This window comes from Bombus affinis, unplaced genomic scaffold (genome assembly GCF_024516045.1).
Source record: "Bombus affinis isolate iyBomAffi1 unplaced genomic scaffold, iyBomAffi1.2 ctg00000284.1, whole genome shotgun sequence".
In the NCBI taxonomy this organism is placed as follows: Eukaryota; Metazoa; Arthropoda; class Insecta; order Hymenoptera; family Apidae; genus Bombus; species Bombus affinis.
The window spans coordinates 9,079-81,167 of NW_026108971.1; the positions used below are offsets into that span (position 1 = coordinate 9,079).

The 72,089-nt window shown below is 36.1% G+C and overlaps 5 long non-coding RNA genes and 1 pseudogene across 6 annotated transcripts; 2 read left to right on the plus strand and 4 right to left on the minus strand.

Annotated features, from left to right (window-relative positions):
* Window positions 1–2,030: 2,030 nt before the first annotated feature.
* Window positions 2,031–2,378, minus strand: LOC126927868 (uncharacterized). Its single transcript, XR_007715988.1, has 2 exons — window positions 2,301–2,378; window positions 2,031–2,093 (listed from the first exon to the last, which is right to left on the minus strand). It is a non-coding gene; the product is annotated as an uncharacterized LOC126927868 (long non-coding RNA).
* Window positions 2,379–4,325: 1,947 nt separating this feature from the next.
* Window positions 4,326–6,112, minus strand: LOC126927867 (uncharacterized). The gene is made up of 2 exons (XR_007715987.1): window positions 6,006–6,112; window positions 4,326–5,891 (listed from the first exon to the last, which is right to left on the minus strand). It is a non-coding gene; the product is annotated as an uncharacterized LOC126927867 (long non-coding RNA).
* Window positions 6,113–8,620: 2,508 nt separating this feature from the next.
* LOC126927861 (uncharacterized) lies at window positions 8,621–9,364 on the plus strand. Of its 2 annotated transcripts, XR_007715981.1 has the most exons (3): window positions 8,621–8,706; window positions 8,807–8,903; window positions 9,020–9,364. It is a non-coding gene; the product is annotated as an uncharacterized LOC126927861 (long non-coding RNA). The 2 variants fall into 2 exon arrangements; XR_007715980.1 differs by lacking the exon at window positions 8,621–8,706 and having other exon boundaries at window positions 8,753–8,903.
* A 15,653-nt stretch (window positions 9,365–25,017) lies between these two features.
* Window positions 25,018–40,408, minus strand: LOC126927864 (uncharacterized). Its single transcript, XR_007715984.1, has 2 exons — window positions 40,342–40,408; window positions 25,018–26,400 (listed from the first exon to the last, which is right to left on the minus strand). It is a non-coding gene; the product is annotated as an uncharacterized LOC126927864 (long non-coding RNA).
* On the plus strand, window positions 29,993–45,867 carry LOC126927865 (uncharacterized). The gene is made up of 2 exons (XR_007715985.1): window positions 29,993–30,220; window positions 45,652–45,867. It is a non-coding gene; the product is annotated as an uncharacterized LOC126927865 (long non-coding RNA).
* On the minus strand, window positions 33,142–37,492 carry LOC126927860 (omega-amidase NIT2-like; annotated as a pseudogene).
* Window positions 45,868–72,089: the final 26,222 nt, after the last annotated feature.

A 72,089-nucleotide genomic window follows, 5' to 3' on the forward strand; every position in this document is an offset into this window, starting at 1 on the left:
GGAAGATGGAGATCTGTTAGAGAAAATGGATCATGAAATTGATCTTGAGTATAATTTTCAGACAAAATTTTTTATTGCATCATAAAGTACTCATCACGAGAAACGAAAGTTTCAGAAAACCCCTGGATCGTAAATAATTCGTTCTTTTGAAAAAAGCTGTTTAAAATTTCTTATACTAATCCCTATACTAATTGTGTATACTAATTGTATTTAGTATATTATGTTATAAATAATGGTTAATATAAGTATCAAAATAAATAGACAACAATTAATTAGATAACATCGTAATAACATAATATAATATAATGGGCGTAATCATATACAGTAAAACTTAGAAAATATGCTCTGGATGAATTCGGTGAAAATTATCCTTTGTTCCGTGGTATATATAGGCAAAAACGAATGGTAGACCGCAGCATAATAGTTTCCAACCATCCACAATTGTTCTAATTCCTCACTCGACGTCTTTCATGTTCATTCATGTAGGAAAAAGTATGTTATCGTTTAATAATAAGCTTTTAAGCGTTTAATAACATCTCGTCGAGTAGAAATTCCACACGAAGCAGTGAGAAAAATAATATTTGAAGAAGATCTATGTTCTCAGCTTCGTCGTGTGCAAGAACTTTGTAGGATAGATTGTATCATGCGATGAAAATTTTATACTTGTAAGTTAAGAAAATTGGAACGAAAATTCACGTTGTCTCAAAGATATCTTGTTTTTGGATAGAAATAGTTACTTTACTAACAACATTCTCAATATTAAGGATATGAACATCTTTGATTTAATCAAAGCCGCTGGAATACGCTAGATATTTCATATCTGACTTAAACATGTACTGCGACGAGCGAAAAAAGTAAACACATAAATGTAAAAGACTAATTTTTCAAGTGATCGGTAAAGATTAGGTAACAGTAACTACAAGTTATTATTAACGAAATGTAATAATTAATTTTCATTAACATTAATAATGTACAAAACATTTTACAAAAATGGACATCTCAAACCATGTTTACAGTTTTGCACATTAATTATACTCGTCGAATCAAGGTTTCAACATAGGTATTTCGTCCACTAGTACTACTTCACGTTTATTATATCCAATAGAATTAACTACTATTTAGGTAAATTATTTTGTGGAATGGTCAAATAATGCTCTTTTCTCATTATACCTTCGACATTCGCTTTCTACATAAAATCAACGGGCTGTGTTTACACTTTTGCTTGTCACGGCGTATCAAGGAAGATTGAAATGTAAAGTAATTCGCACAAAAAAGTAGATATTAGTATTGATGTTATTGTATTCCATATTTGACCTTAAAATATGAATAAAATCAGTCTAAGTATTAATGAAATTTCAAACATTTTTTCTAAAACAACGGAACTTTCCTTTCTAATGAGCACTATATGATGCAATAGAAAAACAATTTGACACTGAAAATTGTGGTCAAGATCAATTTTGCGCTACACTTATTTAACCAATTTTCATCAAATCGAAGGTGTAGAATGGCTTGAAAAAAATACCGCGATAAATACTTTTTTGACACTTTGTACAAAGGTGTATATCAATGTGTATATCGATACACATACTCTGTATGTGCATATCCGTGGTATATATATCCGTTTTTCGAAGCAAAATGTCATCTACCTGTTCAAAAGAGCAAAGCAAAAACATTACATAGAGGGTTTGTTACTGTTAACACTCTCTATTTCCGTGCGTAAAGTATCCAACCAGATATCCAGGAACAGCTTTCAGGGAACGAGATTGAATATTTGATCGAATATATTTAATATGGCAATGTTACGTATAACAATATACGTATGGAATTTTAAAAGTCACGAGGGTTGCAGCGGACTCAATTTTAATGTACATTAAACATTTTGCTCATTGATGACCTTACCTTAATTTTTTTCTCCTTCCTCACTTTCTTCTCCTATGCGAGTGACACAGCAAGATTGATAGTAACAAGCGATTTCATTAAAACACAATCTCCTTTTCCATTTGATGAACACGATACGAGACGAGGGAATGATTTAGGAACACGACTTTCGAGCGGTTTCAACAACTATTAAGTTTCATTTATAGCAACGAACACTGCCAAAGACGTAATCAATAAGATTCGCGTAGGTGCCGTAGATGACGTAGATGAAAAAACGTAGATCAAACGTAAATGACGAAATTATACATTAATTTATTTTAACGCGTTAAAATTACGCTAATGACAGTTGTTCCATTCAATTTGTTCACATATTTGAGCCCTATATGGAACAAAGTGAACGGAACATCTGCAAACGTGTTAACCGGACAACGACGAATTTTCACATCTACTCCACGAAGCTTCACATATATCAATGACCACTACCGTAGTCATGGTCAAACATAGATGACGAAGTTATGTATTGATTCACTTTAACACGTTCAGATTACGCTAGTGACACTTGCGCAGTACTATTTGTTCATATATTTAAGCCCTATATGCAACAAAGTGAACGTAGCATCAGCAAGCGTGTTAATTGGACAACCACGAATTTTCACATATATTGCACGAAGATTCGTATATAACAATGATCACTGCCATAATCATGGTCAAACGTAGATGACGAGATTATGCATTAATTCACTTTAAAAATTACGCTAGTGACACTTGCGCAGTACTATTTGTTCATATATTTAAGCCCTATATGCAACAAAGTGAACGTAGCATCAGCAAGCGTATTAATTGGACAACCACGAATTTTCACATATATTGCACGAAGATTCGTATATAACAATGATCACTGCCATAATCATGGTCAAACGTAGATGACGAGATTATGCATTAATTCACTTTAAAAATTACGCTAGTGACACTTGCGCAGTACTATTTGTTCATATATTTAAGCCCTATATGCAACAAAGTGAACGTAGCATCTGCAAGCGTGTTAATTGGACAACGACGAATTTCGTTTCGCAAACACGGACACGTGATACATTTTGAAGTTACGTGGACGCGAGAGTAATTCGTTCCCTTAAATTGCTCAATTTCCATTTCTTTCGCCATGTATATTCGAGTATTGCATTTGAATTGCAGAGCAGTGGGAAGTAACGGCGCACGTCGTTGATATATCGACAGGAACATGAATTCTTTTTTCATAGGATGAATACTTTTTTCATCGAATTATTAAACCGAATCAAGTTTTCAAATCCAATCATTTAATTTCATCGTTTTACATCGAACGTTTCAATCTTTTTTCTTTTAAATACCTTACCTATATTTCATCTCGTTGAATATTCCATATTTTTAATGCTACTACCACTTATTGGTAATTTCAAATATGTAATTATCGTTCTGAAGTTAGAAATTCGAAATAACATTCGTCAGTATATGATTCTACGTTTTATATAGAGTAATAAAAATGATACAATGAGTTTCGGTAAATAACCAATAAAAATTTTTGTTCCTTTTTCTTTTTCTTTTTTTTTTTTTTTTTTTGGTTTTATGTATCCAAGGTCGAGAATAAACTATGTGCACGTTTCTTGTATTCGTTTCTTGTATTTTTATGAGGAATTCAGTCTTTTTACGCCACAAGAGTCTCAACGTTTTCGTTTTCACGCCTACGTTACGCTCGTTAAACACGTTCCAACAAGACCATGAATAAGGATAACAGCTTTAATGTTTTCACATGTTTGACACAATGTTTCACACAAAAACGTAGACTAAGAAGCATATGGCAGACCCATAGAACACCGGAGGACAAACGCAAACTAAACAACGCAACTAGAAAACTATCCTAAACTATAAAAAACTACAATAATGACCGTTTTCACAAATATCTCGCCAGCTTGTCCCCCACAGCCGACTCCAACTACTCACTATGGAAGGCCTCCAGGAAACTCACGCGCCTCCCACAAATAATACCTCCAATCCGCCGTCCGCAGGGTGGATGGGCGCGTAGCCCTATAGAAAAAGCCAACCTATTTGCCAAACACTTGACTGAAGTATTCCAACTCCATTCCTCCATAGCTGCAGCGGACGTTACCGAATATCTGCACACTCCCTTCCAAATGTCCCCTCCTATTGAACCCTTCACTTCTTCAGAGATCATAGAAGCAATCAGTCGCCTAAACCCCAAGAAAGCAGCAGGTCACGACCTAATAGGAAATAAAGCAATCAAGGAACTTCCGATAAAAGGGATTGCACTCATCGCATCAATCTTTAACGCTATCCTCCGCCTTCAACACTTTCCCTAGGCTTGGAAAATCCCACTGATCACCCTCATCCCTAAACCCGGTAAACCAATATATGAAACCAGCTCCTATCGCCCAATCAGTCTTTTACCTACCCTGTCTAAACTATTCGAGAGGATGCTCACGAATCGTCTCCTTCCACTCCTAGAAGAATTGAAAACACTCCCAGACCACCAATTCGGCTTCCGAAAACAACACTCAACAGTAGAGCAAATCCACCGCATAACCCACATGATCAGCCAAACCCTTGAAAAGAAAAAATACTGCTCAGCGGTATTCCTAGACATCCAACAGGCATTCGACAAAGTATGGCATAAAGGGCCACTCTACAAGCTCAAAAAGATCCTACCTCATCCATACTACTCCATCTTAAAATCCTACCTAACCAACAGACAATTCATAGTTAAATGTCTAGGCGCCACTTCCGCAACATTCCCAATAGAATCCGGCATACCCCAAGGTAGTGTCCTCGGACCCCTACTGTTTTCCATCTACACTGCCGACTTACCTATAGCAAACGAGGTAACAATAGCAACATTTGCCGACGACATAGCACTATTAGCTACCCACGCAGACCCGGCAATTGCCTCATCCACTCTCCAGCGAAGTATCGACACCATGGAAAAGTGGTTCCAAAAATGGGGTTTCAAAATAAACGAAAAAAAATCCTCTCATGTAACCTTCACGCTCCGAAAACAAACCTGCCCCCAGGTCACCATTAACAACACAATAATCCCAAGCAAGGACTCCGTAAGATACATGGGCATGACCCTGGACAGGAGGCTAACTTGGAAAAAACATATCTCAGAAAAAACAAAGCAACTAAAGGAAAAATTAAGAAAATTCTATTGGTTCACGGGCCGACGCTCCAAACTAAACATACAGAACAAAATAATCCTCTACAAGGCCGTAATAAAACCTGTCTGGACCTATGGAATCCAACTATGGGGAACAGCAAGTAATTCCAACATTGAAATACTCCAACGCTTCCAATCGAAAACGCTAAGATCCCTATCAAATGCACCCTGGTATGTTACCAACGAAACAATCCACCGTGACATCAAGATACCTACAGTCAAAGATGAAATACACAAGTCCAGAAGCAGATATAACACAAGAGTCAACAACCACCACAACCCACTAGTCACCCAACTACTGGACACGACGGACCGATCTACATTTATCATATTTTATATAAAATTAGAAGGGACCTTTAAAAAATTGCATGCAACAACACACTTACAGGTACTCTTGAATTAGTTTTTCTACATGTCCGATTATGTCTTTATATGTATATGTCAATTCAAATTTATTTTCTTAAATGTCCCTTAATGAAAAACTAACACTTCATATTAACTTTGAACTTTTGAGTTCTTAGAATATTCTGATTTAGTCACTGGCTGTACCATAAATTCATTTACAGATATTATATTTCCACCAAGAGCTAGTTTTATTATGAGCCTTCCTGCATCATCATCGAATCCTTCTATTTGACCATAATTATTACTTTGTTCTCCAGCTATAATTTTCACAAATGTTCCTTTCTCGATTTTAACTTCTTCCTCTTCTTTTTTGAAATCTGTATTTTTCTTCTGCAATGCTACTTTGTCTGCTCCAAGACCCATACCTTTTGGTCGTAATTCTGGTATGACAGCTGCTACTAATCTGTAATAGTTAGAATAAACGATTGTGAAATAAAAAATGATGTTCTCTGTTTACTTTCCAATAAGTGATGTATTAAATACATATAATTAATTTAATCCAGAGTAAAATTCATACTTTTCATTTCAACCAATTCCCTTTCCTGGTTGCCATCCCATTCCCCTTAACATTGCTACACCAAAAGCATCAATAGGAATTTTTTCATAATCTTCTAACGTAGACTGAAAAATACAAAACGATATTTATAATATGCAAATGTAATACATCTGTGCATTGCACATCAATATGTTGATAACGTACCTGTTCTTTGCCTCTTAATGATTCATCTTCTACTAAAGGTAAAGTTAAATCATTTGTTTTAGTTTCATATTTATTCTTTGACTTAAGTTCCCCAATGATTTCTTTAGTCGCTTGCTCTTCTAAAGTAACAACTTTATTTTCACTATCTTCAACTGGCTCTTTCTTTATTGATATTATTGGCGATGTTTTTCCATTAGATAGCTTTGATTTTGCCTCGTTAACACTAGCGTCTCCTACCTTTTCCTTATCTGCCTTCGGAAGGAAAATGTCTGCATCTATTTTATTAAGAATTCTATCATGCCAGGTTTTTGAACCTAGTAATGGAATAATTAGAGGTTCATCTTTTTTTTCTTCCTCATTGAAATAAAAAAATTGTTTTCAAATATATATATTCCGCTATTGGTGATTTTTATAGGTTAGGTTGAGGTTATATGTTTCTTGATTATAAATTTTACTTTTTGAACTCACCCTATTACTTTAATACCTTTCTCATCAAGGCATTCAATGTAATCAACTTTCTTTTTTTCTTGTGGAATAGCATTTTTTAACACAGGTTTCTTAATAGATTTCGCAAAACCGAAGGAAATCTTCTTTCCTTCTTCTGCCATTTATTTGTTATTTTAACACTGACTTATAGATCAATACACATGTATATACTAGACATAAAGATTGATGTCACTTGAATCTACGTACATGAATCTGATATCTTATTATACTTTATTAATCTACTCAAAATTACTTGCACATTACTAAAATTTCATTCCGACAATGTATCAAGCGTCTGAATAAGTGACATTAAAGTAAACATATATCAAAGAGGAAATAAGAAGAACTGACGCCTATGGTTTTCTATGTTACAGAGCTAGTGCTGCATCATACGGCCAAATGCCGAAGGTGGCTTATGCTAGTATATACCTGCCTATACGTTTCAATGAGAAAATCGATATTATGTGTTCATGTGAAAATTCACATTTCCCTAGGAGCTGTATTTTGATAGATTTAAGCTTCTAATGGAGCATTTTAAACGTATAGAGTATACTATGAAGTAGATAGTAGTGCGGATCATTTTATATTCATAGAAAGTTTGAATGTATAGAAATGTACAAAATGCTCATGATATGCAAAAATATGCAAAATATTCAAAGTAAACCAATCATCAAAAAGTTTAGAAGGTGAAACAAATTTCTTTAATAACACCTAGATTAATTTTTATTTGTTAACAATCCCATATATAACCATAGCTTTCGCCCGGCGCATATACGCGCCCATACATGCGTCAATAAGATAAGAGGAAATAAAAGACTGATTATCGATAAAATACACTAACACATATGTAATACGTGGATATATTACCACTCAGATTACACATATTATATATTATAAGGGAATATGTATACCACGTATATATGTAGAACGAACATTTCAAACTTGTTTATAGCCCGTGCGAACACATAAATGCACGCACACGAACAATTTTTCGAACGATAATTATATTAATAATTTATAACCATTTATATTTTTATATTTTTATATTTTTATATTTTTATATTTTTATATTTTTATATGATAAGCATTTATATTTTTTAAAATATGTTCTTATGGCATACATATTTATTCCACGCTTCATATCTATCCACATCCGTAACTGTAGGTGACATTGTTTTTTAACAATTTTGCTATTATTTCATAATTCTTTAATTCATATTTCAAAGTCGTAACAGATGTTTCTTTTTTTTTTTTTTTTTTTTCAAGTTTTTCCCATATTGGACTTATTTCGAGCAGCCATGCTTGCTTACAAAGCAATTTTATATCCACGCAAGAATATTTTTCAGTAGATTTTATTATGTGGTTTACAACATCCATATTCTCTAATAACTGGTTGCTAAGGTATAATTTGAACATACCAAGTCGAGTAACTTCATTTGGTAATGATACGTATATTTTCTTTTCAAGGCATCTGCGTAAAGCTGCATCAATGTCCCTAATAATATATTTACAATAAATATTATTGTTCTGTTATATTAATAATAACAAAGGAATATTCCGCACAACACAATAATTAAGATTAAGATAATGAATAATTATGATATTAAGATATTTTCTACTTAGAAAACATTGAAATAGCGTGATATACATAGCAAGGGCAATTAGTTGCAGCCAAAAGAACTACATTAGAATTTTCGTTAGATACTAATCCATCCAATCTAGAAAGAAGTTCTGATCTGAATCTCTTTGCAGGTTCAGACAATGTACAGTTTACTCCTTTATTTGTGCCTATCCAGTCAATCTCGTCGATAAAAATAATTGTAGGCGAAAAATTATAGGCAAGTTCAAATAAAACCTGTTCAGTTTAACAAATGTATTAATGTAACTATTCTATTTATATATGATTATTATTATATATGATATATTCCAGAATCTCTTCTTCATAGACAAAGGAAATCAACTTACACGGATATACTTCTCGGAATCACCTCTCCATTTGCTCACCAATGAGCTGGCCGTTATGTTAAAAAAGGTGCATTGACATTCCAGGGAGAAAATGGGCCTTTAAAAAAGATAAGGTACTTGAGGAGATACACAATGGCCTCCTTAATAGCAGATTTACATTCCTCTAGGCCTACGATGTTGTCCCAATATACATTTAATTTTGTCAGTATGATTTCCTACGACAATACAAAGATGAAATGGCGCATAATCTCCGTATTAATTTCCGTAAGTGTTATGTAATTCGTTATTTAAAGCTTTACTGAAATCAGTATTTACAATACGTATATTAATCGAAAATAACTTACGCATGAAATGTCTTCAATAATCTTCCATAATTCCAGATTGTCTATATAAAGCTTCTGAGCCTATTTTGATATCTTTGATTGCGTGGATTGTTCCATTAAGATGTTAAATAGCTCTCCTCTTCTGATGAAGATTCATCGCTTTCATTGGCGAAAATTGATGTCACTGTCATTGCGAGATTAATATCATCCGTAGCATCACCCCTCATCTTCTGTTGTGCATTCCTCCCTTTCACAGACCCAGATACAGACTCAATTCTCGTTTGTTTGCTAACAGATTTGACACGTTTTACTACTTCTTCAAAGATTGAATGATATTGTAATCGATACGTTGAATACGTTGAGAACGTTGAATAGTGTTAAATAATTTAAATTCTTACACTTTGTTCGCATTTGTCATTTCCCTCGTCTTTATTTCCTTTTCAGTTATTTTCTTGCACAATATAGGATATTTTTGGAATTTCATCTTGTAATAATTTTCATATTCTGTAAGAATAATTTCCAAATCGACGTTGTCGCAGACTCGATATTTCCGAGGTAGACGAGATTCCCGGATTAATACATCGCTAATGTCTACATATCTAAAAAATATAATTTTTAATTCATTGAACAAATTTTATGCTATGAGTACACACTATACGATAATCATCAATTAACTGTTTTATTTCTAGGTAAGACAGACAAAAAGAATGTACTGTCTATTTATTATTATATAAATCCTCGGCGATAATTTTTTGCCTTCTGCCTTTTAATTTCTAATTTTTAAAGTTTGAATTTAAATATATTTTCATTTATAACTAGTTAATCTACGTTATCGATTGAGTTACTCTATAACTACTGAGTTACCGATGTCGATTTTCAAATTTTGGTTCCTTCCCCTCTTTCCGCACTAATTTCTATTTCGATTGGTCGCCGATATTATTCGAAAAAATTGCAACTAAGAAGATATCTAAATATATACACATAATATAAATATATAAACATAATTTTGTTATCTACTATCTTGATACGTGCAAAGATAAATCTTAATGATATATAATACAGCGTAAATGGTTATAAATAATTAATTATTGACAATAATTATAAGAATTATCGAAAGAAAAAATCATAGATACTATGTGCGAGTGTAAAATATCACAAAAAATGAACAACAATTGTGAAAAACGCAATATGGCAAATCAATGACAAAACACACTCATGACTGTCATGGAAGTTCCAAAGTCTTTTCGCAAATTATGAGATATCTTATTTGTGGTACCTTGCAGCGATAAATCACCGTTCATTGTAATAGTTTTAAATGTGATAATGATATCCTTGTATTGACTATCGTTTTTCGATAGTTACGAGAATTTTCGTTTATTACTTTGAGACAATCCGTCACTTCCTTTCTCTTATAAAGTTTCCCTTCAACTCCGTTGAAAACTGAGCATCAAACAGGAGACGAACGATTTGTTGTCATGGCAATGTTAGTTCACACGTAAGCAGGGTGCGAATATAATGATGGAATAGTCGAATCCTGTCTACTGTATAGTAAGATGGATGCGACATGGAAATAGAAAGAGAAGGCTGTATATAAGCATTTTCTGTCCTTGTTTAATCAGGCATGCACACTAGTGGACACTGACGGCGCTCGTTTACCGTTGTTACACATTTCCGGTACAAGTACGCGGGCATTAGAGAAGGACGGAACGGTCTCTCTCTTTACCCCTATATCGCGTTTTTAGTTCGCTCACGCGCTCTGTACTTATATCTATTACATTTCCACCATAAGCAGCGGCCGTGCAGTGACTTACAAAAGTTTCGAACTCGCGGACGTTTAATCACGTTCCCTACTCCGAAGGGGTAAGTACAAAGTTGCTCGTCTCAGTACTCTTGTTAGAAGTTTTATCATCTTTTTCATTTCGTGGCTACAAGTTTCCCAGGAAATTCTTATCGTTTTACAAGGGCTGTGGGACACAGTGACGTCAGCTATCGATCATATACGCGAATTTGTTGTAAATTAATTAGGAGAATATCTGGAGTTGTTTATCGTTGCCAGCTGTAAAATATTAGAATTTTTCATTCATAATTGTCATATTTTCGACTCTTCCGTTGCCAAGACCATCTTGAAAGATTTTTGGTATGTTCCATCACCCTTGTTAAAAGTGTGCCCATTGGTTAGCTATATTGATTTTAAAAACCAATACGTATATCAAGTTTATTATTTAACAGAAACAAAGAAATTCGTTTTATTAACGAATTTTCGATGTTTCTTCTCAATTTCCTTTAGCATCGAACGAAGAACATTATTTGATCAAACGTTTCATCGTTCAGATTATATTTCGTTTAAAAAGATTGAAATTGATATTGAGATAAAATCAAAAAGTATCCGTTGTTCTCGAACATTCTAGTATTCCTTCGCCGCCCGGGAGAAAGACAGGTATGAAGAAAGAGGATATTTTTTTTTATTAACTTTTTAATATTGATATTTCGACAAATATTGACGTGTGCAGTGAGAAAATCGAGTGAAATTTTCAATAATATCGTTTTAATAATTTGTGAAACGAATTAGTTTGGTTTTTTCCATTTTTATTAGTTTCCGTCAGTGCTGATTGACGCGCCACTCCAGTTTCCATTTCCGTTTCTCGAAATTTCCTACGTCCTTGGTCTTTGGGACTCTTTGCCCAGGTAACTGCATTGCTTCTGGGTACGTCTCACCGTTCGGGTCTCTCGAGCTTTCGGTGTCAGTTGTTACCGTTGAAGGAAGAGAAGCTAGTGACGGATATTATCGGATAAATCGTTTATTCTGGAAAAGTTCGAGTAAGTTCGTTCTGTTTGAATAAATCAAGACATAGATCAATTTTTATCGTATCATCGTGATTCGCCATGTCGTACGTTTGGTTTCGGGATACCATATGTTTTTAATTTGGTACTTTTAATTTGACATTTTACGCCTATAATCGTGACAGGAAGATACTTTCAGTGAATTATAAATATTTTAAATTATAAATTATAAATATTTGTTATAAATTACAATCATACTACGGGGAAAAGTGAAACATATGTTTTCTTGTGGAACGATTCATGTGATAGTAAATTATTCGAAGCATAATAATGCAATTATTTCTGTGTTATTGCTTTATCGAAGCATAATAAAGCATTAAACATCTATACGGTAACATTTACGGACGAATATTGGGGTAATATTATCGCGTCGCTTTAATCTGGCATTTAATGCTTTGATTGCGGTCTTTGAAATGGCATCACAGATGCTGGTATAATATCACACGAAAAAGGAAGGACCACCAAGTGCACCAGTGCGTTGCAGCCATCGGGGGTGGCTTTGACGCCGGTGCCGAGGAGAGGCGCAGAACGTGTTCGATCGACCCGCGAACGCAGCCCGTGCTCGTACTGCGACAGAGTTCGTTTCAGTTAGTCTCAGTCGCTGTTTGCCCGTCGACAGCGTATAGTCGCGCCGGCCAACGATTATTTTTTTCTTTTTTTGTTTCTCGATAATTCTCTCGCAACGTTCTATACGTACACGTTCTATACGTACACCATCAGTTTATCGCGTGATCATTGTTCCCGCTTCCCCTACCTTTTGTCACGTCCTTCAAAGAAGATTTCCCTTCAGTTTTTTGTTGTTTGGGGAAAATTCATCGCTCGGACACATGGATTTATCGACACGACGGTTTATCGAGGCATCAGCGTGATGTACTTTTCAAGTTTCATATTTTCTCTATGATACTTTCTAAGGAGAATTTAGAATTCGAAAGATATCAATTTCCAGGAAATATAGGTCTTTATGAGACCATCGATAGGTTTGAATTTAATTAACTCTCTTATAATTGGTATTTCAATTTTTTAATTCCTTAAATTTAGCTTTCTTTAGACGATATAACGCGGGCATTTTATGATATATCCAATATATTCGTATATATTTTACTTTATACATTCGATAAATTTCCTTGGTTGGCCGGCCTGCAACCCACATACGGCACTTAATAAAAATTTGTTTCGTTAGAGGTCGGTGTTTGTTCATCTTCGTCATAAAAATGTCATGACGTCATATCATATCACAAGGGTTCTTCTGAAAGCTAGATATTCGATAACAAGATTAATGGTCTTCGGTAGCTTGCAATGTCAAGCTTTGAACTGGCGGGATCGCCTTGCTGTCAAATCGCCATTCAGCAGCGACCATATTCTTTAACTACGTTCAAGACGTATATCACGCTACAGGAACCATCAAAGGAGGATAATTGCAAGTTAGTTGCCCCTTAGAAACGAGACAGTTGGTTGTTACTTGTTATCCGTAGTTGGTAGTTGTTCTCCTTAGTCGCCACATATTATAAAGACGACATTCATAGTCACCAGTTGCCTTCGCTAATAGTTTCTTGTTGTCTGTAGTTAGTTCTCGTCATCGCTATGTATTCCATCAACCACGTAAAATTTAACATATAGGATTTTATTCTTTTTTATTCTTTCTGTAGGAAGATTCTTTAAGTAATATGAATTTAAGTAACTATTTTATGATACAATAAAGTGGAAAAACGATTATTTTACGTAACGTAATGTTTTAAAGAACATTGAATTTAAAGGATTCAGATAGATATCTTAAACGTAATTAAACCCTCCATATCGTAACAAATTAAAAGAAATTGCGCAAGAAAGTACAAATACATTTAATGCATAAAACATATATTTAAAATCCAAATGTAGGCGTTGACGCGTGCGTGCTACATGTTCGAAACGTTCGTTACATCCGCGATAAAATTTGTAACGACGAAGAAGCTTAACATATGGTGTGCTTCAAGACGATAGTAAAAAGTGTTGGCGGATTTTTCGAAATTTCTTCCATTCTTAATAAAAATATATTGTATAAATATAGTAAGATTTTTCAAATTTAAATAGTTATAATGATTTGAAACTTTACAATCGTACGGTTCTGTTTTATCCTTTGAATATACCTGTCATTTTCATATCTCCTTTTAACTAAACTAAATATTTGGAAATCCTATAATTTGTACACTTCTATTTGTGAATAAGATCGATGAAATTAACGCGTAACTATGCTTTCAATAATGGCTTCGATGTATTGCTCACCATTATGGCGGATTAACGTCTCTAAGTGATCGACCTTAATCACTAAATGGCAGCCGCGATTCAGTGGTAGAGCCTTACACATGACGGACATTGCAAGCGCTTGTAAGACGTCTATCGTGAAACGTTTCCAATAGCATCGATTACGACGACGGTGAAATCCGAATAGAAATATATATCGCGTATCGCTTCAGTCTGACATGTCTTAAAATAGAATCACAATTTTTCGTTCTTAAATAAAAAAAAAAAAAAAAATAAGAAAAAAGAAAAAAAAGTCTATAAAAATTATATGCAAATAAAATAGATAAATGGATAAATGGTTGTACAAATTTATAAAACAGATATTACAAATATACGTAAATAAATTATATATTTATAAGTTGTTTGTTTAAATAAATAAAAGGGATATTTACGACTTACAATGAACGTAGTCCTGTTTTTAGTTTTAAACAAAGCAAAAACGGATAACAACTTTTTAAAATGTAAAACTCAACGCAACAGTGGTTTGTTTTAATTAATCAATAACGTTCAAAGTTAATTAATTTAGAGTGGTTTGTACATTTTGTATGCTCGCCGTATTTTAACGTTTGATGTGTAACGTTTGATGTAGTACTTGATGCCCGAAAAATCGAAAAATAATTAAATTTGATCGTTTCGTCGAATTTACAAGTGTGTATATTCGTGTGAAATCCTATGTGCTTGTGTATGCTGATGTGAAAGGCGGTAATATATTTTTCTTTTTTCGATTATTGTTGTCAACTTTTGTGTGGAATAAATCAATTCCGTGAATAGAAGTGCAATCAATACAGCTTACTATGAAATGATAGCACAACAACAGTACATATCGCCATTGACGTCAGCTTCACAAAATTTCTCGAGTATCGAGGTCGTCCATTTGGGTTAAGAATTTATTTCCAAAATGCCACAAGCACGAATATCTTATGGAAATCCACTGTATTTCCACTGTAATTTTTAATAATCAGATTCCATATTGTATGCTACGATTCGAGGAAAATCCGCAGCTAATTATTATCTTTGCTGCCTTTAAATACCATAAATAGTCGTCCGTAAATTTTAAAAGATTTTCTGTGCCATACTTATATTGTGTATTTTAGTCTTAAGGTGCGGGTCGTGTTCAATTAATCGAAAGTGATGAAACTGTAATGGGTCACGATAGTCAAATATTAAAAATGGTCTCGTTGGCTACATTTAAAATCTTTACGAGATATATATGCATAGTACGTTGCTACTAGCAACGGGTAGCGATGAGCAATAGAGAACAGTACCTTCCTTATCTCGTCGTGATTATGTACATACCAGTAATGCACAGTACTCGTACTGAATATCTTACAACATCTACATAGATTTTCAGATTTGTTTCGAATATTACCAGCATAACCATGATAGTAGAATTCTGTTACAGTATTAATTCTATAGTGCCGTTATGCATAATACAGCCCTAAAATGTTTCTACAAATATACGAATATTTTCGTCAGCTACTATATTCCAACCATGGCTTATTATGAAAGGAAATATATAACGAAATTACTTGTTTTTTTAGACTAAATTAGTTTAATTTGAATAATTTTAGTAATTGTGTAGGATCGAACAACAACTTATCATTAGCTTCACTCGAGACTTGATTGCACGTAGCAACGTAATTGCGTTGGAACTGAGGGTAGAAAACAATGTCAACCGTTAGACGCGTCTGTCTGGCGAATGTGTAACGCGTGAATAATAGATGGCGGCAATCACGTGAACCCTACTTATAGCTGTTTCGGCTTATATCGTAGCATTCAACCTAGGGTAAAACGATAGGGATCATTAGAAGTTGAAAGGCCGGCTGATCAGCCTCATTTTGTTCCATTTTTTAATCAAGCGATGAATCGACAAATTGTACAGATTTCGATGGTTATCACAGTTCTCTGGGAATTTTCAAGCGCGGTTCGTCGAATTTAGTCGGATTGGCTACAGACTCTTTTACGAGCAGCTTGAAACTCGATCTAGTTTCGAGAAAATGAAAAATTCGTTTTATCTCTTTGCTTCCCTGTTCCTTCCTTCCTCTTTTTTTTGCTTTTTACATTGCGTTAAGACCGGCTAAATAATATTGATTGCCATGGACGTTGGCTGGTTCAAAATCACTGACATCGACGATAACAAAAGTAAGTTTGATGATCATTTATCTGAGCCGGTGTTATTCGACTTGAGCTCTGCACATTTGTTAATATTATTCTAGTAGGGATGAGATACTACAAATTTTAAATAACTTCGATTAAAATTATATTATAAAAATTATATTACATTAACGTTTAGAAGTCAATAAAGTGGAAAGAATTACGCGAGATAATGTAAATATAAATTACATTACAAGGAAACAATACGGCTAGGTAATTTGAAACATTCTGGCTAAAATTGCATTCTTTCAAAGTTAGGACGTACAGTATTTACAAAGCAGATTAAGTATCAAATGGGGTACTTAAGAAAATTCATGTTATCATTCTTTAGTAAACATTTTCAGGTTATAGCCTTCTGCAAAAGCTGCTTTTCGTTACGTTAACGTATTCATTATTAATATTAATCATATTGTTCTTATCTCCTAGGGGCATAACAATCCATTTTTATATTGTGTTAAAGCTAAATTTCTATTATATTTTCGCAAAATTTTCTTTCGTTTTATAGAGAAATGATAGATACACAGCATTTTTTGTTTTATGTTATTTTATATTAAATTGGAGAAAGGTGGATCGCACATAATTGAATAAAATAATATAATGCAAAAAATATCGTACATCTATCATTTCTTTATAAACCGAAAGAAACTTTTGGAACAACCTAATATTTCTCTCCAACGACACTTCTACGATGTTAAAATATTTGATAAAAATATTTGATAAAAATATTAAGAAATTCTAATATTGATTTAAACGTATCGATTTATTTACTTTTCGCTGCCAGAAATTGTTAATTATGATTTCCACTTGAAAGCGTATTTCATATTATGAGGATAAATGATCAAATTCATCTCTAATATACACGTTAGAGAGTCATTTATAGCTGCAATCCTGTTTACCGCTCATATTCCTGGAACTCGATAATTCACTAGGCGATTGCTTTAACCGTGCAGAATACATCCATAAATAATTAATCGCCATTAATATTCCATCGACTTTTGAAAATCCCTGATGTGATCTATTTCACGTGATGAGAATACGTGTAAAGTGAGGTTATTGCTTGATTATCTTTAGTCGAATAAATCGAGTGATTCAAATTATAATGCGGAAGAAAGTCAAAACTATGTATATTATTTTTTTCAATTTTTATGTATCATTTGACGGAAGGAAATTTCGTAAGTAAGGTTCACCTTCTTTAATGTCAATGATTTTGACATATGTTATTAAGCTCCAAATTCTAAGCAATCTTCTATATATATATATATATATATATATGTAGTATCTTAATGGGTCTTAGAGGAAAGGACAAGTAATGATGTTTTGATTTAATAAATAATGTTCGAAGCAACGAAATGATTACGATGCTGTCGTACGTCTTATTCTCATAGACGGCTTCCGACTTCCCGATTCACACTCTTCCGCTTCTACACTCGCTCGCTCTCGCTTCTCAAGTCACACTCTGCACACCTTTTGCATCCGTCTTCTCCGGCTTCTCAACTAACACTGCCTTTAGCGTCTCTTTGTCTTTTCCCGTCCTATCGGACACGTGTCCCGAAACGCCCGTGGCCAGAGTCACGCAGGCCCTTTCCACGAAACTATCCACTTAAAAAGAACCGACGACACATTGATGTACCCGACGATGCCGCGGCTCTCGCGGCATTGTTTATGGTTCGGCAGATATCTTAGGCCTTTTGTCCACGATACTACATATATAACATACGTATAATAGCCAAAGTTCAACTGCCAAGTATACGCAAAGCTTTTATTTTCAATTTATGCGACACCACTATGTTTCATGAATTTATTTGCTAACGGTATTGAAACAAATAACAAGCAGAGGACGAACTATCCGTGAACTGTTTTGCCAACGAGTACGCTTCCAATATTTTCTGTTTGAGAAAACACACTTGTTGCTGTTGCAACTCCAAATATTTTTACAGCCGACGTTTTTGCCATGAATCATCGGCTAACATATAAAATAGAGAAAAGCCATAGTTGATTGTAATGGAAATTTAGAAAACCTGAAACTCGATATAGAAGGGAAAAATAAAGGAAAGGAAGGGAGAGATAATTGGAAGCTTGGGGCCAGGTTTAATTCACTGAAACCGGGCTGCTTGTGTCATCACGAAACAGAATTGCCAGTACGTCATTTCTGTGCTCCCGTCCTCGTAAAAACGGTTTCACTCGTTAAGAAAAAACGAATAGGCGGTGAAGAGAGAAAAAAGCAGACAGAGAGCGCTTTTAAAAAGCTGACGAAGCGTGCGTTGCCACAACGAGACACACGGTGCTATTTGTCGTTTTAAATTGCGCCGCAACTTGTTTTTCAGATCTTTGCTAGAGACACGTGAAAACACGTTGGAAGTATATTTCTTGTTTTTGTGGAATTTAGCTGGAAAATAAAAAATAACGTAAAACATGTACTTACGACTTACAGAGTAATTGAATGTATACACTATAATAACCAGCGATTTAAGGCTTTAAAAGATCGAAAAAAAAGAAAAGAAAAGAAGAAAGATAATATGTTGTGGCAGTCTAACTCGATCTAAGGAAATAGAGAGGGAGGGGGTTGGGGGGGGGGGGCAAAGCTTGTTAATCTGGAAAGAATACAAGCATCAATTTCAAGCACTTATAGAGAATCAAGCGGGCTTGTTAAGGTCGTAAGTTGGACAATTATCCCGTGTTAGGTTCAATCAGCTTAGTCCTACACAAAATTGATCGAATCATGTGAAAACAAATGTATTCTGATTTTTGTCGCAGATATTTCTGGTCTACGCACTCCAGTGCCCACAAAGCAGTTATTGAAACAGCTGATTTTCGCCTATTCTAGAGCGACAACATCCCCTGATCTTTTACAACCATGAAGGACCTGTACTCGAAAATACTTGCAATTCTCATCTGCTTGCAGGTTATTTTCGTCACTTTCTTCCCGTCAGGGGCTGGTAAGTTGATACTGATTAATTATACCATCGAAATTCTATATAATGGCTACAAAAAATATTTGCATCATTACCCTCATTTCCTAACGAAGCGCGTTTTTTTACCAAGTTTTATATTTCATTTCATAGTATCAAATCTCTGTAGTTACACGAAAGTATTAAATGATAGGAAACTTGATATACACGAATTTAATTAATTAATAAGTTAGTCGATATACAGCCATTATTATTTCATGTGAAATATTACAACGTCAAAAACTTAACGTTCTTGTACGTACAGTATTAATCACAAATTGTAAGAATGTTTACTGATAAGCAAAATAGATAATATGGAAAACGCAGACCTATGGAAAGAGAATTCCTGACATTAGACAGGAATACGCGATTGCACGAAATATTTTATGGTATGTCTGACATGGAGAATATATGCGGCGAAGTACGAAAAATTCATCCTGAGATATGTATACGACCTACGCGGTACGGGACGTGTTATAAATGGTTTTCGCCACTCAGCCGTATTTGAATTTGTGAACACGATCGAACAAATGACGCGACAATTATTAATTGCCGTCTCTGCCTTAGTAACGATTCGCGTTGGAACGAGGTCGAATCGTTCCGATTCCACGCGCGATTAACAAATAATTACAGTGGACATCAATTACTTGGATGACCTTCGTCATTTCAGCTTAAAACGATTAATTTGATCAAACCAACCAATTATTTCAATTAATACAATCTGCACTTTAAATTCGCACGTCTTGTGTATACACACCGGGCCAGAGAAAAGTTTTCATTCGTTCGAGTAGAACCTTCGTAGTCCTTGAGGACGCGTGTCGCTTCTCGTGCACCTAAAGTTTCGCTCAAATTAACCGATTTATTTGAATTCGAGCGAGTGAAAACCTCTTTGTCACCGTGAGTTTGTTACTTAATTGATACTCTTAGATGCCCTTTGCTTTCAATCTCTTACATCCATTCTTAATTAGTCAAGTCGTTTGACTTTTGACAAGTATTTTGAAACCATTTTACTAACACGAACCTACTTTTTTACTTGAGATTATCCGCTATTTTTATTCAAATGTATATGTACGTATATACACTTTTGAATTTTAAACGAACCTTCTATTATACCTATATCCTTTAAGTGCCGTTTTAAGTTTCAAGAGACTTTAACTCGGATAGCTCGACTTGGAGTTCTAACGTATACTGTAAAGCACACTTGCGAAGTAAAACAGCAAACACGATATAAAAACTTTTTGCCCATGTAAGAAATCGAATAACCTATTTCAACGGTGCTTTAATCTCATCGATGAAGCATCGATGCAACGAAGGAGCATCGTGATAGCCGCAATGCGGATCCGTTGAACAAAAATTTCCTGGTACGGTCGTTTTCGTAATGTTATTAACCGTTTTAGTGTCGGATGTTTCAAGACTCCGTATCGGTTTGTGCTGTGCAGCGCGATAGCGCTTCGTTTATTTATTTGCGAGTAGTACCGATCGACGCGATCGCGCTGCCCTTTTTCATCCTGTTTTTTTCATCGAAATATACCGTTCGACGTGCTCGCGCTTCATTTCATCGGTTATACTGGAAGCGTTACAACAAACACTCAAAAGTTTGCGAAATATTTATGCTCTGCGTTTCGTTTGTGTGATAACATTCTATAATGCAGGATTTGGTTTTCCGATTCAAGAGGTAATTTTTTATATTGGTTTTTTTTTTTATTTGGTTTATGATTATTTGAAAAACGAGTAATTACGAGAGGAAACTCTGATATGACTCGCGACGAGCACGCTTGAGCGCGTTGCGAATTAATGATCGTGACCATACATCGTGGCACAATTTACCACGGTACGCGAATAGAGTGATCACGCTGCGTGGCGTTAAAACGGTTAGCGTAACTGCGCGTACGATTGTCGAGTGACAAAGATATTGACGCTGGTAATCGTTTTCAGTGCATTTAGGAGGAAACTGTACTGATTTCGAAGGACGATCTGTCTTACATGGACAGATGTATGTGCCGGGACCTTGGATTTGCATACACTGCATATGTTACAATTCGAAGTCAACATCTTGCGGGCGTCTCCGCTGTTCAATTCCTGCGGTAAGTATATGCTCATTCTAAGAGCAACCAGCTTAACACAACCATGAGAAACTAAAGTACACCGTTAACGCTTGCATGCTGGTCGTTAAAACACATGCTGCGCGAATAGGGTACACAGCGATTCATTTAACTCGCCTTGAATTAGTTTTAGAAAGACAAACATGGACAGGGATAATTTTTGTCACGAGTCGTTTAATTTATTCGTTCATTAGAACGAATTAATTTACACCTGCTGAGATCGCGATTGATGCGACAAATTCGAAATCTTGTTCCATATAAATATTTTTAAACAAGCACGTCGTAAGCTTTGTATATTTTTTAATCGCAACGAAACTGTTCAGAGAAATGCTGAAATTATTAATTATAAAAGGAGATTTCTACGCATCGTTGTAAAAGTGTCAGGGAAAATATTCGTGAAACAGTTACGTTGTTACAAGTTCTACAAGAAGAAATATCGAAAATCACGTTCCACTTATTCAGTTGCACGTGTAAAAGGTATCTTGCGTTCGCGCAAAAAATCTCTGAAGGATACATGCTTTATAATAATTGGAGTGTCGAAGTTGTTACACGGATCGGCGTACACGTACCTTTTAATGAAACTAGGTTACTCATTCGTTATTCGTTCCTAATTTTCAGCTTCACGATTTTTACGCAATAAAATTTTATACACCTGTTCGGTTTATAAATGATTCAATTCAAATTTAACAGAATTAAAGTTGAAATAATCATTTGTACTTCATTAAAAGGTTCTTTCAGCATCTCGTTTCAATATTTTTATTGGTAATATTTTGTTGATCGTTATATTTAAATGGAGTTTTTCAAAGGAGAGACATTTTAAGGTAGGAAATGGACATACATTTATAATAAGAATTCAGAAGAAAGAATATTTCATACAGAAAGAAATATTCCGTATGTATAAATAACTACGCTATGAATTTTATATGTATCGGATATTCCTTCTGGTTAATGTATCTGATGTTTTTTCACGCGAGATAGCGTATATTTGCATCTATATGTCTCTTCGTTTCTCAGTAGTAAAACTTAGCATTCATGCGGCTGATAAGTAGTTACGCACTGACAACGAGAAACATAAAATGAGTAAGAAGCATGAGACATTCTATAGGAAAAATAAACTTGTTTTTATCTTTCATTGCATATTCGTCAGAATATTGTTAATAAATATTTAAGTTAAGATTTCAGTTGAAATAAATACATAGGATTAGACATTTATTTATATATATATCTATGAACGCATTTGACATAAAATTTTGATAACGACTAAAATTATATATTCTGATATTAAATTAATTTAATGAGAATAAAAAACTAATTTTTTTAAACAAGATTTTGTATAAAGTTATATTTATTAGGAAAAGTTCGTTCATCCCTTTATAATATGATAGGATTAGACTCATAGCTGTGTAAATCATTTCATGGAATAGTATATGTGTGCGTGTGTGTTCTAAGTTTTTACTATAAAAATGCTAAATGTACTAGGAGACGTTTTTAAAAATTCATACATTTTTCTTCATCAAACATATCAATCGTTATATTGAAAAGTTAATTATCTATTATTTGTTTCGAGCTGCACATTGATTGAGACATTCCTGTTGGTTATAATTGCGAATTTAACGCAACGAAGTTGTTTGAATCCCTTGCGAGCATGTAAATATATCGTCGAATTAATAGGTCAATTACTTGAGGTTGGAATTGAAAGAAAGAGAAAGGTGGAGGAGAAGTCTTGCGTTTGAATGCGGGACACTTTTAAAGCCCACAGTTCGCTGAAATTGCCAGAGAATTCAATTAAATGGCAAATTAAACCATTGAACTGAATCTGTTTCCAATCGCGAGCTTAGAAGTTCTATCCTTTGAATTTTTATATCAGTCAACTTTCTTTTTGTACGTACGGTAACGAATACAATTCATGAATTAATGAAGTATGTAATTGGATGAAAGTTCTTCTTCCTGGATTTAGTTTAGACTAAGAAAAATTATATAATAACGAAATTATCAACTTAAAATTGATAGAGTGTATAGTTTTTTTTCTTTTTTTTTTTTTTGCGTGAGGAGGGGAAAATGCTGTTACGCATACCCAGTGATCCGCATCACTGGGTTATGTGGGACTCGGGCGGATGTTGTTGCCATACCCACTAAAAACCCCTCCTCCTTTTTCCTTTGCTTTGAGGACAGACAACCCCGGTAAAACCTGTCGGCAGTCATCAGGGTTGTCCTTTCATGCCCCGTTGTATCTTCTTCGTCGGGCAGCTATTCTGTATATTCAGTATTGCTCTCGTCATCTTCTCAGCTAGTTCAGAATACTGGGCTGATCTCCTTCTGTGGTTCTTTGTTGTCTTGTATCTCTGCCTTCACTGCTCCGCGTAGTTGTTGTTGCTCTCGTTCTCCTCCTTGTCTCCTTCAAGGCCTTCGCTGTCACCCTCCTGTGAGACATGACGGTCTTGCGAAATTGCCTGAATTTATCCCAGCTCTCGTTCTTGGCGGTCACCGTGGCGATCAGATTGTCCACGTCTATCTTCTCGCCAAGAGCGTTCTCCAGCTCAATCCTTCTGTCCGTTCACCTCGGGCACGTGAAGAGGGCGTGCTCTGCATCGTCGTTAGGGTCTCCACAGTCGAGACAGTTGCTGTCGCTGCTCTTGCCAATCCTCTTTCTATAGACACCGAAACTCCTGTAGAGGTGGCCGTGTGTGCGTTATATATTTATTGGACGTGCGTGATAGCTGTGGTAGTTGGGCCTGGTCCGCTGTAATTGTCACTGGGGGCTGTAGATGTCGCTGCCGTCGTCCGACACTAGTTAGTGTCGAGTGCCGCCACACTCCCATGCCCGGTTAACAGCTGCATGCTGTGATGATCGATGTCCATCTTCTTTTTGGTAAATAGCAGCGCACTCGGTATTAATTTCCTTGCGCCTCCAGTTCCCCCTTCAGCTCGTTGCCGTCATCCGCGCCGATCTTGGTCTTATGGATCTTGTTCCACTCGTAAGTCTCTCCGAGCATCTTTATCTTTATGTAGATCGGGAGATTTCCGGTCAACACGCAAAGTGCCGCGTGGGAGACGGTACGATATGCCGTCGTTGTTATGCACAGGGCCGTTCGTTGTGCCCGTTTCAGCTTCTTCCTGTTCTTATCGGTATTCGCTAAGCTAATTCTTCTTTCTGAACCCATACTGCCTCCGATGGAACGGGTCCGTTCCGATGCATCTCTCGATGATCTTCTTAAAGCATTTTTCCCAGATCTTGCTCATGGCTGGGAGTATGCTTATCGGCCGGTACGCGTTAGGGAGACTGGGATCCTTTCCCGGCTTCCTTAGCAGTATTACTCTGGCCGTCTTCCAGCAGTCTGGTTCCAGCTTGCTTCCAGCTCCTGCTTCCAGCAGTCCAGGAGTCTTCCATCGACTCCTGCAGCCTTCTTGGTGTTCATTCTTCCGGCGGCATCGACGACATCGCCTTCGCCGATGACGACGCTGAAGCTGATGTCTCCTTCTTCTTCGGTCTCTGCCTCTTCGCGGCCCTCGTAATGGGAGGGTCCGTGTCCCATGGTGAATAGCCTCTGTAGGACTGCTTCCACCATGTCGATCGGCATGTCGTTGGTTGGTTTCTTGCTTTTGCATCTCTTCATGACTGTGCGATAGGGTTTGCCTTCTTGCTTTCCTGTATGGATGGAAACGCGTTCGAAAAGTAGAACGGAGTAATTAGCGATGCACGATCCCAGGCTGGTGAATATTTTTCCATCGGGAAAAGTCAGGTCGAGCGATACAAGATTTATATGCTCGTTCTGCCAGTTATTTCAACGTCTGTTACGCGATAGAAAATGAACATAAATGAATAATAAATGTATTACAGCCATAAAGATTGCTTGATGTACGCCACCGTTTTTCCCCTATTTCTCCGATACAATTTTCCTTTTTTTTTTCTTTGCCAAACACTTTACTAATCGGTACGTATTCGAATTATCCTCAATTATTCTCGGTTGTTTCCGTTTCCTTTGGATTTACATAAGTACTCGTTTGATGTACGTGCAGAGTGAGATAATAACTATTAACAGCTATAAAATAAGAAGCGAAAATACGTTGAAACTCGACTTCTAGATTCGCGAGACTTTGCAGAGCTTCGAAACTCTCGTGTTTCAAACCTAATAAAAAGTTGTAGAGGGAGAATTACATTGCGAGATCTGTTAAGGAAAATCGTATCGTTGTAATAGGATTATTTCAGCGAGGGAAATTCCGTGTTGCGTGTAACGCGTTGCAAAGCCATGAGCTTTCTTTCGGGTTAATATACATAATCGCCTTATCGAACTTTCCATCTAAACCGTTGCGCTCACACGTGAATTTTGCATTTCAATCTTCTTACTTGCAGTCCAGTCCAGTTTAGTGTGACTAAGCTAAATGTTTCAGCCCTTCCAGGTAGAATATGTTTTATAGAGAGACGTACAACTCTATGAAGGGGAGATCAATAAATTGGGTTATCTTTAAATCACTGACAATTATTTCATCGACACGATTTCACCGACAGCGAATCCACCGGCAATGTCTATCAAAGTTTATGTACCGATACACCGAGTGAAATCACCCACAATCATTTCACCAATATTCTCCTTTGTCGATAATTATCATGTTTGCCACTACATGTTATCGTTGATTATATGTCTTTATTTACACATTCGTTTACGCGCATAACGAGATAAACGAAGAAACGAAAATGATATGTTGTCATGATGTATTGTTAAATTACTAATTAACACGAGTTATATATCTACCTACATGAAAGCTTCTAAATATCAATTATAATTCATGAAAGCACACAAGCTATTTTGCTATACACAAATGGAATTATAAGGAAATGTTACGTGCTAATGATTTAACGAAATTTATTCTTCTGTACATTTGACATTTCTGTATTATTACTTGTGTACTTTCTGCTCTTGTTTACGTCATCGGAAGTAAAATTACGTTAAGCGAATCAGCTAATCTATTTGAGCGATTCAATGGCTCGGTCTTCTCTTATGCGACTACCAAGTAGAAGATAAGTTCTTGGTTATATAACATTTTATAACATCCAAATTAACTTTTTTTTTCTTTTTCGTTTTCTTTTTCTTTCTCTTTTTCTTTTTTTTTCCTTTTTCTTTTTCTTTTTTTTCCTTTCTCTTTTTCTTTTTTTTTCCTGTTTCTTTTTCTTTTTTTCTTTACGTGGGGGAAATCCGCTCGGACACGAAACCACTTCTTAAGTGGCGTGGTAGTGAACATCGAAATTAACTGGGGCACTAATTAGCTGAATTACATTGGTAATTTTCTATAATTTATTACTCGAATATGGTAATTTTTTCTTAAAAAGTTTGCTTTTTCTACAATTATTTTACTACAAAACCCATCAAAAACATGATGTATGTATATATACCCTCAAATATTATCGGTTTATTCTCAAGCTATAGTTCAATTTCGGAAATTGCCAATTAAAATCATAGAAAAAAAAAAAAAAAAAACACAGAAAGTTCGTTAAAATATGCGATTTTCCAATCAAGATATAGAATTTATTCGAGTAATATAGATTACAGTAGCGATGGTGACGGCAACGATGAATGGACTGATTCTTCGTGCGAAAATAAATTGGAAGCGCAGAACGATGCATTGTTTCAGGGAATATCGATTTTCAAGCATGGTTTTAAAGTACGTGTGCGCGTGACTAGGTTTGTTAATTAATGCCGCTCCCAGGTTTTCAATATATAAATGTGACACCTACATATCTTTAAGCTTAAAACAATTGGACTAACAATTTCATTAAATTTAAATGAATATTTATCTTTTTAAACGCAACAATATTTTTAATGACAACTTCACGTGTAAATCAAGTGCATACATATTCGATCGTTCTTGAAAACCTGATTCTCTGCGAAGAGAAAAAATCCTTGAATAAAGATTTGATCTACGTTTTATATGCTACGTTTTACATCCACCTCTTTTCAGATATACCTCTCTATTTAAAATCATAGATCGTCACACTCTATAGGTATTTCCTTGAAAAGGTTAAAGTCGTTCTGTATAAAAGCTAATTCAAAGGGGAAGGAAATTCTGCGAAAAATTCTTTCAGATTTCCCTATGTTTGAGCTCGAATCAAAGCAATCCTGTATAATAGGATAGGATGATAGGATGATTCTGTATTATTCCTTGTGTACTTTCTGTTCCTGTTATTTACAATAGGATGATTATGCGTTTAACTTCTCATAGAATCTCTCTGATTCCGTATGATATCGTCAGTGTTTTTGAAATATGTTATTGATGTCGTAACGTCAACCGTTTCCAGTGCAAATTCAATTTCGAATCGCAATTTCCATGTTTGCGTGGCAAAAGCGTAAAATCGATAACGCACGCAAACATGTCTTCTTTGCTAATGGCGTACTATAAATATAAATATTTGAATAAATATTGCGAATTTCATATTGCTAAAAGATTTATACTATTTGTTCGTAAATAATCGTCGGATCTATATTTAAGTGGAAACTGCTGCATTAGATCTCTTTTCTTACTTAAAATTATTTGGATTGGTAACTTGGATGTAACATGTAATTTATTCTTCTTTTATAAATAGTGTACAGAAGATACCAATTCAGAGAAATGGAAGGAAAGTCTAAAAGCAAAGAAAATCTACAGGAAGATAAAACGTTCGAGCCTTGCCAGGCTATATAAGATGCTAAGTAATCTTCCTAGTCCTGCAGTTCTTTCTATTTCGATCAATAATTATTGGTATATGTTAGGAATGCAATTAGAATTTTTGTCCTCAAGCAAAGTATAATTTCAATTTTGTATGTAAACCAAAATATTAAATATCAAATAACCATCAAATAAAATTATATTGTATGGACTACTGTTTCTTTAAATATTTGAATATTTGGTAAATATTGTTTATTTAAATATTTTAAATTGCATGGAAAAAAAATGATGCAAATAAATCATAGGGCATTTTAACTAAAGAGACCAATATCTATTTAACTGTGATTAAATCGTCACCGTTTAACGCTCTATCTCTTTTATTAACTGTGCCTTGTTAAACTACAGAAGATTACAGAGGATGCGTTTTTTTGATAAACAAACGTTCTGACAAATACGGCAGCAAAATCAGATATATAGATTCTTACAACAGCAGTTATATTCTATGAATTCCGTTTTTCAGAAGCTTTATTTGTGAAACGACAATTCGCCAGAGTACGGATTCACTGTAGTTATAGCTGTAGGATCTCTATCTAGTTGACAGATCTGCTTTACGTAAAGAATTCCTGTCTCTTGTTCTACCTTATCGCGATTCTTTCCTCACCTTATACGCTTTGTCGAGGAAAGTAATATCGCTACATATCTCGGCTCCGGTTACAATAATTAGTTTCCGCCTAAACTGTTAGAACCACGTAGCACGCACTCTACTCTCGTTTTTTAAACATTCAGGCCATCTGATCGCATGCGACGAGTTTTATGTTAATCCCGACCAATTACAATATCTTTCTCTCGTTTACAAGGGACGACGAGACTGGCAGTTGCGTGCTTTCCAAAGCAAAAGCCGCGATATCTGCATGATAACCTAACGTCAACCGATTTTGTTGTACTATTCTTAAGTGGACTTCGTTTGTACCACTTTCGTAACAAAAATAGAATATCTAGAACACAGCATTCCGTTATGCGATATTGTCAATTTCTAACATCTGAAACATCAGAGATAATTTTTTCCCTACAGTTGTAAATTTGTGTGAAAAATTACGAACGTAAAGGTGTTTGGCGCATGTACAGTTCCCCCCTCCCCCTCCCCCCTCCAACCTTCATTTGCGTAGACATGCTAGAAAGATCCACTTTTCGACGGTGAAACCGTTAGTATTAGTATTAGTGTTATAATATATTTGACTAATGGTTCTCAAATACTAGTTTTGCTAAAGCAATGGTGGAATTGGAGCAATTCCTTCTTCTTTCATTCTTTGAATAACCTGAATTTTCAAATAGTCTAGTGACGATTGATCCGTACAATTAATCGATTTCTTTTTATTACAGAAGTGCAAGAAGTTCCGCTTTGAACGCAGATGTTGCAACATCGAATGCCTAAACCCCACGGAAGATCCGATCGAATTTAATGTCACTACCGTCGATGACTCACCCAGAAATGGTTCACTTCAGAACCATAGTCCCATATCTGGAAGCGTCAATCACTATGTGTCACATAGTCATATGTGGACGCTGAGCTTATTGATGGTAATTGTAATATTTTAATTTTTTTTATTCTATATTTTGAAATACTTTGAAATTACTTACTTGCGAATTACTTTGAAAAGTAATTCGCAACGTAATATAAAATAATACTACTGATTTGTGTCTCTTTCAGAATTTTTTCTTAATCTCTTGTTTTTTTCCAGTGCAATCCCTTTTATCGGAAGTTACTTGATTGCTTTATTTCCTATTAGGTGGTGACCTGCTGCTTTCTTGGGGTTTAGGCGACTGATTGCTTCTATGATCTCTGCACAAGTGAAGGGTTCAATAGGAGGGGACATTTATGTTACTATCACGGGGGAATGATCAGAGGAGAGATCAGCCGAGGAATCCAGCTATGAATCTATTGCCCAGGGTGTCCAGGAAGTTGTCAAAGTTGTTAATTGTTATCTGTGTTAGCGTAGTGAATAAACACATTGATGTTCGGTGTTTCAATTATCAGAATTATAATCGATGTTAAATGTATAGAGTGTGAAAAAATTATTTGTTATAGCTGTGGAAGATGGAGATCTGTTAGAGAAAATGGATCATGAAATTGATCTTGAGTATAATTTTCAGACAAAATTTTTTATTGCATCATAAAGTACTCATCACGAGAAACGAAAGTTTCAGAAAACCCATTTTTTTTTTCTTTTTTTTTTTTTTGGTTCTATGTATCCAAGGTCGAGAATAAACTATGTGCACGTTTCTTGTATTCGTTTCTTGTATTTTTATGAGGAATTCAGTCTTTTTACGCCACAAGAGTCTCAACGTTTTCGTTTTCACGCCTACGTTACGCTCGTTAAACACGTTCCAACAAGACCATGAATAAGGGTAACAGCTTTAATGTTTTCACATGTGTTAATTTATTATTTTAGACCTTAAATATTTTATTTATAAAATCTTTATTTAAACAAGTTACCATTGTCGCTACAATAAATCAATGAATGAAATCAGTTTAAATTTAAAATATCATTTCATAATTTCTCGTCACTTGTATCTAAAAACAACAAAAAAACGGTGTACCCACATCGTGCGTAGACGGGAAATTAAAACAGTGGAGCTTAATTGAAACACTGATCATATTCCGCGATTGTAAAACAATAATAGAAAATCGTGTTTCTTTCGAAGGGTATGAAATTGTCAGGAGATTATGCCATAAATGAAATTGGAAACTGGCTGGTCAAAGGTATTAAACTCAATTAAACTGAACTGTGTTATATTGTACAAAGGCTAGAGAACTGCTACCAAATATCTGCTAGTTTAAAGGTGTCCCTTATAAATTATAATTATATTTCAAATTCAATCTCCTAATAATAAGTAAATTAATATTTTACCTAAAATCTGTGATATAGATAACAAAAATAAATTCTTTACATTATTCGTTAGTTTGCAATATAATTAGAATATTCTTTATTTTTATTTTCTGGTGTCTTTGTTATTCTTAAAAGATAAACTGCTTATTTACAAATTTAACACTGCATATGCTATTAATAAATCATTTTATATTTAATTTTGCAACCTTCAGTCATTGTTAAAACTTGTTGACAATACTGTCGGTTAATAGAAATTTCTAAAATCCCCTTGTTTCTATTCGATTAAAGGGTATATTGCAGAAACTATGTTAGCTACAGTGTTAGCTACAAATCACCTGTGTCACTCCGTTAAACTTATACACAATAGTATTGTTTCTTGTTTTCATTTAAAATAAAATATGTTATTGTAGGAATGAAGCAGAATGTTCAAATAATTGAAACAACTTTTTGTCCTATAACTAGTGCCTTTCATTTTAAAAATTAAAAAATTTTTAATCAACGATATTTGGAAGTTTCGATCTAAAATGACCAGGAATTGAAACAGAAAATATTTTGATGCCAATAAATACATATTCTTCACACATAAAACAAATATGAAAACAAAAATCGATGTATATGAATGAATTTTGAAATGGGGAGGAATTATATGATTATACCCATTCTCTGTTGCGTTTAATTGTTTCAATTGATGTCTCATGAGAATTTTCATCGAATTTTTTAGAGATCCTGGCTGTAAGGTCTTTTTAAAATTATAAGAACAGATTCAAACTATAACATTTGAAAACTTGTGCTTACAAAACTTACTTGTTTCTCATAATTATTTAAATGAATCTATTCGGCATTTTGAGTGACCGTCCCTTTATGGCTCGGACGGCACCTCTCCTTCCTTTGGGAAATTCCGAATTATCTGTCCTCCCCGAGCTGCAAACCTGATGACTTAGACAGTAGGGAAAAACATCAGGGAAAACCTCTGGCTAGAAAAGTACGATAGACGAACAAAATTTAACGGCTGATGGGGAGTATCAACAACATACAAGGACAATCATCAACAAAGTGTCGTACCGTGCGGGTGAAATACTGGAGTTTCAATAAGATCTTATAACCATCGAGTTCAGAACATCAAACTTTGTTTGCATAAAGCAAGTGTAAACAAAGTGTCAAATTACACTAACACTCGATCTATTAAATCCGTTCCACCTTGAGCGTTAATTCATTCGAGGTTCGTGGTATCGATCGATCGGTCGGACGTGCCCGCTGGCTCTTTAGTTGATGATTTGTAACAGAATCCTTGCATTAACACAGATTCTCAGAACACACAACTTCACCCAGCAGATATCGATTACAGTCAGTTGTCACTAACAATGCTTTTATCAACAATTTCTTTACCTGTTGATCCTCTGGAAGTTTTAACTATATTATATTCTCTAGGAACAGTAAGATTTTAATGATATAACTTTACTAATGAGATCTTAATGTCATAAACGGTATCGAAACTTCTTAATTAATGTCGTTATCGAAGAAGAGACTCGTAATCTTCTCAAACGAAGAGCACTTGATGTTTACAAGTAGAACTCGATATCTTAGTTTCTTAAAATGTGTTTCTGTGTTTACTTTCTAAATGTAAACTTTATTCAAAACGAGCCGTTCATTCGTTACAGGCCGTTAATAAAATTGCACTTTGCACAAAGGAATTGCCGTTAATAATTTAAGATTCTCTGCTCGTCGTACAGGGTATATATCGTAATTATTCACGACGATCGTAACGTTTAAGTCCAATTCGAGCTTAAAATCCCACGTGAGCTATACTACCACAATAGCCTGAATTTCTATTTGTTCGTTTACTGCCTGTTCGTACTCGGAGCATCCGTTGTAAATTACAGCAAAATCTTCTAATGTGTTCCAGAATATGTCTTCATGGAATTTTAATAATTTATTAAATCTATAGATAACAAATGTAAAACTTACTAATTTATAATTAATATAAAATAAGAGAGCACGAAACTTCCTATTTTATGGACATATTAAATATTTGTAAAAAATTCTGTATCATTAGTATCACTTTAATTACTTTAAAGGATATAATCCCATAAAGCCGTGACCCCTGAAAGAATCGATGTTCACGCGTGACAAATTGGCGTCGTATGAAAGTTCCGGTATGAACGTTACTAGAGCTGATACCAGCTAGGGGCACAGGTATATGTTCTGGGTTCATTATATATTTATAAAGGGCTGCCGACTCAACGAGTGGTCCGGGTAAATTTAAATTGTAAATAGACAGAGATTTCAAGTAAAAGCCTGGATAAGAGCGGATATGGTATGAGAGTCTGTGGTGGAAAGAGGAACAGGCTGCTTTTATTTGTAAAGTTTGAATTTCCTCGATATCGAAGGTGTTTAAGCCGCAAGTGTGTTTCATGTTAATCGTTCGTGTTAATTCATTCGAGACCGAGATTTTATTGTAATACGATTCCTGGGTGTCAGTACGATCTGAATGTTTTGTTAGAATGATACTGTGCTTTTCTCTCTCTGGAATATTCTTTTCATATTTTAATTTTAAGTCGATGACAATCTTAAATTTTATGCCTCATGTTTTTAAAATATAAAATTATATACTATGTTATACTATAATATATTATGTACAGTTATATATATTATGCCTACTGATTGATATGAATTTCTTTCGGTCTCGAATGCGTTAAAACGGAGCGCAAAGAAGTCGAAATTACTTATTGTAATTGGTAAAACATCGTGAAAGGCAGACAGATACAAGAAAGAAGTTAAACTATAAATTATATTTGCGACATTGTTATGTTTTTGCTTTCTTTAAGCCTTTCATCAAGACAGCCGATCTATAAATATTAATCGACCAATTTCTCTAAGCTTGTAACTTCAAATTAATGTTTATATATATAAAGAGTTACGTATTAATCTATCTAAATATTTAAAAAGATGTTTAATGTTATAAATGATGGATATTAAAGATGTTCAAAAGAACGTAGTCTTCGCGTGTTCTTTATCATATCCCTGATCAAAGACATTCCAATATTATTACAATATCCAATTACATATTGATACACAAGATATACAGATTATTATTTATAACATTTTGGTTTTCTTAATTGAGTTATTCATTTAGTACAAATGATAAGTAATTAGTAATAAGTCATAAAAAAAAAAAAAAAAAAAAAAAAACGGTATTGTAGTAGAAATATTATAAGAAAACATTTTCTGTTTCAGTGTAGAGTTACTCCTTTTTATAGACAGTGTCGTACAAATCCGTACGTCTTTGAGAAAATGTAGGTATCTGAGCCCTTACTTCCTCAACAACTTTCAAATCTGAGAGAAAAGAAAAACATACGAAGTAATAAGTAATGCTTGCTAATAAATTCAGCAAATACAGAGGGAGCCGGCAAAATCGATGAACCAACGAGACTAAAAGTTAATTACATCATGGATTTCTCGCTTTTAATGTTAAGCTGGAAATTACCGATATCGGTGACCACCATATTTTCCTGAGTTTCCAAATCATAAAGGATTTTCCCCCAGGGATTTGTCAACTGTGTATGTCCCCATGCGACATAACTTGCTGAAGGAACACGAGCCGGTGATATACAGGCGACGTATAATTGATTGTCATTCGCTCTGGAACGCTGAAGTAATGACCAGTGCAGTGGTCCAGTGGTCATATTGAATGCCGCCGGATATATCAGCATTTGGCAACCTAACACAGAGAAACGGGAAATACGAGACCACTGAATTTTAGTTAACTTTGTAGCTGCACAGTCCATATTCCATAATTTATGAATATGCGAGAACAGTCCTCTTGTCGTGCTTCTAATTCTTTTATTTATTTCATTTTCAGCGAATATACTGGTTTTTTAAATTAAGCTCCTTTTTATACAGAGTTACAGATTATATTGATTATATTTTATATAGAATATATTTAAGAAAGATAGTTACTTTCATGCTAGTTAAGTATTGTTCGATTAAGCTACTGTACCTTTGTTCCGATAAATGCGTGCCATTTCCTCGAATCTGATATCATAGCAAATGCCAATACCTATTTTGCAGCCCTTCACATCAAACATTGTTAGGGAATTACCAGGACTGAGTGAATCACTCTCTCGGAAAGTAATCTTGTTGGGAATGTCGATGTCGAATAGATGTACCTAATAACATAAAAATATAGTTGCTAACTCTATTGCTGTAACTTTTGTAATTTAACATCAATGTTACGAACTTCTAAACTTTAATTGTTTTTTATTTAATAACTGACAGCGTTTTTATCACTTTCTTTTATTAAAAAGTTTTATCATTTAATAATATTTGAGAAGGAATATTTTTTAAGAAAAACTAAGTTTTTTCCTATGTGAAAAATTTATATTACAAAACAAATATATTGTACAAAAATTTATATATTATATTACGACAAAAATGTATGTTTCTCGTATCAAAACGTATTTTATAAACCTATAACATATTTTTTAAATTATAGAATTGGTTATAGTACACGTATGTACATATGCATATTCCTAAATTATTCCTAGATAGAGTCACTTTCTCCACCCCAATATTTTCAATTTCAAAGCCACATGGAGGTATATTATTTACCTTCCGGTGTTTTGCTATCAAAGTTCCATCGGGACCCCAAATAGTACAGGTATTGTACAATTTATCGCCCTCTATTTCAGGTATCGTACCACCAACTACATAAATGCTGTTTTCCTTAGCTGCCTTCGATAAAGCAACGCTCGTTTCACCGTTTCATCAGGAATACTCTCGGCGTATTTTGGAAACTATTCTGCATTGCAATATTTCAATTAATGAAAAATAACTGTCCTTTGTTCCAACCATAAATTAGGTTGAAATGTTTGTCAATTTTTTATTTTTTAAATTATTAAAATAACTAAATTTTATATTTAGATTTACTTAAATATATAATTACTTAGATAATAGTACATATAATAAATTGTTTCTACAGGTTCAAGATGAAAAATGAATATTTAGAAATGTTTAATTACAATCATGCTATTTGGGTCAGTACCAGTGACTTGTTACTTAACGACTTTGCTAGTACTTTTTGAAACATAAAGTTAGATTTTAACTAACTTTAATTTTTAACTATTATAGGTGGAATTATAAATACAAAATAATTGATAATACTAGTTTATAAGTACCTAATTATTAGTATCTTAAAAAATATATTTATACAAAAATCACGATAATCATAAAAATGGGGAAATTCTATATTCTCGAGTCAATTCACAATCTTTATGGAAGTATGAACGTTAAGGTAATTTGTCTACTTTTACTTTTTTTTATATAGTTGTTATACATATAATAAATTATTAGAAAAAGAAACAAATTATTACGTATTCCATATGGTGAATTAAAGCATTCAGGAAGAGCGATAATATCAGCATTATGCTCTTTCGCGCTTGAAATGTAGGAAACTGCCCGCTCTACATTTTTGCTTTTTACTTCATTTACTTGAAGTTGTACCAACGCCAAGCGAAATGCTAAAATGTTGGAAAAGTTAAATACACTCGGTTATATATTTCCCATACTTTTTATTTATAAATACTTTATACATAGTGAATACTTACTCGACATCGTTCGCACTACTTGTTTAACGATGTTCGTAAGTATCATAATGTTCTTTGAGGTTATGTATGGTATTACTCGATATCAACATTACGTAAGCAATACGCGGGGATTTTTAATAATTATTGATAAAGTTTAGGACATTAACTTTGATGTAATTGTAAACATTATTACATATTATAATTAAATGTAATTTTCAGTTAAGGGTAAGAAAAGAAATATACTTTTGTAAAAATACACTTTATTATAAAATCTGTATAAATAAAATTGTACAATTTATCTTGAAAGTAAAATGACCGAATACGTTCCTGGAAAATATTACTGCCTACTAAATGATCGAGATCTTGATCTTTCTCGTCGTCTCGTTTTTTACTTGATCTTTCAGACGAGCAATCGTACTTCTTACGTTTCTTTGACTTCTTCAATCTTTTTAATTTATAAGAATCATTACTATTAGAGTTACTTCTTTCTCTCCGTCTCTTCTTTTCAGAATCACTATCGCTGTCATCATTAGATTCGGAGCGTCTTTTTCGTCTTTCTGATTTTTTATCCCCCACTTTATCATACTTGTTCTTATTGTGCATCGTACTTCCGATTTTCTTTCTTTTATTACTACTTTTGTTCTTCACCGTCTTCGGGGTCAGGGGACATTGATCTTTTTCTATCCATCTTTTGCTTGAGTCCCTTGGATTCCTTGTCCTTATATTCCTCATACTTTTTTGTATCTGAAATTAACCCCATAAAATACTGAAATCTAAAACCTCTACATTTATCATATTTTATATAAAGATAGAAGGGACCTTTAAAAAATTGCATGCAACAACACACTTACAGGTACTCTTGAATTAGTTTTTCTACATGTCCGATTATGTCTTTATATGTATATGTCAATTCAAATTTATTTTCTTAAATGTCCCTTAATGAAAAACTAACACTTCATATTAACTTTGAACTTTTGAGTTCTTAGAATATTCTGATTTAGTCACTGGCTGTACCATAAATTCATTTACAGATATTATATTTCCACCAAGAGCTAGTTTTATTATGAGCCTTCCTGCATCATCATCGAATCCTTCTATTTGACCATAATTATTACTTTGTTCTCCAGCTATAATTTTCACAAATGTTCCTTTCTCGATTTTAACTTCTTCCTCTTCTTTTTTGAAATCTGTATTTTTCTTCTGCAATGCTACTTTGTCTGCTCCAAGACCCATACCTTTTGGTCGTAATTCTGGTATGACAGCTGCTACTAATCTGTAATAGTTAGAATAAACGATTGTGAAATAAAAAATGATGTTCTCTGTTTACTTTCCAATAAGTGATGTATTAAATACATATAATTAATTTAATCCAGAGTAAAATTCATACTTTTCATTTCAACCAATTCCCTTTCCTGGTTGCCATCCCATTCCCCTTAACATTGCTACACCAAAAGCATCAATAGGAATTTTTTCATAATCTTCTAACGTAGACTGAAAAATACAAAACGATATTTATAATATGCAAATGTAATACATCTGTGCATTGCACATCAATATGTTGATAACGTACCTGTTCTTTGCCTCTTAATGATTCATCTTCTACTAAAGGTAAAGTTAAATCATTTGTTTTAGTTTCATATTTATTCTTTGACTTAAGTTCCCCAATGATTTCTTTAGTCGCTTGCTCTTCTAAAGTAACAACTTTATTTTCACTATCTTCAACTGGCTCTTTCTTTATTGATATTATTGGCGATGTTTTTCCATTAGATAGCTTTGATTTTGCCTCGTTAACACTAGCGTCTCCTACCTTTTCCTTATCTGCCTTCGGAAGGAAAATGTCTGCATCTATTTTATTAAGAATTCTATCATGCCAGGTTTTTGAACCTAGTAATGGAATAATTAGAGGTTCATCTTTTTTTTCTTCCTCATTGAAATAAAAAAATTGTTTTCAAATATATATATTCCGCTATTGGTGATTTTTATAGGTTAGGTTGAGGTTATATGTTTCTTGATTATAAATTTTACTTTTTGAACTCACCCTATTACTTTAATACCTTTCTCATCAAGGCATTCAATGTAATCAACTTTCTTTTTTTCTTGTGGAATAGCATTTTTTAACACAGGTTTCTTAATAGATTTCGCAAAACCGAAGGAAATCTTCTTTCCTTCTTCTGCCATTTATTTGTTATTTTAACACTGACTTATAGATCAATACACATGTATATACTAGACATAAAGATTGATGTCACTTGAATCTACGTACATGAATCTAATATCTTATTATACTTTATTAATCTACTCAAAATTACTTGCACATTACTAAAATTTCATTCCGACAATGTATCAAGCGTCTGAATAAGTGACATTAAAGTAAACATATATCAAAGAGGAAATAAGAAGAACTGACGCCTATGGTTTTCTATGTTACAGAGCTAGTGCTGCATCATACGGCCAAATGCCGAAGGTGGCTTATGCTAGTATATACCTGCCTATACGTTTCAATGAGAAAATCGATATTATGTGTTCATGTGAAAATTCACATTTCCCTAGGAGCTGTATTTTGATAGATTTAAGCTTCTAATGGAGCATTTTAAACGTATAGAGTATACTATGAAGTAGATAGTAGTGCGGATCATTTTATATTCATAGAAAGTTTGAATGTATAGAAATGTACAAAATGCTCATGATATGCAAAAATATGCAAAATATTCAAAGTAAACCAATCATCAAAAAGTTTAGAAGGTGAAACAAATTTCTTTAATAACACCTAGATTAATTTTTATTTGTTAACAATCCCATATATAACCATAGCTTTCGCCCGGCGCATATACGCGCCCATACATGCGTTAATAAGATAAGAGGAAATAAAAGACAGATTATCGATAAAATACATTAACACATATGTAATACGTGGATATATTACCACTCAGATTACACATATTATATATTATAAGGGAATATGTATACCACGTATATATGTAGAACGAACATTTCAAACTTGTTTATAGCCCGTGCGAACACATAAATGCACGCACACGAACAATTTTTCGAACGATAATTATATTAATAATTTATAACCATTTATATTTTTATATTTTTATATTTTTATATTTTTATATTTTTATATTTTTATATGATAAGCATTTATATTTTTTAAAATATGTTCTTATGGCATACATATTTATTCCACGCTTCATATCTATCCACATCCGTAACTGTAGGTGACATTGTTTTTTAACAATTTTGCTATTATTTCATAATTCTTTAATTCATATTTCAAAGTCGTAACAGATGTTTCTTTTTTTTTTTTTTTTTTTTCAAGTTTTTCCCATATTGGACTTATTTCGAGCAGCCATGCTTGCTTACAAAGCAATTTTATATCCACGCAAGAATATTTTTCAGTAGATTTTATTATGTGGTTTACAACATCCATATTCTCTAATAACTGGTTGCTAAGGTATAATTTGAACATACCAAGTCGAGTAACTTCATTTGGTAATGATACGTATATTTTCTTTTCAAGGCATCTGCGTAAAGCTGCATCAATGTCCCTAATAATATATTTACAATAAATATTATTGTTCTGTTATATTAATAATAACAAAGGAATATTCCGCACAACACAATAATTAAGATTAAGATAATGAATAATTATGATATTAAGATATTTTCTACTTAGAAAACATTGAAATAGCGTGATATACATAGCAAGGGCAATTAGTTGCAGCCAAAAGAACTACATTAGAATTTTCGTTAGATACTAATCCATCCAATCTAGAAAGAAGTTCTGATCTGAATCTCTTTGCAGGTTCAGACAATGTACAGTTTACTCCTTTATTTGTGCCTATTCAGTCAATCTCGTCGATAAAAATAATTGTAGGCGAATAATTATAGGCAAGTTCAAATAAAACCTGCTCAGTTTAACAAATGTATTTATTATTTATTAACTTTTTTTTTCTTTTTCTTTTTTTCCCTTTTTCTTTTTCTTTTTTTTGCTTTCTCTTTTTCTTTTTTTCCCTTTTTCTTTTTCTTTTTTTTCCTTTTTCTTTTTCTTTTTTTTTACGTGGGGAAAATTCGCTCGGACACGAAGCCACTTCTTAAGTGGCGTAGTAGTGAACATCCAAATTAACTGTTTTTTTCTTTTTCTTTTTTTTCCTTTCTCTTTTTCTATTTTTTTCCATTTTCTTTTTCTCTTTTCCCTTTCTCTTTTTCTTTTTCTTTTTTTTTTTTTTACGTGGGGAAAACTCGCTGGGACACGAAGCCACTTCTTAAGTGGCGTGGTAGTGGACATCCAAATTAACAGTTTTTTTTCTTTTTCTTTTTCTTTTTTTCCTTTCTCTTTTTCTTTTTTTTTCTTTTTCTTTTTCTTGTTTTTTTTACGTGGGGGAAATCCGCTCGAACACGAAGCCACTTCTTAAGTGGCGTGGTAGTGAACATCCAAATTAACTTTTTTTTTCTTTTTCTTTTTCTTTTTCTTTTTCTTTTTTTCTTTCTCTTTTTCTTTTTTTCCTTTTTCTTTTTCTCTTTTTCCTATCTCTTTTTCTTTTTTTTCCTTTTTCTTTTTCTTTTTTTTTTACGTGCAGGAAATCCGCTCGGACACGAAGCCACTTCATAAGTGGCGTGGTAGTGAACATCCAAATTAACTGGGGCACTAATTAGCTGAAGCTTCTAGTCAAACCTGGTATCAGTCTTTGTACGCAAAGGCATTCATTACAATCGTTTAAAGTTTGAAGAAACACCGTTACAAATTCGTGATATAAGAGTAAGCGATTCAAAACTCGGATTCATTTGTTGGAACGACGCCGTGGGCAAAAGTACATAATGGTAAATTTTCTTCCAAGACCAATTGATAGCGCTGACGTAATTAAAATGTGACGATATTGCCAGCGACGTTTCTCCAAATAGACGACTAACTTATTTACGAATTGCCGACACACAATTGCCGCTGGTAATACGGTTAGTAATCACTTTATTGAATTTTCTCTTGACGTGACATCGTCGAGTTCCTAGAGAGATTCTTCTCCCTTGCAAAACTATGTTTCTGCAACGCATGTATTTGTTGAATTACCGTTCGTGAACAAGTCCTTCTCTTTATTACATGTAATAGATTCTTCTTTTGAAGTTTTAAATTACATTGGTAATTTTCTATAATTTATTACTCGAATATGGTAATTTTTTCTTAAAAAGTTTGCTTTTTCTACAATTATTTTACTACAAAACCCATCAAAAACATGATGTATGTATATATACCCTCAAATATTATCGGATTATTCTCAAGCTATAGTTCAATTTCGGAAATTGCCAATTAAAATCATAGAAAAAAAAAAACACAGAAAGTTCGTTAAAATATGCGATTTTCCAATCAAGATATAGAATTTATTCGAGTAATATAGATTACAGTAGCGATGGTGACGGCAACGATGAATGGACTGATTCTTCGTGCGAAAATAAATTGGAAGCGCAGAACGATGCATTGTTTCAGGGAATATCGATTTTCAAGCATGGTTTTAAAGTACGTGTGCGCGTGACTAGGTTTGTTAATTAATGCCGCTCCCAGGTTTTCAATATATAAATGTGACACCTACATATCTTTAAGCTTAAAACAATTGGACTAACAATTTCATTAAATTTAAATGAATATTTATCTTTTTAAACGCAACAATATTTTTAATGACAACTTCACGTGTAAATCAAGTGCATACATATTCGATCGATCTTGAAATCCTGATTCTCTGCGAAGAGAAAAATCGTTTGAGGTGGCCGTGTTGTGAGTTATACTTGTAGTAGTTAGTAGGCCTGTTCCGCTGTAATTGTCACTGGGGGCTGTAGATGTCGCTGCCGGGGTACTGCTGATTTTTCGGCTTGTCGAGTGCCGCCACACCTTGAATAAAGATTTGATCTACGTTTTATATGCAACGTTTTACATCCACCTCTTTTCAGATACACCTCTCTATTTAAAATCATAGATCGTCACACTCTATAGGTATTTCCTTGAAAAGGTTAAAGTCGTTCTGTATAAAAGCTAATTCAAAGGGGAAGGAAATTCTGCGAAAAATTCTTTCAGATTTCCCTATGTTTGAGCTCGAATCAAAGCAATCCTGTATAATAGGATAGGATGATAGGATGATTCTGTATTATTCCTTGTGTACTTTCTGTTCCTATTATTTACAATAGGATGATTATGCGTTTAACTTCTCATAGAATCTCTCTGATTCCGTATGATATCGTCAGTGTTTTTGAAATATGTTATTGATGTCGTAACGTCAACCGTTTCCAGTGCAAATTCAATTTCGAATCGCAATTTCCATGTTTGCGTGGCAAAAGCGTAAAATCGATAACGCACGCAAACATGTCTTCTTTGCTAATGGCGTACTATAAATATAAATATTTGAATAAATATTGCGAATTTCATATTGCTAAAAGATTTATACTATTTGTTCGTAAATAATCGTCGGATCTATATTTAAGTGGAAACTGCTGCATTAGATCTCTTTTCTTACTTAAAATTATTTGGATTGGTAACTTGGATGTAACATGTAATTTATTCTTCTTTTATAAATAGTGTACAGAAGATACCAATTCAGAGAAATGGAAGGAAAGTCTAAAAGCAAAGAAAATCTACAGGAAGATAAAACGTTCGAGCCTTGCCAGGCTATATATGATGCTAAGTAATTTCATTTTGACAATGGTCCAACATCTTAGATTTAATCAAAGCCGCTGGAATACGCCAAATATTTCATATCTGACTTAAACATGTACTGCGACGAGCGAAAAAAGTAAACACATAAATGTAAAAGACTAATTTTTCAAGTGATCGGTAAAGATTAGGTAACAGTAACTACAAGTTATTATTAACGAAATGTAATAGTTAATTTTCATTAGCATTAATAATGTACAAAACATTTTACAAAAATGGACATCTCAAACCATGTTTACAGTTTTGCACATTAATTATACTCGTCGAATCAAGGTTTCAACATAGGTATTTCGTCCACTAGTACTACTTCACGTTTATTATATCCAATAGAATTAACTACTATTTAGGTAAATTATTTTGTGGAATGGTCAAATAATGCTCTTTTCTCATTATACCTTCGACATTCGCTTTCTACATAAAATCAACGGGCTGTGTTTACACTTTTGCTTGTCACGGCGTATCAAGGAAGATTGAAATGTAAAGTAATTCGCACAAAAAAGTAGATATTAGTATTGATGTTATTGTATTCCATATTTGACCTTAAAATATGAATAAAATCAGTCTAAGTATTAATGAAATTTCAAACATTTTTTCTAAAACAACGGAACTTTCCTTTCTAATGAGCACTATATGATGCAATAGAAAAACAATTTGACACTGAAAATTGTGGTCAAGATCAATTTTGCGCTACACTTATTTAACCAATTTTCATCAAATCGAAGGTGTAGAATGGCTTGAAAAAAATACCGCGATAAATACTTTTTTGACACTTTGTACAAAGGTGTATATCAATGTGTATATCGATACACATACTCTGTATGTGCATATCCGTGGTATGTATATCCGTTTTTCGAAGCAAAATGTCATCTACCTGTTCAAAAGAGCAAAGCAAAAACACTACATAGAGGGTTTGTTACTGTTAACACTCTCTATTTCCGTGCGTAAAGTATCCAACCAGATATCCAGGAACAGCTTTCAGGGAACGAGATTGAATATTTGATCGAATATATTTAATATGGCAATGTTACGTATAACAATATACGTATGGAATTTTAAAAGTCACGAGGGTTGCAGCGGACTCAATTTTAATGTACATTAAACATTTTGCTCATTGATGACCTTACCTTAATTTTTTTCTCCTTCCTCACTTTCTTCTCCTATGCGAGTGACACAGCAAGATTGATAGTAACAAGCGATTTCATTAAAACACAATCTCCTTTTCCATTTGATAAACACGATACGAGACGAGGGAATGATTTAGGAACACGACTTTCGAGCGGTTTCAACAACTATTAAGTTTCATTTATAGCAACGAACACTGCCAAAGACGTAATCGATAAGATTCGCGTAGGTGCCGTAGATGACGTAGATGAAAAAACGTAGATCAAACGTAAATGACGAAATTATACATTAATTTATTTTAACGCGTTAAAATTACGCTAATGACAGTTGCTCCATTCAATTTGTTCACATATTTGAGCCTTATATGGAACAAAGTGAACGGAGCATCTGCAAGCGTGTTAACTGGACAACGACGAATTTTCACATCTACTCCACGAAGCTTCACATATATCAATGACCACTACCGTAGTCATGGTCAAACATAGATGACGAAGTTATGTATTGATTCACTTTAACACTTTCAGATTACGCTAGTGACACTTGCGCAGTACTATTTGTTCATATATTTAAGCCCTATATGCAACAAAGTGAACGTAGCATCAGCAAGCGTGTTAATTGGACAACCACGAATTTTCACATATATTGCACGAAGATTCGTATATAACAATGATCACTGCCATAATCATGGTCAAACGTAGATGACGAGATTATGCATTAATTCACTTTAAAAATTACGCTAGTGACAGTTGCGTCGTTCTATTTGTTCATATATTTAAGCCCTATATGCAACAAAGTGAACGTAGCATCTGCAAGCGTGTTAGTTGGACAACGACGAATTTCGTTTCGCAAACACCGACACGTGATACATTTTGAAGTTACGTGGATGCGAGAGTAATTCGTTCCCTTAAATTGCTCAATTTCCATTTCTTTCGCCATGTATATTCGAGTATTGCATTTGAATTGCAGAGCAGTGGGAAGTAACGGCGCACGTCGTTGATATATCGACAGGAACATGAATTCTTTTTTCATAGGATGAATACTTTTTTCATCGAATTATTAAACCGAATCAAGTTTTCAAATCCAATCATTTAATTTCATCGTTTTACATCGAACGTTTCAATCTTTTTTCTTTTAACTACCTTACCTATATTTCATCTCGTTGAATATTCAATATTTTTAATGCTACTACCACTTATTGGTAATTTCAAATATGTAATTATCGTTCTGAAGTTAGAAATTCGAAATAACATTCGTCGGTATATGATTCTACGTTTTATATAGAGTAATAAAAATGATACAATGAGTTTCGGTAAATAACCAATAAAAATTTTTGTTCCTTTTTCTTTTTCTTTTCTTTTTTTTTTTTTGGTTTTATGTATCCAAGGTCGAGAATAAACTATGTGCACGTTTCTTGTATTCGTTTCTTGTATTTTTATGAGGAATTCAGTCTTTTTACGCCACAAGAGTCTCAACGTTTTCGTTTTCACGCCTACGTTACGCTCGTTAAACACGTTCCAACAAGACCATGAATAAGGATAACAGCTTTAATGTTTTCACATGTGTTTATTTATTATTTTAGACCTTAAATATTTTATTTATAAATTCTTTATTTAAACAAGTTACCATTGTCGCTACAATAAATCAATGAATGAAATCAGTTTAAATTTAAAATATCATTTCATAATTTCTCGTCACTTGTATCTAAAAACAACAAAAAAACGGTGTACCCACATCGTGCGTAGACGGGAAATTAAAACAGTGGAGCTTAATTGAAACACTGATCATATTCCGCGATTGTAAAACAATAATAGAAAGTCGTGTTTCTTTAGAAGGGTATGAAATTGTCAGGAGATTATGTCATAAATGAAATTGGAAACTGGCTGGTCAAAGGTATTAAACTCAATTAAACTGAACTGTGTTATATTGTACAAAGGCTAGAGAACTGCTACCAAATATCTGCTAGTTTAAAGGTGTCCCTTATAAATTATAATTATATTTCAAATTCAATCTCCTAGTAATAAGTAAATTAATATTTTACCTAAAATCTGTGATATAGATAACAAAAATAAATTCTTTACATTATTCGTTAGTTTGCAATATAATTAGAATATTATCTTTATTTTCTGGTGTCTTTGTTATCCTTAAAAGATAAACTGCTTATTTACAAATTTAACACTGCATATGCTATTAATAAATCATTTTATATTTAATTTTGCAACCTTCAGTCATTGTTAAAACTTGTTGACAATACTGTCGGTTAATAGAAATTTCTAAAATCCCCTTGTTTCTACTCGATTAAAGGGTATATTGCAGAAACTATGTTAGCTACAGTGTTAGTTACAAATCACCTGTGTCACTCCATTAAACTTATACACAATAGTATTGATTCTTGTTTTAATTTAAAATAAAATATGTTATTGTAGGAAGGAAGCAGAATGTTCAAATAATTGAAACAACTTTTTGTCCTATAATTAGTGCCTTTCATTTTAAAAATTAAAAAATTTTTAATCAACGATATTTGGAAGTTTCGATCTAAAATGATCAGGAATTGAAACAGAAATACTTTTATGCCAATAAATACGTATTCTTCACATATAAAACAAATATGAAAACAAAAATCGATGTATATGAATGAATTTTGAAATGGGGAGGAATTATATGATTATACCCATTCTCTGTTGCGTTTAATTGCTTCAATTGATGTTTCATGAGAATTTTCATCGAATTTTTTTGAGATTTTTTTTTTTATTAGAATATTTACAATCAGTTCTCGTTGAGAATTTTCAGTAATTAATTTAATTTGGCGTGATACAATGACATGGACCATAATAGTTTTATAATGTTGGTTCTAGTAGAAACTAAGGATTTAAACTAGAGGGTATTTTCTTTTTAGTCTGCGGATCTGGTCCGTCGTGTCCAGTAGTTGGGTGACTAGTGGGTTGTGGTGGTTGTTGACTCTTGTGTTATATCTGCTTCTGGACTTGTGTATTTCATCTTTGACTGTAGGTATCTTGAGGTCACGGTGGATTGTTTCGTTGGTAACATACCAGGGTGCATTTGATAGGGATCTTAGCGTTTTCGATTGGAAGCGTTGGAGTATTTCAATGTTGGAGTTACTTGCTGTTCCCCATAGTTGGATTCCGTAGGTCCAGACAGGTTTTATTACGGCCTTGTAGAGGGTTATTTTGTTCTGTATGTTTAGTTTGGAGCGTCGGCCCGTGAGCCAATAGAATTTTCTTAGTTTTTCCTTTAGTTGCTTTGTTTTTTCCGAGATATGTTTTTTCCAAGTTAGCCTCCTGTCCAGGGTCATGCCCAGGTATCTAACGGAGTCCTTGCTTGGGATTATTGTGTTGTTAATGGTGACCTGGGGGCAGGTTTGTTTTCGGAGCGTGAAGGTTACATGGGAGGATTTTTTTTCGTTTATTTTAAAACCCCATTTTTGGAACCACTTTTCCATGGAGTCGAGACTTCGCTGGAGAGTGGATGAGGCAATTTCCGGGTCTGCGTGGGTAGCTAATAGTGCTGTGTCGTCGGCAAATGTTGCTATTGTTACCTCGTTTGATATAGGTAAGTCGGCAGTGTAGATGGAGAACAGTAGGGGTCCGAGGACACTACCTTGGGGTATGCCGGATTCTATTGGGAATGTTGCGGAAGTGGCGCCTAGACATTTAACTATGAATTGTCTGTTGGTTAGGTAGGATTTTAAGATGGAGTAGTATGGATGGGGTAGGATCTTTTTGAGCTTGTAGAGTAGCCCTTGATGCCATACTTTGTCGAATGCCTGTTGGATGTCTAGGAATACCGCTGAGCAGTATTTTTTCTTTTCAAGGATTTGGCTGATCATGTGGGTTATGCGCTGGATTTGCTCTACTGTTGAGTGTTGTTTTCGGAAGCCGAATTGGTGATCTGGGAGTGTTTTCAATTCTTCTAGGAGTGGAAGGAGACGATTCGTGAGCATCCTCTCGAATAATTTAGACAAGGTAGGTAAAAGACTGATTGGGCGATAGGAGCTGGTTTCATATATTGGTTTACCGAGTTTAGGGATGAGGGTGATCAGTGAGATTTTCCACGCCTGAGGAAAGTGTTCAATGCGGAGGATAGCGTTAAAGATTGATGCGATGAGTGCAATCCCTTTTATGGGAAGTTCCTTGATTGCTTTATTGCCTATTAGGTCGTAACCTGCTGCTTTCTTGGGGTTTAGGCGATTGATTGCTTGTATGATCTCTGAAGAAGTGAAGGGTTCAATAGGAGGGGACATTTGGAAGGGAGTGTGCAGATATTCGGTAACGTCCGCTGCAGCTATGGAGGAATGGGGTTGGAATACTTCAGTCAAGTGTTTGGCAAATAGGTTGGCTTTTTCTATAGGGCTACGCGCCCATCCACCCTGCGGACGGCGGATTGGAGGTATTATTTGTGGGAGGCGCGTGAGTTTCCTGGAGGCTTTCCATAGTGAGTAGTTGGAGTCGGCTGTGGGGGACAAGCTGACGAGATATTTGTGAAAACGGTCATTATTGTAGTTTTTTATAGTTTTGGATATTTTTCTAGTTGCGTTGTTTAGTTTGCGTTTGTCCTCCGGTGTTCTATGGGTCTGCCATATGCTTCTTAGTCTACGTTTTTCTGCTATTTTTTTAAATATGTACTGGGGGTATTCGTGGTTGCTGATGGGCGTTTTTGCCGGTGTGGAGAAGCGGATAGCGTTTGTTATGCTCGTGTTTAGGTATTCCGTGGCTGCTTCGATGTCTTCATTGGTTTTTAGTGAAGTTGAGGCTGAAGTTGTGTGTGTAAAGACTTCTCTAAAGAGCTGCCAGTTGGTGTGTTGGTTATGTATGGAGCCATTACGTGTATTCTCGATGATAGTTGAACTGACTGTTACTATCACGGGGGAATGATCAGAGGAGAGATCAACCGAGGAATTGATTTGGACGTGTCTTGACGAGATATTTTTAGTTATGAGGAAATCAAGGAGATCGGGTATTTTGTTTGTGTCGGTGGGCCAGTTTGTGGGTTCGTATGTGGTAAGGTAGTTGAGCTTGTTGGTTATTATGCTGTTGAGGAGGTTTTTGCCTCTTACTGTAACCAGTCTGCTGCCCCATTGGGTGTGTTTGGCGTTGTAGTCTCCTCCAGCTATGAATCTATTGCCCAGGGTGTCCAGGAAGTCGTCAAAGTCTTCTTTGGCGATGGAGTGTCTGGGAGGGCAGTATACTGCTGAAGTGGTGATTGTACCATGACAGTCTTCAAGACCATGCTTGGAGGTAGTCTTTCTGGAATGGTGGAAGTTCGTAGTGCTTAATGTTTGATTTGATTATGATTCCGGTGCCGCCGTGGGCCTTTCCGCTAGTGTGTTGGGTATGGTAGAACTTGTATCCGTTTATGTTCAGGTAGTTTTTGTCGGTGAAGTGGGTTTCAGATATGAGCATTATGTCGATTTGCTGGTGTTTTAGGAAGAGTTCTAGTTCAAGTTTGCGTTGCGCTAGACCGTTGGCATTCCACAGAGCTATGCGTCTTGGTTTTATTTTGCGCCGGGGCGTATTAATTTATCCATAATGAGTGTTAGTAGCGATAGCAAATTGTTTATTTGCTCTGATTGTTTCTCTATTAGCTTTTCAAGCCTAGAGACGTTGTCTGTATCAGGTGAGTTGGGGGCACTATTTTGAGGAGGATCCCTATGGCTATTTGGTATATTTTGAGTGCCTTGTACCGCTTGGGCATAGGAGGTTGAGGGAGTGGTGAATTTGGTAGGGCTGGGTGTTTGATTGGTTGGGGGGATTGGGGTAAAGATGAATTTCGGTGCGCTGGGTGTTTGGTAGGTTACCTCTTTTGTTCTAAGTTTGGGGTACTTGTTTGAGTACAGTGTTTTGTAGGCTGAGCAGCCTTTGTAGTTGGCAGGATGGTCACCTTGACAGTGGATGCACTTCGCTGGGGTTTCCGGTGATTTACTGCACTGGTCGGTGGGGTGTGTACCTGCACATTTGACGCAGCGGAAGGTATGGTTGCAGTATTTCTGCGTGTGCCCGTATCTTTGGCACCTTTTGCATTGCACTATCTCCTTTTTGATTTGCGGTGGTTCGAATTTTACTATAGCGTTCATTAGGCGACTGATGTAGATTCCTTATTGTTGGGTTTCTGTTTTAAACCGATAAAAAATAGGGATAACGGGTTTTTCGAGACTTTATGCCTTATGTTGCTGACATTGATGACTTCGTGGCCGAGTTTCGATAGTTCTATTTTTAGCTCGTCGATGTCTGCAGAGTGGTGGATGTTTCGTAGCACCACCCGGAAAGGTCTTTCTTCTTTGAGTTGATAGGTGTGGAAATTGGCGTTCAGGGCCCTAAGTATCTTGGTAAGCCTCCTGTAGGCTTCTGGGTTCGTCGGCAGGATTTTGACTCGATTGTTGGTTATCTTCAGGTTGTAGTCCTCCTTGGAGATATCTCTCTCTAAGGACTTGATCATAGTCTGGGTGTCAATGACATCATTAACAAATATTGGTGGGGGAGGGGGGCTTCTCCGTGCGTGGTGGTTTGTTGGCGGGCCTGCGATTTCCATGGCGTCGTTTGAGGATTCCAATATTGCGAACCTATTATGAGTGTTAATTTGTGTTGTTGGCTGTTCGTTCGAGTTTGGTTCAATTTTGCGTTTTTTCGCCTTATTGGCGTCGTTGGCACGGTGGGATCTGCTGCACTTCTGCCACGGGGGGGGGGAGTAGCGCGGGGTAGTTGTGAGTTTGCACAGGCGAGCCTGGTCGTGTTTGCTGGGCCATCATTGAGCTAGCTATTTCAATATGAATAACTAGTCGTGAGGCTATGAGGCAAGGTTCGGGTTGGGGTTAGGTGCGTAGGCTTTTCTTCTGCCTGGCGGATAGGAAACACTTGGGAGGGTAAGAGCACGCTGTGTTCACTTTCGACGGTTGGGTGACACGTGTTACTTTCGAACTTCACTGGGCACTAGAGACACGTCTGCACGCTTCGACACTCAACAGCGAACTGTTCCAGAGCGAATGACAATCAATTATACGTCGCCTGTATATCACCGGCTCGTGTTCCTTCAGCAAGTTATGTCGCATGGGGACATACACAGTTGACAAATCCCTGGGGGAAAATCCTTTATGATTTGGAAACTCAGGAAAATATGGTGGTCACCGATATCGGTAATTTCCAGCTTAACATTAAAAGCGAGAAATCCATGATGTAATTAACTTTTAGTCTCGTTGGTTCATCGATTTTGCCAGCTCCCTCTGTATTTGCTGAATTTATTAGCAAGCATTACTTATTACTTCGTATGTTTTTACATTTTCTCAAAGACGTACGGATTTGTACGACACTGTCTATAAAAAGGAGTAACTCTACACTGAAACAGAATATGTTTTCTTATAATATTTCTACTACAATACCGTTTTTTTATGAATTATTACTAATTACTTATCATTTGTACTAAATGAATAACTCAATTAAGAAAACCAAAATGTTATAAATAATAATCTGTATATCTTGTGTATCAATATGTAATTGGATATTGTAATAATATTGGAATGTCTTTGATCAGGGATATGATAAAGAACACGCGAAGACTACATTCTTTTGAACATCTTTAATATCCATCATTTATAACATTAAACATCTTTTTAAATATTTAGATAGATTAATACGTAACTCTTTATATATATAAACATTAATTTGAAGTTACAAGCTTAGAGAAATTGGTCGATTAATATTTATAGATCGGCTGTCTCGATGAAAGGCTTAAAGAAAGCAAAAACATAACAATGTCGCAAATATAATTTATAGTTTAACTTCTTTCTTGTATCTGTCTGCCTTTCACGATGTTTTACCAATTACAATAAGTAATTTCGACTTCTTTGCGCTCCGTTTTAACGCATTCGAGACCGAAAGAAATTCATATCAATCAGTAGGCATAATATAGAATTATATATATATATGTCGGAGATGAAAGAACACCGGAACCTTCCCTTCGGAACTTTGGGAATACCCCCAGTACTGTAATTTAGATTTCACCATAGCCGAATTAAGAAACTGTTGTCATTCGATCCGACTGTACTTATTTGAGATTTATGATAGTGAGCTCGGGCTCGAGGCGACAACCAGTCGCCGAACGTAATCGCGGTCAAGGGATGAACGTTTTGTCTAACAAAGGCATGAAGTAACTCTATAGCTCTCCTTAAAAGAAATACTTGGGACGGGGCACGATGGTAAGCATTTCAACGATTTCTGTCCCGTGCCTCGCCACACGCAGACTCTATTTTTTGAGTAAGATGATTACCAGATGTCGACGCGTCTCCACAGTACATGTTCAGCTAGCCCGAGGATATCTATAAATAAATATAAATTCGCTATAAATCTTAAGATTTGTTTAACTAAAGTCCTTCAAACCGACAAACAGTCCTCGTTCCAACTACGAGAAAATAGGAGAAATCTATTTTTCTCACGAACGACGCTTCCTCTTCTCGAACTCTCTCTTAAGGGCGGCTAGCACCCTTCCCTAACCACCAACATGGAAATTGACCAATTAACAGTAACGCCAATTTCCCTCACTTTCCGAACGAAGGCTTTTTTCCACGAATCCGATGATTTCGTGCCCTTAGGCACACCCATCATAGTTTTCCTCGACAGCGTTACCGTGAACAGTTTGCTGGTGAGTGCCGAGGCGTGCAAACGTGTGTCCAGTGTCCTGCGAAGTCCACAAAACAGCACGTGACCATCCAGTTGCTGCTGAGTGCCGAGACGTGTGTCCAGTGCCCTGTGAAGTTCACAAAACTCCACGTGACGCCCATCTGTCGAAAGCAAATCCAACAAACCTAGCTAAGGGTTAACAGCCTCTCGTCTAGTTCTTCCACACTGAATTAACTAGCTCGATGATGGCTCTATCATTCCAAACAGGCTCTCCGGAGCTAAATTATAACTCCGCCGTTTTTCCTCCCCCGTGGCAAGGGGGCAACACATCTATCCTGGTAAACGACCATCACTCGAAAAAACGCAAGCTGGAACCAACCAAGACAAATGTGAATAAGAGTCAAACTAAACCACCAGCCAGCCAGGTGACCACCTTCAATAGATTCTCAATACTGGAGTCTACGGAAGACTCCATGAATACAACCGAAAAGGTAAATAATCTCCATACTCAAAAAATTCCCCCTCCTCCACCAATATTCATTGACGACGTAATCGACATACAGTCAATGATAAGGACCATTGAAAAAGACATCAGCAAAGAGGACTACAAGTTAAAAATTAACAACAACCACGTGAAAATTCTGCCGACCCACCCAGACGCCTGTAGAAAGTTAACTAAGTTGCTAAAAACGTTAAACGCTAAATTCCATACATATCAGCTCAAACAAGAAAGACCTTTTCGTGTGGTGCTACGCAACATCCACCACTCAGTCGACCTAGATGAACTAAAGTACGAACTTCAAAATCTTGGCCATGAGGTAACAAACATAAGCAACATTAAACATAGAATCTCAAAAAACCCACTATTACTATTCTTCATAGATTTAAAACAAAAAGGGAACAACAAAGAAATCTACAACGTCAACCGGCTGATAAACTCCATAGTTAAGTTCGAACCACCTCTTGTAGAGAAAGAAATAGTACAATGTAAAAGGTGCCAAAGGTACGACCACACGCAGAAATACTGCAACCATAACTTCCGGTGCGTAAAATGTGCAGGTAATCACCCCACTGACCAATACACTAAATCCCCCGAAACCCCCGCTAAGTGCATCCACTGTCAAGGAGAGCATCCTGCGAACTACAAAGGATGCTCAGCATATAAAACACTACATAATATTAAGTATCCAAAACTGAGACCCAAGGACATAACCATACAAGAACCTAGACCCCAAAAACTCACCTCACCATCAGTATCCTACGCGCAGGCGACACAAGGAAACGTAAACAACTCGAAAACCCACAGTGTACACACAGAAAATAGAATTCCCACCCCACAAAACACAGACAACTTCACCAGACTCGAAAAACTTATCGAGAAGCAAACAGAGCAAATTAACAACTTGCTGTCACTACTCACACTCTTCATGGACAAATTCATACGCACAGAAGCAAAATAAAACCAATGCGAATAGCTTTGCGGAACGCCAACGGTCTAGCTCAGCACAAATTTGAACTAGAACTATTCTTAAAACAACAGCAAATCGATGTGATGCTCATATCCGAAACCCATTTCACCGATAAAAACTACCTGAACATAAACGGATACAAGTTCTACCATACCCAACACCCCAGCGGAAAGGCCCACGGCGGCACCGGAATCATAATCAAATCAAACATTAAGCACTACGAACTTCCACCATTCCAGAAAGACTACCTCCAAGCAACAAACGTAGCAATAGAAGACTGTCATGGTACAATCACCACTTCAGCTGTATACTGCCCTCCCAGACACTCCATCGCCAAAGAAGACTTTGACGACATCCTGGACACCCTGGGCAATAGATTCATAGCTGGAGGAGACTACAACGCCAAACACACCCAATGGAGCAGCAGACTGGTTACAGTAAGAGGCAAAAACCTCCTCAACAGCATAATAACCAACAAGCTCAACTACCTTACCACATACGAACCCACACACTGGCCCACCGACACAAACAAAATACCCGATCTCCTTGATTTCCTCATAACTAAAAATATCTCGTCAAGACACGTCCAAATCAATTCCTCGGTTGATCTCTCCTCTGATCATTCCCCCGTGATAGTAACAGTCAGTTCAACTATCATCGAGAATACACGTAATGGCTCCATACATAACCAACACACCAACTGGCAGCTCTTTAGAGAAGTCTTTACACACACAACTTCAGCCTCAACTTCACTAAAAACCAATGAAGACATCGAAGCAGCCACGGAATACCTAAACACGAGCATAACAAACGCTATCCGCTTCTCCACACCGGCAAAAACGTCCATCAGCAATCACGAATACCCCCAGTACATATTAAAAAAAATAGCAGAAAAACGTAGACTAAGAAGCATATGGCAGACCCATAGAACACCGGAGGACAAACGCAAACTAAACAACGCAACTAGAAAACTATCCTAAACTATAAAAAACTACAATAATGACCGTTTTCACAAATATCTCGCCAGCTTGTCCCCCACAGCCGACTCCAACTACTCACTATGGAAGGCCTCCAGGAAACTCACGCGCCTCCCACAAATAATACCTCCAATCCGCCGTCCGCAGGGTGGATGGGCGCGTAGCCCTATAGAAAAAGCCAACCTATTTGCCAAACACTTGACTGAAGTATTCCAACTCCATTCCTCCATAGCTGCAGCGGACGTTACCGAATATCTGCACACTCCCTTCCAAATGTCCCCTCCTATTGAACCCTTCACTTCTTTAGAGATCATAGAAGCAATCAGTCGCCTAAACCCCAAGAAAGCAGCAGGTCACGACCTAATAGGAAATAAAGCAATCAAGGAACTTCCGATAAAAGGGATTGCACTCATCGCATCAATCTTTAACGCTATCCTCCGCCTTCAACACTTTCCCAAGGCTTGGAAAATCTCACTGATCACCCTCATCCCTAAACCCGGTAAACCAATATATGAAGCCAGCTCCTATCGCCCAATCAGTCTCTTACCTACCCTGTCTAAACTATTCGAGAGGATGCTCACGAATCGTCTCCTTCCACTCCTAGAAGAATTGAAAACTCTCCCAGATCACCAATTCGGCTTCCGAAAACAACACTCAACTGTAGAGCAAATCCACCGCATAACCCAGATGATCAGCCAAACCCTTGAAAAGAAAAAATACTGTTCAGCCGTATTCCTAGACATCCAACCGGCATTCGATAAAGTATGGCATGAAGGGCTACTCTACAAGCTTAAAAAAATCCTACCCCACCCATACTACTCCATCTTAAAATCCTACCTTACCAACAGACAATTCATAGTTAAATGTCTAGGCGCCACTTCCGCAACATTCCCAATAGAATCCGACATACCGCAAGGTAGTATCCTCGGACCCCTACTATTCTCCATCTACACTGCCGACTTATCTATGTCAAACGAGGTAACAATAGCAACATTTGCCGACGACACAGCACTATTAGCTACCCACGCAGACCCGGAAATTGCCTCATCCACTCTCCAGCGAAGTCTCGACTCCATGGAAAAGTGGTTCCAAAAATGGGGTTTTAAAATAAACGAAAAAAAATCCTCCCATGTAACCTTCACGCTCCGAAAACAAACCTGCCCCCAGGTCACCATTAACAACACAATAATCCCAAGCAAGGACTCCGTTAGATACCTGGGCATGACCCTGGACAGGAGGCTAACTTGGAAAAAACATATCTCGGAAAAAACAAAGCAACTAAAGGAAAAACTAAGAAAATTCTATTGGCTCACGGGCCGACGCTCCAAACTAAACATACAGAACAAAATAACCCTCTACAAGGCCGTAATAAAACCTGTCTGGACCTACGGAATCCAACTATGGGGAACAGCAAGTAACTCCAACATTGAAATACTCCAACGCTTCCAATCGAAAACGCTAAGATCCCTATTAAATGCACCCTGGTATGTTACCAGCGAAACAATCCACCGAGACCTCAAGATACCTACAGTCAAAGATGAAATACACAAGTCCAGAAGCAGATATAACACAAGAGTCAACAACCACCACAACCCACTAGTCACCCAACTACTGGACACGACGGACCAGATCCGTAGACTAAAAAGAAAATACCCACTAGATTAAATCCTTAGTCCTACTAGAATCAACAATATAAAGCTATTATAATCCATGTCATTGTATCACGCCAAATTATGTTACTGAAAATTCTCAACGAGAATTGATTGTAAATATTCTAATAAATAAAAAGAAAAAAAAAAACTTTATGTCTATAGTTCAGTTTGATTTCTGAGATAAATACTATGTCGGAGGTTTCTTTCTTAATTAGGGTTAGCATGCTGTATCTTTTTTGGTTTGAGATTAGTGAGTTGGCGTTTATTGAGATGATTTTCAGATGTTTAACTTTTATCTGATTTGTTTTTTGCTGTAATTGGTGGACGGGTGGGTTTTGGCTAATCTTCGTCTATATTTTCGATGATGTTGAAGATGGAGTCGATTCTTTCTTCATGCGTATTTTATGCTTTTTTTATTTCGTTTAGTTGTGTTTGTTGGTCGCTTAGAGCTTTTAGAATGCTTTTTTTGAAGTCTTCAATGACATTTATTATGCTTATTTGGGGTGAGTCTATCGTTGGGTTGGTGTTTTGTTTGACTCGTGCCGCTATATTTGTTACTTGTGGGCTTGTCTCGTTTATACTTGAAAAGATATAGAATGGATTCGGAAATACAAATAATTCCCTTTATTTAGCACACAACTGTTATACATATATCTTATACTCTTAAGACCTCAAAATTCTACTCGCACGCACGCTTGTTGTCAACCGACTCTTCCAGATACTTCTAACGACTGGCTCTTGTCTTTTGTCTCAACCAAGACCCGGACGTCCTCTGACGCTTACACACATATTCACATGTACAGTGTAAATGTATCATATTCCCAACACGCCTCCTTACATTTATACTGTACACTTAATCGTATTTACATGCTTTGACGAATTACGTAACAGAAACTTTAACACTTATTTATTTACATTTCTCTTAGTTTACATTCATCCATGACCTAAACCTTTCGAATTTCTCTCTACACAGTGCCTTCGTAAAAATAACCGCAGTATTTTCGTCTGTCCCACAGAACACCGGAGGACAAACGCAAACTAAACGCAACTAGAAAACTATCCAAAACCATAAAGAACTACAATAACGACCGTTTTCACAAATATCTCGCCAGCCTGTCCCCCACAGCCGACTCAAACTACTCACTATGGAAAGTCTCCAGGAAACTCACGCGCCCCCCACAAATAATACCTCCAATCCGCCGCCCGCAGGGTGGATGGGCGCGTAGCCCTATAGAAAAAGCCAACCTATTTGCTAAACACTTGACTGAAGTATTCCAACCCCATTCCTCCATAGCTGCAGCAGACGTTACCGAATACCTGCACACTCCCTTCCAAATGTCCCCTCCTATCCAACCCTTCACTTCTGCAGAGATCATAGAAGCAATCAGTCGCCTAAACCCCAAGAAAGCAGCAGGTCACGACCTAATAGGAAATAAAGCAATCAAGGAACTCCCCATAAAAGGGATCGCACTCATCGCATCAATCTTTAACGCCATCCTCCGCCTTGAACACTTTCCTAAGGCGTGGAAAATCTCACTAATCACTCTCATCCCCAAACCAGGTAAACCAATATATGAAGCCAGCTCCTATCGCCCAATCAGTCTCTTACCTACCCTTTCTAAACTATTCGAGAGGATGCTCACGAATCGTCTCCTTCCACTCCTAGAAGAATTGAAAACTCTCCCAGATCACCAATTCGGCTTCCGAAAACAACACTCAACAGTAGAGCAAATCCACCGCATAACCCACATGATCAGCCAGACCCTTGAAAAGAAAAAATACTGCTCAGCCGTATTCCTAGACATCCAACAAGCATTCGATAAAGTATGGCATGAAGGGCTACTCTACAAGCTTAAAAAAATCCTACCCCACCCGTACTACTCCATCTTAAAATCCTACCTTACCAACAGACAATTCATAGTTAAATGTCTAGGCGCCACTTCCGCAACATTCCAAATAGAATCCGGCATACCGCAAGGTAGTGTCCTCGGACCCCTACTATTCTCCATCTACACTGCCGACTTACCCATATCAAACGAGGTAACAATAGCAACATTTGCCGACGACACAGCACTATTAGCTACCCACGCAGACCCGGCAATTGCCTCATCCACTCTCCAGCGAAGTCTCGACTCCATGGAAAAGTGGTTCCAAAAATGGGGTTTTAAAATAAACGAAAAAAAATCCTCCCATGTAACCTTCACGCTCCGAAAACAAACCTGCCCCCAGATCACCATTAACAACACAATAATCCCAAGCAAGGACTCCGTAAGATACCTGGGCATGACCCTGGACAGGAGGCTAACTTGGAAAAAACATATCTCGGAAAAAACAAAGCAACTAAAGGAAAAACTAAGAAAATTCTATTGGCTCACGGGCCGACGCTCCAAACTAAACATACAGAACAAAATAACCCTCTACAAGGCCGTAATAAAACCTGTCTGGACCTACGGAATCCAACTATGGGGAACAGCAAGTAACTCCAACATTGAAATACTCCAACGCTTCCAATCGAAAACGCTAAGATCCCTATTAAATGCACCCTGGTATGTTACCAACGAAACAATCCACCGAGACCTCAAGATACCTACAGTCAAAGATGAAATACACAAGTCCAGAAGCAGATATAGCACAAGAGTCAACAACCACCACAACCCACTAGTCACCCAGCTACTGGACACGACGGACCAGATCCGCAGACTAAAAAGAAAATACCCACTAGATTAAACCCCTAGTCCTACTAGAATCAACAATATAAAGCAATTATAATCCATGTCATTGTATCACGCCAAATTAAGTTACTGAAAATTCTCAACGAGAATTGATTGTAAATATTCTAATAAATAAAAAAAAAAAAAAAAATTTTCGTCTGTACTTACTTTAAGTATGTTTATCTTGTTCTCTTTTAAGCACTCGTGAACATAGTGGTAATGAACTTCAATGTGTTTAGAATTTTTTGTAAAATTCCCGTGCTTTGCTATACTTATCACTCCAGAGTTATCCTCATAAATTTTTACAGGGTTATCGTCTAGATTTACATTGAAGATTTTCATAATTTCCCTAATCACTCCTGCTCGGACAGCCGAGGAGGACGGACATGTCTAGACGGTCTTCCTCTCCAGGTATAAGTGAATAGTGAAAAAGTGCTTCAAAGTAATAGTGCTGCAAAGTGATAGTGAGGAGGAAATAAAATAACAATGCAGATACCAACTATAAACATAGCAACAAAAGGTGAAACATATTATATAAAAACCAAACAAATTAACATTGAGACTGAAGAAACAAAAGAGCATCGGGGACAGGAAGATAGCAATTCAGAACATGAAAGATACTACCAGGACGAAAGCTGGAAGCCAGCGAAGGCTAGCAAAAAACGCAAAACAGCCACAGACATAAGTGCCATAGAAAACCCAGTTACAGAAAAGCAGCGATGGCTGCAAGAATTACCATTAAGTAACTCCTTCAACTCACTAACGGAAGAAATAGACGCTGACCCCGTAAATAAAACCACTATCCAAACAAATCATATTACAAAACCACCACTAATCTTTGTAGAGGCCCAAATAATAGACCCGCTCATCGATCTACTAAATAATCTAGATGAGAAAAACAACTACACAATAAAGCAAACAAAATTGGATCAAGTGAAAATACAAACAAACACACCAGAAACATTTAGGAAAGTTATAAAAGCATTCAAAGAAAAAAATGCTATCTACCACACATATCAGCTTAAAACTGAAAGGAGCTATAAAATTGTCATAAGAGGATTGCATCCTAAAACCAACATACATAAACTAAGCGATGAGTTAGCTAAAATTGAACATCAAACAAGAACAATAAACAATATAACAAGATTCGACACAAAGCAACCACTACCACTATTCTTAATAGAACTTGAACCCAGAATCAATAACAAGGAAATATATGATATCAAACAAATACTAAACACAATAGTAATAGTCGAACCACCACGACACAAAAAAGATATACCTCAATGCATGCGGTGTCAACAATACGGACACACTAAAAACTATTGCAACAGAAGCCCAGCTTGCGTCAAGTGCGCAAAAAATCACTTAACTGTACACTGCCCATATTCAGGAAAAATAGAAAAAGTTAAATGCTTCAACTGTAACGGAAACCACCCAGCCAGCTATAAAGGATGTGAAGTAAGAAAACAACTACAACGTAAACTGTTCCCGCCCCTACGAAGCAGGACAATCACTAACACACAAGCCCAACAGGACAGCACAAATCCTGAAATAATACCAAATACAGAGCAAGCAACAAACACCAAACCCATCAGCACCAACACCATTGGTGGTCTAAGCTACGCTCAAGTAACCAGCCAATCGACACATACACACAACCAATACCACAGCAATAGTAACAATGACACTGCAGAAATCAAAGAACTGCTCAAACAATCTATAAAGAACACCGAAATGCTAACCAGAATGATAAGCGAACAAAACGCAGTACTCAAACAGCAAACCCAACAAATCACAGTCATGCTACAACTAATTACAAACGTGCTAAGCAAAAAATAAAAACGGACACTCTAAAAATAGCAGCCTGGAACTCAAACGGCCTACAACAATGGGCCCTCGAAAATAAAACATTCATATACAATAATAATATAGACATACTACTTGTCTCAGAAACACACTTCACTACAAAAAGCTATTTGAAAATACCATACTACACCGTATATGATACCAAACACCCCTCAGGAAAAGCTCACGGAGGGACAGCAGTGATAGTCAGAAACGATATCAAACATTATCTACACAGCCAAGTTAGCAAAGAATATTTACAAGCAACCACTGTTACAGTTCAAACTAGCAGCAACTACTTCCAGTTGTCAGCAGTATATGTGCCTCCGCGACACAAAATAACAACACAAATGTGGGAAGAATACTTCCAGGACCTAGGGGACAAGTACATCGCAGCGGGAGACTACAACTCAAAGCACACGCTTTGGGGGTCAAGAAACATTACACTTCGAGGTAGAACACTGGAAAAATACATTAGAAATAATAACCTCAATATATTATCCACAGGAACACCGACACATTGGCCGACTGACCTGAACAAAAAACCAGATCTTCTGGACTTTGCAGTTACAAGGGGACTAAACACAAATAAACTAAAAATAACACCCAACCTCGAGCTCAGCTCCGATCATACACCCATAATAATTGAATACAGAAACAAACCAATTCACTATAGCAAACCAGAAACACTATGCAATAAAACCACCAAATGGCAAACTTTCAAAGAAATAATAGAAAGCAAAATAAACTGCAACATCCCGTTAAAAACTCCTGAACACATAGAACAGACAGTAGCAACATTGACAGCAACTATTCAGGAAGCAGCAAGGACAACCACTACTCCCGAACCAACCAGCAGACAAACAATAACAATCCCGCAAGAAATACTCGACAAAATCAAAGAAAAAAGAAAAGCAAAAGCAAAATGGCAAAAATACAGAACCCGAGAAAACAAAAAACACTTAAACAAACTTGCAAAGGAAATAAAAAACAAAATAAAGGAGCACAACGATAACGAATTCGCAAAGTTCATAGGGACACTCTCCACACACGAGAACACCAACTATTCACTATGGAAAGCCACGAAAAAAATAAGGAAGCCAATAATACCCGTCCCGGCAATCAGAAAAGCAGATAACACATGGGCAAGAAGCAACGAAGAACAAGCTGAAGAATTCTCCAACCACCTCTGCAACCACACATTATCAACAACAGCAACCTCAAAAGTCATACGGAGGAGGATCCACAAACCACTACTACCACAGCCGACAAGGAATACACCATACCTAAAACATCGGCACAAGAAATTAGAAACATAATTGATAAAACAAAAAACAACAAAGCGCCAGGAATCGACCTAATCAATGGTAAAATCTTGAAAAACCTTCCGCCAAAAGCAATAAGACTAATGACAGTAATATTCAATGCAATTCTAAGAATTCAATACTTCCCCAAACCATGGAAATTAGCACAGATCAAAATGTTACATAAACCAGGCAAAGACCCGCACCAAACTGCATCTTACAGACCAATATCACTGCTTCCAGTATTTTCCAAAATACTGGAAAAGATAATATACGACCGCATAAAACCAATAATAGTGACAAAAAAACTAATACCGGATCACCAATTTGGTTTCAGAAACAAGCACTCCACGATAGAGCAAATGCACAGGCTTATAAACGAAATAATAATAGCACTAGAAAACAAGGAATACTGCACAGCCCTCTTTATAGACATAGAGAAAGCATTCGATAAAATTAACCATGAAAGTCTACTACAAACAATTAGGAAACAATTCCCGGAGCAAATACACCAATTAATAAAATCCTATCTAAGCAGCAGAACCTTCGTAATAAAAATCAAGGACACACATTCTCAAGTTAAAGACATCAAGGCCGGGGTACCACAAGGAAGCGTCCTAGGCCCAATACTATACACATTATACACGGCGAACATACCAACAACTACCAACAGCACAGTATTGACATTCGCGGACGACACAGCTATACTAGTCAGGCATACTAACCCAGAAACGGCAGTCAAAATACTACAAGAACATATCGTAAAAATAGAAAATTGGCTACAAGAAAAACAAATAAAAGCAAACCCCAATAAATGCAACCATATTACATTCACGCTACGGAAAAAGATACCACCAAACATCCTATTGAACGGCACGCATATAACGCAAACAAAGCATGTCAAATACCTAGGACTCCACTTAGATCAAAAACTCACCTGGAAACTACACATCAAATCAATAGTAGAAAAAATACAGAAAACAAGGAGACAAATGCATTGGCTAACAAGCCGAAAATCCAAACTAAGCACAGAAAATAAAGTAAAAATATATAAAACGATCATAAAACCAATCTGGACGTACGGAATACCACTATGGGGGACGGCAGCAATGAGCCATATACACAAAATAGAGGTAATACAGGCTAAAATCCTCAGAACAATAGTAAACGGACCTTGGTACGTCAGAAACGAAGATATACGAAGGGACCTGGGAATGCCAACGGTCAAGGAAGAAATCAGCAGATACTCCGAGAAATACAAATCAAGAATAGCAACACACATAAACCGGCTAGCTGCGGAAACATACAAAATCATAAATATGGACAAAAGACTAAAAAGGAAGCACCCAGCAGACCTTATAAAGGACATAACCTAACAAACACGATGATGGTACCCCGCTGGGGGTAGCCACCAACATGCTAATTTAACCGCTAAAAAATTCCACCAAATGTCCAAATTGGACAAATAGTGAATTTAAATAAATAAATAAAAAAAAAAATAATTTCCCTAATAGACATTAATTCACTCACCGCTTCCGATAGAGCTACATACTCTGCATACATCAAGGCTTTTGTCACACACCTTTGTTTTTTAGACTTCCAACCAATTACATTTCCATACAATCTAATTACATATACAGAAGTCGATTTCCTATCTAAATGATCTCCTGCCCAATCAGCGTCCACATAACAATCTATCGTTTCACATTTTTCATTCCTTTTATAATCTAATCTTAAATCTCTAGTCCGGTACAAATATTTCAATATTCGCAAAGCATATTTAAAATGTGTCTCATTACAACAATCTTGAAATCTACTCAAATAATTTACACTATAACTTATATCGGGTCTGGTATTTACACTAATATACAACAATGCGCCAATTAAATTTTTGTATCCAATATCCTCTCTATTCTTTGACTTCACTTAAATCTTTCATTTCAAATCTATTAGTTAGTAACTTCTTTACACTTTGTATCTTCCTTTTGTTTTTACTACAAATTAGCAAATCGTCTACATATATTAACAAATAAGCAACATTTTCTCCCTCTCCATGTGTATATAGGCACAACTCTATGTTATTCTTTTTTAAAACCTAATCTCGTCACATACTTATCAAAACACTCATACCAGTCCCTTGGACTTTCTTTTAACCCATACAGCGCTTTCGATAGTTTACAAACTCTATTCATTCCGTCCGCATATCCCTTTGGTTGATTTACATATACCTCCGAGGTTACTTCACCATTTAAAAAGGCAGTTTCTACATCCATTTGCTCAATAATTAATCCATTTTGACAACAATATGATAGCAATATCTTAAAGGTCTGATTTTCTCGCTACTGGGGAGTATATGTCATCAGCTACGTTTCTTTGTTGGAATCCTCTTACCACTAATCTAGCCTTATACCTGTCATCTGATTTTCTCGTGTAAACCCATTTTACATCTAATACGTCTTTGCCTTTTACCCTTTCTACCAATTTCCAAGTTTTATTCTTATAAAGACATTCTATTTCCTCATCCATAGCTTGTTTCCAATCTTCACTATCTTCGCAACAAATCGCCTCCTCAAATGTACAAGGGATATCTACTCTACAATAATTTGCATGGATTTCACTAATGTTTTCTTTTTCTGGATATCTTACTGGAGTTCTCTTATTACGTGTAGATCTTCTAGGGATGTTTAAGCTTTCAAGACTGTTATTATTTTCACCTTCCCTACTTTCTAACTCTTCCTTATTCATGTTTACCAATAAATCATTATCCTCAATGTCATCGTTATCTTTATCGAATGAATTTTCCACAAAGCCGATACATTTTGTGTCTGTTCCTATGACCTCTACATGTCTCGCTATTGTTATTTTCCCACCTAATAAGACTCTGTAACCGACTTCACTATATCCTAACAAAATTCCCATATCTGCCTTCTTATCCCATTTAGAAACTCTTTTTTGTTCTCGTCTTCTTACAAAAACTTTACTTCCATATAGATGTAGATTTTCAACACTTGGTTTTCTCTCGAAGAATATTTCAAAAGGTGTCTTTCTCTCTATAGTATTTGCCAGTATTCGATTTTTCAAGTATACCGCTGTACAAACTATTTCCGGCCAGTACCTTTTATGTACTTTCGCTTCCGCTAACAAGCAACGCGCCATGTCCATAACTGTTCTATTATACCTTTCCGCTGTCCCGTTTAATTCATGTACGTAGGTTGGGCAATTATTTATTCTGATACCTTTATCCCTAGCAAATTTATAAATTCGATTATTCAAATACTCTTTTCCATTATCACATCTCAATATTTTTAACTTCTTGCCCGTTAAATTCTCGGCTTCATTTACAAACTGTACGAAACAATCAAAGACCTCACCCTTTGATTTTATACAATAAATTCTAGCTATTTTGCTATAATCATCGATAAATGAGATGAAATATTTCTCTTCATTGAATCCGGTAGTCTTAAAGGGACCGCACACGTCCGTATGAATAATTTCCATTATCTCCCTAGCCTTGGTTCGATTATTTTTGAATGGTAAATTGTGCATTTTACTTTCTATACACACCCTACATTTCAAAAATTCCTTCTCAAATTCATTCGGTATACCAGTAACTAGCTGCTCTTTGCCCAAAATATTTAAATATTTAAAATTTACGTGTCCTAACATCCTACGCCATCCTTCCTTTTTACTCATATCACTACGTTCGGCGCTGTTTGCTAAGTGCTCCTTCCCTTTCAATATACTTTTCATTCTATATGTTCCCTTTTCTTTAACCGCTACCGCTGTAAGCTTATTGTCCTCATCTATTACTTTTGCAATATTTCCTTTTGAAATAACCGTGTTCTTATTATCTGTTAATTTGCCCAAACTAATCAAGTTTGCGGACATTTCTTTCGCGTAAAAAACATTATTCATATTTATTTCATTTTGCTTTCCAAATGCTTCAAAATAACTTATAACATTCCCTACTTTTGTTGCCTTTATCGATCTATTATCGCCTAAATATATATTTACCGGTTCTTTAAGGTCAATAGATTTATCGAAATAATTTACGTTGTTAATTATGTGATCTGTGCAACCGCTATCTAATAGCCACATTACTTCATTATTACTTATCTCGTTCGCCTCGCCGCTGTGTGCTGCGTGCGCCGTTGCTATTGTCACGTAAAATAAAAAAGCAGGAGGCTCGAACGAAAAGAAAAAATTAAGATAACAAAAAAACAAGAGAATTTATTTCTGAATTTACACTGACTGCGATTTTGTTCTGAGCTCCAGCCGTGACTTTCCAAGACTGAAGCTCTTACAATTTGACTTTCGGTAACATCTGTTTCTTCTTTGTTTGTCATCCCTCAATATCCCCACTACCCTGTAGGCGTACGTGACCGCTGTCACGCTTCTAGGACATTCGGTGGAAGGACCGTTAGGATACAGATGACTCATTAGGCACTTCGGCGATATACATTGTCGCCAAGGCCGCCACATCTCTATCTCCATCATCGGTCCATCGGATTTGAAGTATGCCGGTCGTGACACTATCCATGTGCCTGATCTTGAGTTACCATGCTCGCTCGTGCCGGTTGTTGATTGACGATGGAAATTTCCACGTCCCCTGCTCGTATTTCCTTTGTTTCCTCTTCGTCTGCTGCGACCACGTGTTGACCCACGCCAAAAACTGTTACTGCTTCCCGCTTCGACGCCATTTTGACACTCTCTCGCAAAATGTCCTACTCTTCCACATCTGAAGCATCCTTCCTTTTTTGCAGAAAAGGCGTTGTTTTGCATTTCTCCTCGATTGGACTTATTTTTCTTCTCCGCTATTTCAATTTTATTTTTTACATACGCTACCGTTTGATTTTCTGCTTTCAATACATCTACTATATCCGCTATGTAGATGTATTCTTCGGGTAACGTATTCAGCATGTAATTTAGTTATTCTCTCTCACTCACTTGTGCACCCGCACCTTTTAATTCGTTTATTAATTTTTCGAAATCGCTAAAAAACGATGCTGAATCAGTGTAGTTCTCAAGTCTTATCTTTTCCAATCTCCTTCTGCATACGATCTGTAGTGCCGTCGACTCTTTCGAGTACATTTCATCGAACTTTTTTACTATCTCATACGCCGTTTTTTCTTCTCTAATATATTCCAATTGTCTATTTGTGACGGTACTATAAATTATATTTATTGCCTTCAAATCCTTTTTGTCCCAGTCTTCATTGTCTGTTTCTGTCTTCACCCTAGTTGTGACAATCTCGCATTCTTTATATCTGAGAAACATCGTTATTCTTTGCTTCCACATACCGTAATCCTCACCATCGAAAATAGGTATCATGATTTCCGATCTCTCCATTTTAAATGATTCCTTATCTCTTACTCAAGCGTTCCTACGTGCTCGAAGTGTATTTTTCCTCTTTGTAACCTTTGAACGTTTCTTTCCTTACTGAGAACTCACTCGAACTAACTCGCAATATTGAAAAACAGGCACTAAAATAACTTGCAAAATTATGAACCACGCTCTGCTACCATGAAAAGATATAGAATGGATTCGGAAATACAAATAATTCCCTTTATTTAGCACACAACTGTTATACATATGTCGGAGATGGAAAAACACCGGAACCTCTCCTTGGATTCTCGGGAAAACCGTAATGTCGTAATTTAGATTAAACAAATGTCACCCCGATTGTTCGAGATTTATGATAGTGAGCTTGGGCTCGAGGCGACAACCAGTCGCCGAACGTAGCCACGGTCAAGGGATGAACGTTTTATCTAACAAAAGCACAGAGTAATTCTATACCTCTCCTTAAAAGAAATAGTCGTAGCGACACGCGGCAGTAAATATTTCAATGGTTTCTGTCCCGTGGCTCGCCACACGCAGATTCTATACTCCGGGTAAGATGATCTCCAGATGTCAACATACCTCCGCAGTATATGTTTAGCTAACGTGAGGACCCGCAATAAATCTTAAGATTTAGTCAAGCAAAGTCCTTCATATAGACAAGTAGTCTTTGTTGCAACTACGGGAAGATAGGAGAAACCTATCTTCCACGAACGATGCCCCCCGTCAACAACCTCCCCTCAAGGGCGGCCAGCATCTCTTTCAAAACGCCGATATGGAGATCGACCAATTAGCAACAGCGCTAATTTCCCTCACCTTTGGAACGAAAGCTTTCTTTGACGAATCCGAGGATCTCATGTCCTTAGACCCACCCATTATAGTTTTCCTCGACGGCATCGTCGAGACGGAGAGTTACTCTCCGATACGATCTCGACGACGATTCGAGTAACTCTCGGATACGTAGTGATTGCCCCATGCATTAACATTGAGTACAACTTAGGCGCTAAAGAAGAGTAGAGTTCGTCATCCCGTTGACCGTGGATTCGTTATTGAGCCTAGGATCATTGCCATTAGCCTCTCGAGTATCAAATTATCGCGATTACCTGTCCAATTCCATCATGGTCATGTTTGCACTGGTAAATATCTCCTCTATTGCATAATGATCACGTCCAGTGTCAATAGGGATTCGTTTCACGCCCTTAACCCTAACTCTAATCGTAACGCCAACCCGACACATATATCTTATACTCTTAAGACCTCAAAATCCTACTCGCACGCACGCTTGTTGTCAACCGACTCTTCCAGATACTTCTAACGACTGGCTCTTGTCTTTTGTCTCAACCAAGACCCGGACGTCCTCTGACGCTTACACACACATTCACATGTACAGTGTAAATGTATCATATTCCCAACAATTATGTTTCTAATTTCTTGTGCTGATGTTTTAGGTATGGTGTATTCCTTGTCGGTTGTGGTAATAGTGGTTTGTGGATCCTCCTCCGTATGACTTTTGAGGTTGCTGTTGTTGATAATGTGTGGTGTGAATGTGTTGCAAAGGTGGTTGGAGAATTCTTCAGCTTGTTCTTCGTTGCTTCTTACCCATGTGTTACCTGCTTTTCTGATTGCTGGGACGGGTATTATTTGCTTCCTTATTTTTTTCGTGGCTTTCCATAGTGAATAGTTGGTGTTCTCGTGTGTGGAGAGTGTCCCTATGAACTTTGCGAATTCGTTATCGTTGTGCTCCTTTATTTTGTTTTTTATTTCCTTTGCAAGTTTGTTTAAGTGTTTTTTGTTTTCTCGAGTTCTGTATTTTTGCTATTTTGCTTTTGCTTTTCTTTTTTCTCTGATTTTGTCGAGTATTTCTTGCGGGATTGTTATTGTTTGTCTGCTGGTTGATTCGGGTGTAGTGGTTGTCCTTGCTGCTTCTTGAACAGTTGCTGTCAATGTTGCTACTGCCTCTTCTATGTGTTCAGGAGTTTTCAACGGGATGTTGCAGTTTATTTTGCTTTCTATTATTTCTTTGAAAGTTTGCCATTTGGTGGTTTTATTGCATAGTGTTTCTGGTTTGCTATAGTGTATTGGTTTGTTTCTGTATTCAATTATTATGGGTGTATGATCGGAGCTGAGCTCGAGGTTGGGTGTTATTTTTAGTTTATTTGTGTTTAGTCCCCTTGTTACTGCAAAGTCCAGAAGATCTGGTTTTTTGTTCAGGTCAGTCGGCCAATGTGTCGGTGTTCCTGTGGATAATATATTGAGGTTATTATTTCTAATGTATTTTTCCAGTGTTGTGCCTCGAGGTATAATGTTTCTTGACCCCCCATAACGTGTGCTTTGAGTTATATTCTCCCGCTGCGATGTACTTGTCCCCTAGGTCCTGGAAGTATTCTTCCCACATTTGTGATGTTATTTTGTGTTGCGGAGGCACTGCTGACAACTGGAAGTAGTTGCTGCTAGTTTGAACTGTAACAGTGGTTGCTTGTAAATATTCTTTGTTAACTTGGCTGTGTAGATAATGTTTGATATCGTTTCTGACTGTCACTGCTGTCCCTCCGTGAGCTTTTCCTGAGGGGTGTTTGTTATCATATATGGTGTAGTATGGTATTTTCATGTAGCTTTTTGTAGTGAAGTGTGTTTCTAAGACAAGTAGTATGTCTATATTGTTACTGTATATGAATGTTTTAATTTCGAGGGCCCGTTGTTGTAGGCCGTTTGAGTTCCAGGCTGCTATTTTTAGAATGTCCGTTTTTTATTTTTTGCTTAGCACGTTTGTAATTAGTTGTAGCATGACTGTGATTTGTTGGGTTTGCTGTCTGAGTACTGCGTTTTGCTCGCTTATCATTCTGGTTAGCATTTCGGTGTTCTTTATAGATTGTTTGAGCAGTTCTTTGATTTCTGCAGTGTCATTGTTACTATTGCTGTGATATTCGTTGTGTGTATGTGTCGATTGGCTGGTTACTTGAGCGTAGCTTAGACCACCAATGGTGTTGGTGCTGATGGGTTTGGTGTTTGTTGCTTGCTCTGTATTTGGTATTATTTCAGGATTTGTGCTGTCCTGTTGGGCTTGTGTGTTAGTGATTGTCCTGCTTCGTAGGGGCGGGAACAGTTTACGTTGTAATTGTTTTCTTACTTCACATCCTTTATAGCTGGCTGGGTGGTTTCCGTTACAGTTATAGCATTTAACTTCTTCTATTTTTCCAGAAGATGGGCAGTGTATAGTTAAGTGGTTTTTTGCGCACTTGACGCAAGCTGGGCTTCTGTTGCAATAATTTTCAGTGTGTCCGTATTGTTGACACCGCATGCATTGAGGTATATCTTTTTTGTGTCGTGGTGGTTCCACTGTTACTATTGTGTTTAGTATTTGTTTGATATCATATATTTCCTTGTTGTTGTTTCCGGGTTCCAGTTCTATTAAGAATAGTGGTAATGGTTGCTTTGTGTCGAATCTTGTTATATTGTTTATTGTTCTTGTTTGATGACCAATTTTTGCTAACTCATCGCTTAGTTTATATATGTTCGTTTTAGGATGCAATCCTCTTATGACAATTTTATAGCTCCTTTCAGTTTTTAGCTGATACGTGTGGTAAATAGCATTTTTTTCTTTTAATGCTTTTATAACTTTCCTAAATGTTTCTGGTGTGTTTGTTTGAATTTTTACTTGTTCCAGTTTTGTTTGCTTTATTGTGTAGTTGTTTTTCTCGGCTAGATTATATAGTAGATCGATGAGCGGGTCTATTATTTGGGCCTCAACAAAAATTGGTGGTGGTTTTGTAATATGATTTGTTTGGATTGTGGTTTTATTTATGGGGTCAGCGTCTGTTTCTTCTGTTAGTGAGCTGAAGGAGTTGCTTAATGGTAATTCTTGCAGCCATCGCTGCTTTTCTGTAGCTGGGTTTTCTATGGCACTTATGTCTGGAGTTGTTTTGCGTTTTTTGCTAGCCTTCGCTAGCTTCCAGCT